This window comes from Sarcophilus harrisii, chromosome 1 (assembly GCF_902635505.1).
Source record: "Sarcophilus harrisii chromosome 1, mSarHar1.11, whole genome shotgun sequence".
NCBI classification, from domain to species: domain Eukaryota; kingdom Metazoa; phylum Chordata; class Mammalia; order Dasyuromorphia; family Dasyuridae; genus Sarcophilus; species Sarcophilus harrisii.
In genome coordinates, this window is record NC_045426.1 from 47,914,329 (window position 1) to 47,986,417 (window position 72,089).

The following is a 72,089-nucleotide window of genomic DNA, read 5'->3' on the forward strand; positions in this document are numbered from 1 at the left end:
CACTGCCTTATGCTTAGATTCAAACACTGAGTTAGGAAATATATAATAAAGTCCTAGATGCTCATTTTCAAACAATCTAGTCGTGTTAACAAAGGTTGGCTTTCATGTCTAATTTGCTTAAATGATGTGGAATCTAAAGATTGAAACTCAGGATTTCAACAATGGAAACCCTGAGCTTTTCTGTTTTCTATCTTGACCCTATGCAAGTCACCACTCTATTTTGGGATTCACTTTTCTGCTTTGTAAAATATGACAGGGAGAGGACTAGATAATTTCTTTAATGTTTCTCCTCCTCTAAGTGTTCTATCCTGTGATGAGTTTGCAACAACATATTAAGACACTATGGGTGTGGACTGATTGATTGGTTGCTGTTCTTGTTCTTGCAGAGGACCAAAATGATATATTAGAGTTAAGTTATAGAGAGACTGGCACTGGCTACTCAGACCTATACAAGCTCAGAATGCTCTATCACAGATCAGGCACAAATAGTTCATATGAACATTTGAGCTGGATTCTCTAAAAACGTGTGCATTTGTGTTTCTTTTGAAATACTTCCATTCTGCTTTGCTCATGGAGCACAGCATCTTTGCTAATGAGGGCAAACTATGCTGGGCATTCCTGTGCCAGTGTCTCCAATATTGCACAATTAATTCTGTGGTTCTTATTACAGACTTTGAGAGTATTACTGTATTACTTTTTCTGACCATCATGTGAGCACTTGCCCTGTGTGAGTTCTCCATAGTCTTTTCAGCAAGCTTACATTTGGTGTTCAAACAATGTGGCCAGCCCAAAAGAATTGTGCTTTCTACAGGAGAGTTTGAATGTTTGACAGTTTAGTTCAAAAAATGATCTAAATGTCTTAAATCTTATCCTGCCAAGTGAATTTCAGAGTCTTCCTGGGACAATTCAAATGCAAGTGATTCAGTTTCCTGGCATGGAGCTGGTATACTGTTAAGTTTCCATAATCATACAGTAATGAGATCCCCATAATGCTTCTGAAGACCTTCAATTTGGTATTTAGTCTAATAACCTTCCTCTCCCACACTTTCCTTTAGTGCCTCCAAAACACTGAGCTACTCTGGCAATGCATGCAGCAACCTCATTATCAGTATATACATCCCTGGAAAGTATACTGCCAGGGTAAGTGAGCTTATCCACAGCATTCACTTCAGTTACTCTATTTGATGGTTCTGCATATGGTATGGTACTGGCTGATGGAGCACCTGTGTTTTCTTGGTACTAATTGTTAGGCCAAAATTAGCACAAGCAGCAGAGATTTTGCTGCCTCGGCTTCTGAGTTGTCTTCCTTCCATATGACAGTGAATCAGATACTTGAATGAGCTATCATTTTTCCTGGTTATATTCTTCTCATTCAGACACTATCCTTGTTTCTTTTTTTTTAAAGTAAGGACATTGCTTCTCCTGCCCCCAATCCCAAGTCCAGCCTGTGGTACTGTGGTACTTCTTTTTTTTCTTTTTTTTTTTTTTTAATAACTTTTTATTGACAGAACCCATGCCAGGGTAATTTTTTACAACATTATCTTTCACACTCACTTCTGTTCTGATTTTTCCCCTCCCTCCCTCCACCCCATCTCCTCCAGATGGCAAGCAGTCCTATACATGTTAAATAGGTTACAGTAGATCTTAGATCCAATATATGTGTGCAGAACTGAACAGTTCTCTTGTTGCTCAGGGAGAATTGGATTTAGAAGGTATAAATAACCCGGGAAGAAGAACAAAAATGCAGGCAGTTTACATTCATTTCCCAGTGTTCTTTCTTTGGGTGTAGCTGCTTCTGTCCATCCTTGATCAACTGAACCTGAATTAGATCTTCTCTTTGTCAAAGAAATCCACTTCCATCAGAATACATCCTCATACGGTATTGTTGTTGAGGTATAAAATGATCTCCTGGTTCTGCTCATTTCACTCAGCATCAGTTCATGCAAGTCTCACCAATCCTCTCTGTATTCATCCTGCTGGTCATTTCTTACAGAAAAATAATATTCCATAATATTAATATACCACAATTTATTCAGCCATTCTCCAACTGATGGGCATCCATTCATTTTCTAGCTTCTAGCCACTACAAACAGGGCTGCCACAAACATTTTGGCACATACAGGTCCCTTTCCCTGCTTTAGTATCTCTTTGGGGTATAAGCCCAGTAGAAACACTGCTGGATCAAAGGGTATGCACTGTTTGATAATTTTTTGAGCATAGTTCCAAATTGCTCTCCAGAATGGCTGGATGTGTTCGCAATTCCACCAACAATGTATCAGTGCTGTGGTACTTCTTTTGTTCCTCTCTGTCTCTCTGTCTCTCTCTCTGTCTATCTATCTATCTATCTATCTATCTCTATCTCTTTCTCTGTCTCTCTCTCCCTCTCTCTTTCTCTCTCTCTCTTAATGAATCCTTGACTTTAGCTTGTCAATCATATCTGTCTCTCCTTTTACTAATTGAAGATTTCATTCTACTCTATGATACAACACTAGATGATCTTGCTTTAATTATTTGGATATATCCACTCCTTTTAGACTAGTTGTTTTCTATCATTTTCAATGCAAAAGTAATTCTCTTGGAAAAGTAAATATAAGCAAAATATAAATTGAAAAGATTAACCTTTTTTGACAGTTTTCATTGTCCCCTCTACTAAAGATAATGTTTCTGTTCCTCTTTGTCCTTCTTTTACTCATTTTAGCTTAAAAAATTATCTGCTGCTTTAGATTTTTTGTTTATTCTGAGCTTTATTACCTTTAATCCAATTTTTGTAGCCCATTCCAAACAATTAACAAAAGTTCTAGTCACTTTTACTCTTTGTACTCTTTGGCTATACTGGTTTTGTTCTTATATACTTATATTGATTCTAAATTTTTCAGATATAAGACCATTATATTAGATATTTGTCCAAGATTTCCCCCTCGAGTGACAGTTTTCTTTCTTAGAAAATAATAAGGTCATTGATTTGTAGCTGATAGGGACTTCAAATTCACCCCCCTTTATTTTACAGATGAGAAAATTAAAATGTAAGAGAAGTTCTATACAAGATCACATAAGCAATAAATGTCAAAAGAAAGCTTTGAATCATCATCTTTTGAATCCAAATCCAGTGTTCTTTCAAGTGTGTTATGCTGTATTAATTTTGTTTTTATAAAATTTTTATCTTTGTATAATCAGAATTGTCTTTTTTTTCAATCAACACTATTTCTTATTTCCACACTGCTAATCTTAAAATGAAATGTTATTCTAGGCAGATGTGCAAAGAGTATGTTGGGTTTGATAAGGAGAGATGTCTAGGACAATCTTTGTCTAGATCATTTGCCTATACCTTGTCTCTACATTCTCTCTGCCATACTATGGCCATCTCGCATCCTTTTCCAGGTAGAGAAGCTACATTAGTACTTCCTTAGGAGACACTGTCTGATGACTCAAAGATTCCATTTTTTAAATTATCCTTTAAACCAGCCTTTTGAAAAAGAATTCTTTTTTCAAATAAGTTTAAAAATTCGATAACTTGGATGTAAAGTGTCTGAAAGGAGCAGAGCAATTCACAAATTCACTTGTTTAAAGGAAGAGGCTCTTTTTATTGTTATTATTAGTATTGCTGATGTTATAATACTTCAGTAATTACAGCTTTATATTGATACTGTCAAAATAAAGGAATTATAGTGTAAGGTTAGCTTTATTAATATAAACATATCCTATATAAATAGGAGAACATTTTGATTATTTTAGCAGAATGCAGTTGAGGATGCTATATTAACAGACTAGAAAGGTCCCAAATGAATATTTTGGAAAGATAGAAGCAGTACTAAAAATGGTTTATGGCCTTTAGAAACTTAACTAATTTGGAATCAGAGGTTTACTGCTTCACACATATTTTATGGGATTACAAATTTTCTCTCAATGTGTGTGCTTTTATTTTCCTACACAGCAAAGGTGATTAATGTACCAGCTGCTCCTTATTAATCTTCATTTCCTAAAACAAACCTGGACTTATGTTTGGAATACTCTGTACATCACACGCACAAACCACACATTTTAAACCAAATTAAGTTTGGGTCACAAACCTATTAGAGAAAAGAACTGTGGGTAAAGACAAGAAAGAACTAAATGTCTGGTTTCATAACTTTGGAGTTCTCAGTTCTAATGTGCTGACACTGAGCACTGCTGGTAAAGGCTTGGAAGGCGGTTGGCTTCCTCATTCAGTACATATTTCTTGGCTCATATCTCTTTTTCTTCCTTATGGCATGGATGCCTCTTTCTATAAAAATATTCTTGGTGAATTCTAGGCAGAGTGAAAAAAGAAATGTAAAGGAAGAGACTTGGGGGAAGGAGAACTCTGTTATTAATTTATTTCACTTGAATAATCCCCATTGATTTATAATGATCAGATTATTTTGACAGTTGCCCAATCCTCTTTTCTACATACATTGCCTGTGCAGATATTTTGCATAAATTAAATTAGACATTAGAATCACCCAATGGTTTGCACAATGCTACTGGCTAATCAATATTCCAAGTTCCAAGGAATCTGAATCCCTTATAATTTAGTGTTGCCCGCACCGTGCAGGCAAGAATTTTAGGGCACACAGAACTACCACTTGAGATACTAGCCCCTTGAGCACTTCATACAGAGTGGAGTTAACTTTTTGTATAGAGACGCTGTTGGACCAGGAGTGGGCATCTAATATATTTTAAGTCCAGTAACCCTTTCCTCAATCCTCATTTTACTAGACTTCTCTACAACTTTTCATGTTATCCATTAGTTCCTTGTCCCTGAATGCTACTTCTTTCTTTAGGAAAAAAACACAATGATTTAGTATTTAATTTTTACCAATTACATGTAAAAACACTTTCTGATATTTATATTTAAAATTTTGAGTTTCAAATTTTTCCCTTCCTCCCTCTTCACTTCCCCTGTTGATAAAGAAAGTATTATGATGTAGGGATACTAACCCACATTTATGTATTTATACAAAATGCATTTCCATGTCAGGCATGTTATGAAAAAATAGATAAAAACACTCAAGAAAAATAAAGTTTAAAAAAGTATGTTTCAACTATTTTCAGACACAATCAGTTCTCTCTCTAGGAATGGATAGCATTTTTCATTATAAGTCTTTCAGAGTTGTCTTAGATCACTATATCTCTGAGAATAGCTAAATTATTCAGAGCTAGTCATGTTATAATATTGCTATTATTTTGTACACAGTACATTTCACTTTGCATCAGTTCAAGTCTATCCAAGTTTTTCTGGTCATTATTTCTTTTAGCAAAATAGTATTCCATCACAATCACATAGCAAAATTTGTTCAGTCGTTCTCCAATTGATGGTCAGCCCCTCAATTTCCAATTCTGTGTTTCTAGAAAAGAGCTGCTCTAAATACTGTTGTAGATATGGTATTTTTTTCTATTTGATTTTTATCTCTTTTTAAAGCAGATCTAGCATTGTTATTGCTAGGTCAAAGAGTATACATAATTTGGACATAGTTCTAAATTGCTCTAAAGGATGGTTGAATCAATTCACAACTTCACCAACAATGTGTTAATGTCTCATTTCTCCCATGTCCCCTCCAACATTGGTCATTTACTTTTTATGTTCTATTAGTCAATACAATAGGTAGGGACCAGTATCTAAGCATTGTTTTAATTTGTTTTCCTACAATCTATATTTTTTAGATCATTTTTTCCCATATGGCTTTTGATAGCTTTGATTATTTCATTCCAAAACTGTTCTTATCGTTTGATCACTTATCAATTGGTCATATTAACTAAATTTCTGTCCTCCTTTCTTTCCTTCTTTCCCTCCCCTTCATTTTCCAATCCTTCTTTTCTTTCTCTTTCTCTCCTATATTCTAATCTCTTCTCCTCCCATCTTTTTTCTTCTCCTTTCAATTTCCTCCTATGCCCTTTCTTCCCCTTTCCTCGTTTCTTTATTTTTTTTTCATTTCTAGTAGTCTTTCTTTGCTCATGGGTGAAGTTATTAATATAACAAATGATGCTGCCTAACCATGGACTCTGAAAGGATACAAATAGAGCAGTGAAAGAGAGGGAGAAAAAATTTTGGGGACACAAGGTTTTGCAAGGGTGAATGTTGAAAACTATGTATGCGTTTTTAAAATAATAAGCTTCATATATAAATAAAAAGAAGCAAAAGGCTAGAGTTTGTAATATTATAAATAAGATTTTAATTCCCCACTTTTCACTGGGAACCAAGTCAATCCAAGAGAATATGGCTTTGGGACAATAATTAGATTTATGTTGTTTTGTTCAGATATTATATTGTTTGCTAATTTGCATAGAGTGACATTTACTCCACTATGAAGCTTAAAAGTGACTAAGACTTTAAGTAATTTGGTGATGAATTAAGAATAAGTTTTATCTAAGCCCAAATTATCTCTGAGGAAGTTAACAGGAAAGTAGTCTCTAGACATATCACTTGCAATATCTATTCTGCTGACTCCCAGATTTTTGTACACTGTTCAAATATCCTTGATTTTTAATTCCCTCTCTCTTGGACATGACCATCTGTATACTAGAGACATCTCAAACTGAAAATATTGAATGGGACCTCTGAAATAAGCTGCATGCATTAGAATTGTTCATAGCACTGTCAGATTGATGCACATACTACTTCCATGACAGATGAGGATTAAACTTTCTCATTGGCAATGAGTTTATTATAACAGTCAATAAATTATTTTCTTAGTTTCATTAGCAGAAGGAGAAAAATACTTTCATATTCATTGATGACTTGGGACTGTTCTATGACTTCAATTGTGTACCTTTAATATATGATAAAGTAATTAACAGAGAGAAAGGATCTTTTCCATTATGTCTTGAGAACTGGTGATTTGTTCTCGGATTCTGTAATGCATCTTTGTCTCACCTAAGCTCTTTTCACCAGAGGTTTAAAAATACATTACTTCATAATGGCTGAATTAAAGAAAGGCCAATGACAGGTAAATGACTTCAGTAAATGGGATGAAGCACTAGGAAGGTTTGAGCTTGCCTAAAGGATGAATGACTCATTACAAGGGTTTTAAACAAGAGCATACTTTACTGTCTTTTTTTTTTTTTTAAATTCCAACTTAATGAATAGAAAGGTCTGCATTAAAAGGTTTCTCTGTACCAGGAACAGCAACAACTGAAGCTCCATATATCTTTACCTTGCTCCAACTTATTGCCTTCTCCCTCTCTCTACTTGCTGGCTTTGGCAATTATGTGATCCAGTCAGTTGACTTACAGTCCAATTTCTTGGTAAGAAACTAGAACTTTTTTCTGCTTTTTTTCTAGTAAGAAAAATAAAATTTGCAGCAAGTTGGTCCTTAATGAAAATCAAAAAGGGTAAATCACAAAAGACCAGAACTAGCCTCAAGACTTGGTGGTCAGACCAATCAAATATGTTATTTGGTGTTATTTGTTCTAAGCAACCAGCTGTATTTGAGAGAAGTTAGTACACAGAGAAATTGCAGATTAGGACTAAGAAACACAAGAGTGAGAATGACATCAGATTTCAGGGTGTTATGCCAAAATGGAGAACAAATATGGGCATTTGCAATTTGTTCTTTTTCTAGTAAGTTTTTTTTTTGCATGCCCAATTTTCTGATCGACTTTTTTCTCTGTTATTGATGAATGCATTTTTTTTCTTTTTTTGAATTTTTTATTTAATAGCCTTTTATTTACAGGTTATATGTATGGGTAACTTTACAGCATTGACAATTGCCAAAACTCTTGTTCCAATTTTTCCCCTCTTAGCCCCACCACCTCCCACAGTTGGCAGGATTTCCAGTAGATGTTAAATATATTAGAATATAAATTAGATACACAATAAGTATTCATGACTAAACCGTTATTTTGCTGTACAAATAGAATCAGACTCTGAAATATTGTACAATTAGTTTGTGAAAGAAATCAAAATTGCAGGTGGGCAAAAATATAGGGTTTGGGAATTCAATGTAATGGTTTTTAGTCATCTCCCAGAATTCTTTCACTGGATGTAGCTGGTTCAGTTCATTACTGCAGCATTGGAAATGATTTGGTTGATCTCATTACTGAGGATGGCCAAGTCCATCAGAATTGGTCATCATATAGTATTGTTGTTGAAGTATATAATGATCTCTTGGCCCTGCTCGTTTCACTCAGCATCAGTTTGTGTAAGTCTCTCCAGGCCTTTCTGAAATCATCCTGTTGGTCATTTCTTACAGAACAATAATATTCTATAATATTCATATACCACAATTTATTCAGCCATTTTCCAACTGATGGGCATCCACTAAGTTTCCAGTTTCTAGCCACTACAAAGAGGGCTGCCACAAACATTCGTGCACATACAGGTCCCTTTCCCTTCTTTATGATCTCTTTGGGATATAAGCCCAGTAGTAACACTGCTGGATCAAAGGGTGTGCACAGTTTGATAACTTTTTGAGCATAGTTCCAAACAGCTCTCCAGAATGGTTGGATTCGTTCACAACTCCACCAACAATGTATCAGTGTCCCAGTTTTCCCACATCCCCTCCAACAATCATCATTATTTTTTCCTGTCATCTTAGCCAATCTGACAGGTGTGTAGTGGTATCTTAGAGTTGTCTTAATTTGCATTTCTCTGATTAATAATGACTTGGAGCATCTTTTCATATGACTAGAAATAGTTTCAATTTCTTCATCTGAGAATTGTCTGTTCATATCCTTTGACCATATTTCAATTGGAGAATGGCTTGATTTTTTTTATAAATTAGAGTTAATTCTCTATATATTTTGGAAATGAGGCCTTTATCAGAACCTTTGACTGTAAAAATGTTTTCCCAGTTTATTGCTTTCCTTCTAATCTTGTCTGCATTAGTTTTGTTTGTACAAAAACTTTTCAGTTTGATATAGTCGGAATTTTCTATTTTGTGATCAGTAATGATCTCTAGTTCTTCTTTGGTCACAAATTCTTTCCCCTTCCACAGATCTGAGAGGTAAACTATCCTGTGTTCCTCTAATTTATTTATAATCTCATTCTTTATGCCTAGGTTATGAACCCATTTTGACCTTATCTTGGTGTACAGTGTTAAGTGTGGATCAATGCCTAGTTTCTGCCATATTAGTTTCCAATTTTCCCAGCAATTTTTATCAAACAGTAAGTTCTTATCCCAAAAGCTGGGGTCTTTAGGTTTGTCAAACACTAGGTTGCTATAGTTGTTGACTGTTTTGTCCCTTGAACCTAACCTATTCCACTGATCAACTAATCTGTTCCTTAGCCAATACCAAATAGTTTTGGTAACTGCATATTATTATTAGATCTTGTCTTTGTTGAAGAAATCCACTTCCATCAGAATACATCCTCATACAGAATCATTGTTGAGGTATATAATGATTTCCTGGTTCTGCTCATTTTGCTCAGCATCAGTTCATGTAGGTCTCACCACATATTGAGTTTTTAATTCTAATGATCTTCTTTTTGTTGTTGTTTGTTCATTTGTCCAATTTATTTCTTTACTTTGAACTTTATATTAAAGGTTTTTTTTTCTGTTTTAAGTAGAGGGAGAGCTAGGGAATTATCCCAAGATTTAGACTGTCTCATCCTGCTATTTTCATAGCTAATTCCATGGTTTGAAAGATTTCAGTACTTCCATGGGGGACTATTCAGGGAGAGATTTGTTCACTGTTATTTGCAACCAGATGTAATACTAAACCTCAGGGTTCCTGTTCCCTTATGAGGAAAAGTAATAATGTTCCTCAGAATCTATCTTCCTTGTGATCAAAAGTGATACTGCTCCTCACTATATCAATTCCCTTGAGAAAACAAACATTCCTTAGCACTCTAAAATTGTGATTCATAAGTGAGTATGAACAATCAACCTGGCAGTGTTCTGTACTATAACTTACTGCTAAGATAAACATCCACAGTAGTCTATTTCTTACAGTTGTTATAGGCTGCAAAATATCTTATCTTGACCTTTGGTTGTCTCTGCTGATCCAGGATTCTTTTTAATGTGTTATTTTACTTTTTAAAGCTTTTTATTTTCCAAATGTATACATAGATAATATTCAACATTCACCCTTGCAAAACCTTGTATTATATTTTTTTGCCCACATGGCAAGTAATCCAATATATGTTAAACATGTCCAATTCTGCTTGACATAGGTCCACAAGTATCATGCTGCACAAGAAAAAGCTGATCAAAGAGGAAAAAAATAAGAAAGAAAACAAAAAATAAGCAAACAACAAAAAAGTGAAAATATTATATTGTGATGCCCACAAAGTCCCCACATTCCTCTCTCTAGGTGCAGATCACTCTCTCCATCATAATTTCATTGGAACTATCCTGAATCATAAGGTATTATTTTAAAGTTGTTTGGAGAATAACATTGGGTGATGTTGGATGTTTTCTATAATCTGCCATCTTACCTAAATCTCCAGAAATTTTCCAAGGTTAATTCTTGATTATTTCAGGAGTATTACTTCTTACCTAGTTAAAATGTGCTAAATGTGTGCTGCATTCAAGTTTTGCCTTCTAGAATAAAACAAAGTAATATGGAACGTGAGGTTTATAATGGCAATCCAGACAGAAGACTAATTCTTCTGCTAATTACTTTCAGTTCTAATAAATCAAAATGAAGCATTCTCAGTTTGGATAATTATATTGCCAACATAACAATCAGATCATTCATGAAAAGAGAAGTTAAAATTGTTTGATGCAAAATTAGAGTGGCTTCCATGATTTGGATGTTTTTATTAAAATAATCATAGATTTATGCCAAGTAATGAACTTTTTTATTATAGATTTTTATTTAAAAGATATATGCATGGGTAATTTTTCGGCATTGACAATTGCCAAACCTTTTGTTCCAATTTTTCCCCTCCTTCCCCCCATCCCCTCCCCCAGATGGCAGGTAGACCAATACATGTTAAATATGTTAAAATATACGTTAAATACAATATATGTATACATGTCCATACAGTTATTTGCTGCACAAGAAGAATCAGACTTTGAAATAATGCACAATTAGCCTGTGAAGGAAATAAAAAATGGGATTGGAAATGCTAGGTATAGCTGATTTTATTCATTATTGAACACATGGAACTGCTGTGGTTCCATCTCATTGTTGAAGAAAGCCATGTCCATCAGAATTGATCATCATATAATATTGTTGTTGAAGTATATAATGATCTCCTGGTCCTGATCATTTCACTCAGCATCAGTTCATGTAAGTCTCTCCAGGCCTTTCTGAAATCATCCTGTTGGTCATTTCTTACAGAACAATAATATTCATAATATTCATATACCACAGTTTATTCAGCCATTTTTCAATTGATGGGTATCTATTCAGTTTCCAGTTTCTGGCCACTACAAAAAGGGTTGCCACAAACATTTTTATACATACAGGTCCTTTTCCCTTATTTAAGATATCTTTGGGATATAAGCCCAGTAGAAACACCACTGCATCAAAGGTATACACAGTTTGTTAATTTTTTGAGCATAGTTCCTAATAGCTCTCCAGAATGGCTGGATATATTCACAATTTCACCAACAATGTATCAGTGTCCAGTTTTCCCACATCCCCTCCAACATTCAGCATTATTTTTTCCTGTCATCTTAGCCAATCTGACAGGTGTGTAGTGGTATCTTAGAGTTGTCTTAATTTGCATTTCTCTGATCAATAGTGATTTAGAATACTCTTTAATATGAGTGGAGATAGTTTCAATTTTATCATCTGAAAATGTCTGTTCATATCCTTTGACCATTTATAAATTGGAGAATGGCTTGATTTCTTATAAATTAGAGTCAATTCTCTATATATTTTGGAAATGAGGCCTTTATCAGACCCTTTAACTGTAAAAATGTTATCCCAGTTTATTGCTTCCCTTCTAATCTTCTCTGCATTAGTCTTGTTTATACAAAAGTTTTTCAATTTGATATAATCAAAATTTTCTATTTTGTGATCAATAATGATTTCTAGTTCTTCTTTGGTCACAAATTTCTTCCTCTTCCACAGGTCTGAGAGGTATATTATCCTATGTTCTTCTAATTTATTTATAATCTCATTCTTTATGCCTAGATCATGAACCCATTTTGATCTTATCTTGGTGTATGGTGTTAAGTGTGGGTCAATGTCTGGTTTCTGTCATACTAATTTCCAATTTTCCCAGCAGTTTTTGTCAAACAATGAATTCTTATTCCAAAAGCTGGGGTCTTTGGGTTTGTCAAACACTAAATTATTAAAGTTATTGATTATTTTGTCCTTTGAACCTAACCTACTCCACTGATCAACTAGTCTATTCCTTAGCCAATACCAAATGGTTTTCATAACCACTGCTTTATAATATAGTTTTAGATCTGGTACAGCTAGGCCACCTTCGTTTCCATTAGTTCCCTTGAAAGCCTTGAAATTTTGTTCTCTAGATGAATTTTGTTGTTATTTTTTCTAGGTCACTAAAATAGTTTTTTGGGGTTTTTTTGAGCCTGATTGGTATAGGACTAAATAAATAGATTAGTTTAGGTAGTACTGTCATCTTTATTATATTTGATTGACCTATCCAAGAGCGCTTAGTATTTTTTCCAATTGATTGGATCTGATTTTATTTGTATGGAAAGTATTTTGTAGTTTTGCTCATATAGTTCCTGATTTTCCCTTGGCAGATATATTCCCAAATATTTTATACTATAGGCAGTTACTTTGCTGAAGGTGTGGATTATTTCTAATAGGTTTTTAGTAGATTCTCTGGGGTTCTCTAAATATACCATCATATCATCTGCAAAGAGTGATAATTTGGTTTCCTCACTACCTACTCTAATTCCTTTAATCTCTTTCTCAACTCTCATTGTTGAAGCTAGCATTTCTAATACAATATTGAATAGTAATGGTGATAGTGGGCAACCTTGTTTCACTCCTGATCTAAGTAATGAACTTTTAATGGTAGAATTTCAGACATCAGCATGTGTGTAAGAAATATTTTGAAGAGTAAGCACATAAAAATCTCCTGAATCTTACCACATAGCTATATAAATGTATTTATCATCTCTGCAGGCCATTCTGAATTATAAAGGACATATGCAAAGTCCTAACCAGCAATTTTGTTATCTGAAATAAGTAGAAACTCATTCTTATCATCACTGGCACAATAAAAGAAAGAAAGAAAGCAAATTAAATTGAGGAGGAAGGGGTATTATTTACACAAAGAGATATTACTACTAAAGAGAATATTATTTGGATGTTTTCACCCTTTAAATTTTCGTGCCCTGCTGCCAAGCCCCCATTGCTTTTACCTATGTAAGTTATTGATATACATCTGAATCTGTCCATTTCTTTTCTAATTTTGGTAATTAGAGAAATCTCCTTAAGTCCATTCCTACTGTTATCAGAGTGTGGAACCAGACTCTGCATCCATTTTTTCCATTAGCAGATTTGGTGATTATAAAGGAGTCAGCCAACTGAGTTGACACAATACATTTAATGAGGGAATTGGATAGCAATAGAATTATGAGTGCAGATTTCCTACAAAGTTTAACCGCACACATTACAGTAGCACCTTGATTTCATGGACTGACATAGCAATCTATAATCAGAAGTACAGAGGTAAAAAGATAATTAATGCATAGAACATTTATCTTTTAAATGTCACAGAAAAACACATCTGACAAATTCAGAATTATTAGTCGTGTCCCTCACAGATGAGTTCTTTCATTTAAGGGTAATTCATCATTAAGAATGCATTAAACTCATGGGGAAAAATCTTTAACTTATTTCATCTTCCTTTAGAGCACACAAAGAAAATAACTGTTATTTATTCAAAGGAAATCTGAAAGTTCTTATTCATATTAAGTTTCTAATCATACTCCCATAATACTTAACAATCTGACCAAATTGTTGCCATTAATTTCTTCCAATGTAAACAAGTTGTTCCAAATCAAATCAACAACCACTTGTTGAGTATCTGCTACTCACTAGACTTTTTAATAGATGCTGAGTCTCAAGGGCAAACATAAAGAGTTTCTGTCTTCAAATAGTATATAATAATACATAATATAATACAACATAATATTACATTATGTTACCTGTTATGTTATGTTATATTATATTATTTATCTTAGATTAGATTAGATTGTATTTTATTATAGTTTAGCATAACATAGTATAGTATAGTATAGATGAAGTGAACATTAGAATTTATCTAGGCAATGCTGAACACTTCTGGAGGAAACAAAATTACTACAGCATTAAGGAACATTCCAACATGTATAATTCTAGTTGTTGAAAGATTCTTAGATTGAATGCCTTTTGGAAAAGTATCTTCCGCTGATAAAAGTCTTAAGGTTTACAAAGCAATATCCACTCAATAAAACCATGACCTTGGTAGTAATTATTATTTCCAATTTATACATGAGTTCACTGAGCCTTAGAGAAAGTACCAACTATATGGGAAATGATAGACCTATGATTCAAATTCAGTTTTTCTGAATCTAATTCCAAAGATGTTTTCAACCCACACTATTTTCATACCATGGCATAGAACTAATTTATTCCCTCTTGCAATCTTAGACTCACAGATAATTAGTACTAATAGAAAGCTTAGATATGACCTAGAAGAGTTCTTTCATTTTATAAGTTAAGAAAGTGAGAAAAATGATTCACTTACTATCACACTAGTAGTGAAAATGACAGACTAACCAATTCTTGATTTAGTTCTTTATAATGAAATAAGCTTCTCTATATGATGAACCTCATTGAAACTGAAATTGTCTCTGATCTCATACTGTCCTCCTTGCCCTGTTCTGGAATCCTTGCATCTAAACCAGTAAATAGAAATGATCCAAAAGAGTGGAAAGAGTCCTGGGCATGGGGAAGCAAAAACTCTCAGTTCCAAAATTTACTGGCTATTTTAACTCAGGGCGTGCTACATTAGCTAGATTCTTCCTTTGCACAATGAAAATAAGGGCACTTTTAACATCTTAATTGGAGACTATTGCATTACATTCTATGAGCTGTTAGTATGGATAAAATGTTGTAGAGGAGAAAGTCAAGACCAGAGTTGTTGACATACCTCTACAGATGTCCTTTCAGGGAGAAAATAGTTGCTAGTAGATCTCACGTTTTAGCTTTGTACTTTTCTTTTCTTTTTTTTTTTTTAATTTAATAGCCTTTTATTTACAGGTTATATGCATGGGTAACTTTACAGCATTAACAATTGCCAAACTCTTGTTCCAATTTTTCACCTCTTACCCCCCCCCCAGATGGCAGGATGACCAGTAGATGTTAAATATATTAAAATATAAAGTAGATACACAATAAGTATACATGACCAAACTGTTATTTAGCTTTATACTTTTCAACACACTCCTTATAACAGTTTCACAAGTTATGTAGCATAAGTGTCATTCTGGTCATTTTTTTAGATGAGACTTAGAATCTATAATTTTTCCCTAGTCATTAATTATCCATAGTCATTAATAAACTTTTATCACTTAAATGAACTGTCACTGTGAAAAGAACACCATACAACCCATATTTGCCCAAATTATTGCTCGATTAAAAGGATCACCACACAACCCACATTTTCCAAAATTATTGGTAGATTTAAAAAAAAACATTGGTATAGGCAAAGCTAAGTGAGGGAACTTTCAAGGCTATCTGCCCTGCAATTTAGTCTTGGAGAGTTGCCTATCCAAGAATATTGAAGCCAAATGCTTTGTAAGAATCACTTTGGTCTTCACTTCAAGGTACTTTAAATATGTGTTTAGACATATTTTGATTAGATTTTGATTAGATTAGATCTAAGTCAGAATCTGACCTAATTGGAATATCATTTTTATGACACCAGATGCTTTCTGTTCTAATTCCAGAAATGGTCACTTAACATCAATAATGAGTAATAAGCATCATTATTCAAAAATATGCTCTCTTTTGCATTTAGTCTTTGTGTGGGAGTTGAATAAATATCATAATAATTTCTTGTTAGTTCATTTATTTGAAAAGAAGTTTGATATCGGTTTCTTATCATGGGTTTATTCCTGCCAAACTTCCACTAATGTCATAAATAGCATTTATAAATTCAGATTCAGCCAATTAAAATTATATAACATCATTTGTTATATAATTATGCTATGTCATATATAGACCTGCATTCCTACCTTCTGCTATGGGATTCTTTCCAATTTTGCATTGTTTTTATAACTGTAATTTTAATTTTTAAAAAATTGTGGTTCTGAGGCACATTGTGCATAGTTATTATTGTATAAGTACTGCTTGTCCTTGAGTCACTAAGAAATGAGATCAAATCTGACCTCTGAGCCTTACTGCTTATGTGGCCCTGGGCAATTATCTCAATCTCTGCTTGTGTCAGTTTCCTCACCTGTAAAATAGGGATAACACCACCTACCTTCCAATGTCATTGTGAAGAACAAATGAAATAATAATTGTAAAGAACTCAGCTTGTAAATAGTAAGTGCTTTGTACATGTTAGCTAACATTATCATTATCATCCTTTTGACCAAAAATTATTTTAAAAAGTCAGGATGGACTGAAAATACTCTGAGCTAGGAGTAATCAGGCCTTATTTCTATCAATGACTCTGATACACATAGCAGTGTGTCCTTAGAGAATCACTTTACTTCTCTGAGACTGTGTTTCCTCTACTGTAAAAGGAAGAATGGACAGGATTCCTTGATTCAGGGAATTTTAGAAGAGGGAGAGTCTTCAGACATCATCTATTTCAACTTCCCAATAAAGGCATTACTTCTAGAGTCTTATTGACATAAGAGAAACCAAAAACATATAGTATACATAAATATATCTACAAGCATAAGTATATGTGCAGACACACTTATGTAAGTAATATGTAGTTGTATTTATATATGTTTTATATGTGTGTATACTATGGCATATAACAGAGAGGGTAAAATATAGAACCAAATAAATGTTTGTTGATTAATAGCAATTGGAGCCAGAGATAGATACGGAAAAAGAGAAGAAGGGAAGAAATGGAGAGTAGAAAAGAGAAAAAGAGAGAGCATTATTCCTGGAGAAATTTGGTACTATGTGATCATGTTCCAAACTATGCTTCAAGTTGATGGAAATATCATAGTATGATGGAAAGAGCACTGGTTCTAATTAGAGAATGTGAGCTCAACCACCACCTCTGATGTTTATGTGAGGTTTGGGGGACTATCCCTTTATTTCCCATTCATAGTTTTCTTGAAGGGCAATTACTCCAGATTTCAGTCAATCTATATGTCTAAAGTCTTAAAAGTATTGTTCAGAAGAGTTTGGTGTGGAGTTTGTTTTTCAACAATCAGGAAAATGACAAAAGTAGTTCAAGGTAAAGACATTATTAGAATGGCATTTTAAGACTAGTTCCAGTAAAACATCCCACATAGGCTTAGGTATACAAGACATGCAATATCATTGGAAAAGTGGACACATGGAGTGTTTATAAGTGGATAGAGGTATAGGATTTTACATCTCTAATGCTGCCAGTTCTTCTATGTTTTCGGAAAATATTATAAAGCTGCTCCTAGACTGGGCACATGAATCTGTAGCTTGCCTAATTCAACTTGATTAAACTCCTAGTTGTATTCTCTTCAGCTCCACAAGTTTGGGACTGAGAGAGCTGTGGCCCAAATCATGACATAGCCTCTTCTCTAGTTGTTTGCGATCTCATTTACCATGACCATTTGGCTCTCCTACAAGATACTTTTCTCAGTGGGGTAAGCAGTGGAGAATAGGAAGTGAGAAAGAAAGAGAAAGATCCCATAAGTTTCTTAACCTGACTACAATCTCAAAGATTTTAAAAACTGAATTTCTAGGTTTTCTCAATGAGCTCCATTGCTCCTGAGGAAAAAAAGCAAAAACAAAAACAAAATACTTACTGAAGATATCCTTGCTCATGGGCAATTTCCCTTTTTCATTTCCCATCCTAGACCCTTTATTATTTCTTAATCTAAAAGTATACTAAATATCTAAAAGACGTATATCTTTATATCTTATTGTCTATGTCACATTTCCCTTATTTCTCTCCCAAATGGTACCATTTCAAATATTGAAAGCTTTGAAATTTCTTAAAGTGAATTGAAGGACTCAACTCATTTGAAGCCTTCTATTGTCTTCCTATATTATTAAATATGTTGTCTGGAGTAAGCCATTTAACTTTGATAAGACTCATGTTATTTATTTGTAAAATTAGAATATTAAACTATATAGGATAAGAAGTCCTAATTATATATAATTCTATAATCTTGGAAGCAGAAAAAGAGACAATATTAGGAAGATGGTTCTTTGATTCTCTTTTTTAAATGTTTTACTTTTTCTGTTTGTACATGTATATTAATTTTATATGTACACATCTCTTTATGAAGCATGCTGGGAGAAAAAAAATCAGGACTAAAGGGAAAACTATGGGAGAAGAAATATAATGTCCGGACTAGCTCCTTGGAGGCCCTCAGAATCAGTCAGAGTCAGGATCAAAGTCCTTGGTCTTTAGGGAGAGAAGTGAATGAGGCACGGAAGCTGCCACACAGCTTGCCAAAGATGTATCCTGGATTCTGGAATCCAAAGTCTCCAGCCTCTCTCCTTGTCCTGCAGCCAAGTGACTCTGACCTCTCTCCTGCAGTCCTCCAAACCTTGCCTGTGATTACATCGCTACCACACATTCAGCAAGCCCCAATCATGAGTAGAGCCATCACATTACCATATCATCTAAGCATTACCATATGCTTATAGAGCCATTATCTCACATCAAATATGTAATTAGCCTTAAATGGTCCGTGGTCTCAGATTCAAGTATACTTTTTCAGATTTTCAGTTCTCTACAAATAAATAAATAAATAAAATAACAGTAAAAGGAATTGAATATAGCATATATTGATATACATTCAATCTCCATAGTTATTTTTCTGGATGTAAATAGTGCAGAATATGTTGATTTACAACTCCATTAACAATGTATTAGTATCTCAGTTTTTCCACCCCTCCAATATTTATCATTATCTTTTTCTGTCTTCTTAGTCAATCTCAAAAGCATAATATGGTACTTCAGAGTTGTTTTCATCTGCATTTCTCTAATCAAAAGTGATTTAGAATATTTTTTCATATGTAACCATAGATAACTTTAATTTTGTCATCTGAAAATTGTCTGTTCATATCTTTTGGTCATTTATCACTTGAGGAATGATTGCTATTCTTTTTAATGTTATTCTTATAAATTTGACACAGTTCTTTATATATTTTAGAAATGAGACCTTTATCAGAAACCCTCACTATAAAATGTTATTCTCCAGTTTTGTACTTCCCTTTTAAACTTGTTTCTGTTGGTTTTAATTAAAGGTCTCATTTCTAAAATATATAAAGAACTGTCATTAATTATTGTGTCATGTGTACCTAACCTATTCCACTGATTCACCACTTTATTTCTTATCAGTACCAAATGGTTTTGATGACTGCTGCTTTATAATTTTAGTTTTAGGTCTGGTATTGTTAAGTAACCATTTCTTCGGGGTTTTTTTTATTAATTCCCTTGATATTCTTGACCTTTTGTTCTTAAGGGTGAATTTTTTTATTATTTTTTCCTATCTCTATAAAATAATTTTTGGCAGATTGATTAGTATGGCTGGTTCTTTGATTTTTCAAGATGACTAATAACAGATCCTTGATAATATTTCTAGAATTCCATTCTATATCTGGGTCATACCTATATGAGAGGTTAGGTACCTTCATACCAGAGAATAAAATTAATATAAAGGGGAAATTGCTATTACAAATTTTAATAATAATAATAGCTAAAATAATAATATAATAAAGTAATAATCATAAAATAATAGCTAAATTTGGAACTATGTTCAAAAAGTTATCAAACTGTGCATACCCTTTGATTCAGCAGTGTTACTACTGGGCTTATATCCCAACGAGATCATAAAGAAGGGAAAGGGACCTATATGTGCACAAATGTTTGTGGCAGCCCTCTTTGTAGTGGCCAGAAAAAGCTATTCTTAAAAAAATAAATAAATAAAATAATAGCTAAATACACAAGTCTCTCTTAGATTATACCTCTTAGTTGTCTGATTCCCTTCTCTTGTGGAATTTACTTGTGTGAATTTAATTCAACAAACATTTATTAGATAACTACTACACACAAAGCCCTGCGTTAAATTCTGGAAATATGCAGAGAAAAATGAAATATTCCTTATCCTCAAGCAACCTACATTCTAGCAGAACAATATAGCAGGGACACAAGTAAGTAAAGACTAAGTTTATAGTAACATAATGGGCTAACAAGTGGTGGGTCATCTGTAAGAAGTGACATTGGCTCTCTGTGTTAGGGGAAGATGTGATTTCTACAAGACAGAAGTAAGAAGGGCTTGAATTCCAGAGTAGCTTGCCCAAACATCCAAAGACAAAGGATACAATAATTTATACATAGAATATCCAGAGGGATAATTTGATTAGAATTGAGTTCATGAAGGAAAATAATTTGAAATAAGAGAAGGGAGAATATATGGTTTTGTTGTTGCTATTATGGTTGGCAGTGGTTTAGAATAAATTTGGTAACCGCATGCAGGGGTCCTCAAACTACGGGCCAGATGCAGCAGCTGAGAATGTTTATCTCTCTCACCCAGGGCTATGAAGTTTCTTTATTTAAAAGCCCACAAAACAAAGTTTTTGTTTTTACTATAGTCCGGCCCTCCAACAGTCTGAGGGACAGTGAACTGCCCCCCTATTTTAAAAGTTTGAGGATCCCTGTAAGATGAATTGTAGATAGTGAGAAACTGGTCAATGTTACCAATTATAAAGCTATTGTAATAGTCCCAGTGAGAAGTGATGTTTCTGACCCCAGCCAACTCCTATGTGAGGATATAAAATTCTTTTCTATTTTCCTACTGCTGTTTGATATCTTCTTAAACTATTTCAGGAATCTAATCCAACAAAATTATAAAGATTTTATGTGGAAAAGGATAGTATAATAAATAGAGTACTGGGCCTGGACTCAGGAATACCTGAGTTCAAATCCATCCATAGACAATTGCTACCTGGTAACTGGCAATTCATTTAAATCTGTTTGTCTTACTTTCCTCATCTATACAATGGGATGATTCCCCCCCCCCCCGCCCCAGCTGCTATTATTCCATTTTTTCCAGCTGCCATAATGGATTAAAATATTTTTGCCTCTCCTTTTTTTCACCTCTCCTCTTTTCTCTTCTTCTTCAACACAGAGAACATGCAATATTCTTTGGAATCCACAATAGTTAATAACATTGTCCTCTGGAAATGACTACAACTGGACATGGATACAGATGATAGATAGAATTGTTGAATGCCAAATGAAGTTGGAATAAATATCAGCTCTGGAGTTTCTATAGTGAGAAATAAGTAAGTCAGTGCTTGGAAGAACTGAGCAAGCTAAGGCATAAAGTAAGACAATGGGGAAATTTTGAACAATGAAGAATACAAAAGCCTAGGAGTCAGAATGACTTCATAGCAAGGATAATAATAGCACCTATTTCCCAAGGTTATTCTAAAAATTAAATGAAATAATAATTTTAAAGTACTTTATACAGTTGCTGGCACCGTGCAGGCACTCCTTAAATGCCAGCCCTCACTATGACTAATTTGCTGCTATGTCTACTACTTACTACTACTACTGCTTTTACTTCTAGTTTTACTTTCTCCCAGTCATGCAGTCAACCTTAAGACAAGAGTAAAAGATCTAAGAGAAGTCGAAGAGACTATCAGCCTCCGTCTTAGAACCTCTTTTTAAAATCTCTGCACTTCTAAAATAATATTATAAATCAGCAGACATCAAAACCATTTGGTACAAGCTAAGAACTAGAATGATGCATCAGTGGAATAGGTTAGACACATATGACACAATAATAAATGACTATAGTAATCTAATATTTAATAAATTCCCAAACTCCAGCTTCTGGGATAAAAACTCACTATTCCACAAAAAATGCTGGGGAAACTGGAAAATAATATGTCAGAAACTTGGTATATACCTACATGTCACATCCCACACCAAAATGAGGTCAAAATGGATACATGAATTGGGCATAAAGGGTGATATAATAACTAAATTAGAAGAGCAAGGGATAATTTACCTCTCAGATCTTTGGTGAAGGGAGAAATTTATGATCACAGAAGAACTAGAGAACTTTATGAAATGCAAAATGGACAACTTTGATTACATTAAATTAAAAAGTTTTTGCAAAAACAATACCAATACAAAAAAGATTAAAAAGGAAGTACAAAGCTGGTAAATTTTTTTGAAACCAATGTTTTCAATAAAGGTCTCATTTCTAAAATATATAAAGAAGTGTAGCAAATTTATAAGAATGTAAGTCATTCCCCAATCAAAAAGTGGTCAAAAGATATGAACAGAAAATTTTCAGATGATAAAATTAAAGAAATCTATAGTGATAAGAAAAAAAATACTCTAATCACTATTGATTAAGAAAATGCAAATTAAAACAACTCAAGGTACCACCTCACATCTCTTAGATTGGCTAAGGTGACATGAAAAGATAATGATAAATATTGGAAGGGATACAGGAAAACTTGGATGCTATACATTGTTGGTGAAGTTGTGAAGTGATCCAACCATTCTGGAAAGCAATTTGGAACTATGCCCAAAGATCTATAAAACTGTACTTACCTTTGACCCAGCAGTGCCACGACTGGGTTTGTATCCCAAGGAAAAGGACCCACAGATGCAAAAATATTTGTGACAGTTCTTTTTTTGTAGTAACAAAGAAATGAAAAATGAATAGATGCCTATCAACTGGGGAATGGCTGAATAAGCTGTGCTATATGAAGGTAATGGAATGCTATTTTTTTTTTCTATAAAAATGATGAGCAAGCTGATTTTAGAAAGATCTGGAAAACATTTACATAAACTGATGCTGAGTAAAATAAGCAGAACCAGGAATATGTTGTATACAACAAAAGCAAGAATATATGATAATCAACTATGAAAAATTTAGTTCTTCTCAGTGATTAAGTGATCCAAAGCAATCCCAATAGACTTTGAACAGAAAACTCCAACTGCATACAGAAAAAGAACTATGGACATTGAATGTAAATCAATACATGTTAAATTCACTCCTTTTTCTTATTTTTTTCCTCTTCTATGGTTTCCCCCTTTTGTTTTGATTTTTCTCTCCCAAAATGATTCATAAAGCAATGTGAATTAAAATAAATAAATTCAATAAATAAATAAATAAAAATGCTTGTTTAAAAAATGTTGAAAAAACTGATTTTAGAAAAGCCTGGAAAGATTTATTGAACTGATACTGAGCAAAGCAAGCAGAACTAATACATGTTACAACAGTAACAGCAAAATTGTGTCATGATCAACTATGAAAAACTTGGTTCTTCTCATTGGTTCAGTGATCAAAGATAATTCCAATAAACTCTGGATATAAAGCACCATCTCCATTCAGAAAAAGAACTATAGAGATTGAATATAAATCAACACACACTTATGTTCACTTCTTTTTTTCTGGTTTTGTTCTCTCCCATATTTTTTCCCCTTTTGTGCTGATTTTTCTCTCTCAACATGATTCATCAACATATTTTAAAAGTTAATGTACATATATAAACAGAAAAAAATAAAAAAAAAAGAAATGAAATCTCTGCTCTTATATACCTGAAAGCAGCATCATTATTGGTCTTTAAAAACTGGAATTCTTGGTGGTATCTGACAAACCTCACTGACCTTCATATGTATTGAGAACTCAAAAAGACATGAAGACCTCAGGTGCCTTATTGTGAGTTTGGCTTTTTATCATTCCCTCTACTTTGGAAGAGATCATTGTGTTTCTTTGCAAGCGAAATAGATTTGTTTAAACCTGGAAAAGATTATTTGTAAGTGTGTGTGTGTGAGTGTGCACATGTGTATGTTTGTGTATGTTGTAATTTTTATACAGCATATACATTCTTAGTTTATTTTGGTATAAGGTCTTACTCTAAATATCATGACTGCCAATGAGGGCCATTATTTTTGATTTATTATTATTATTTTGCTTATCTACTCTGCTTCATTGATCTACTTTTTAAAAAAATCTGTCTGCTAGGTTTGATTGCTACAGTTTTATAATAACATTTGCAATCAGCTCCCTATGGCCCCTTCATTTAGACTTTTTTCTCAGCATTTCACTTGATATTCTGGACTAAAGTCCGCAGTGAATTATAATGAAGAGTATTTCCAGAAAAATGCTATGCCCCTAAAATGATTAAAACAACATTAATCTACCCTATAGAAGGTCATAGCATCCATAAAATATTTTAAGGAGAAAAATAGGGCAAGATATTTATACTTGGAAACTGAAACAAATACTTTCTAAAGTATTCGATATTAATATCAGCTCCTAGGGATTATCCTCATTTATGAGGTTAGAAATTGTTAAACTTTATTATCTCCTATGCAAACAAATATTATTAGGAACAAGTGAATTAAATATTAAAGGCATTTATGCATTTATTTACATATCCCCAGAAAGGATTTATTCATGTTGTATAATTTGGATTCATGCTTCATCGAGTACTAAAAAGCTTTACACTGCATGCCTTCCACAATCTGACAATTCTGACAGCTTAACTCTAACTATGTGCATGAAAAAGACATCTACAAAGACACAAGGTGTGGTACCAAACAAGAAAAAAATAATAAATAACAAGAGTGCAGTACTTTCCAGTAGCTGCACATTCATTGCAATCATTTCCATCATCCTTTCTCGGAGCTGACATCTTCATTTTGAAAAATTCTATCTATTACCCAGACATTCATGTCAATGCTATCCAGTACCAGCTGCAAATGGTCTGGCTGTATACCCTCAGTTGCTCAATAAATTTGCTGCCAGACTCTTTTTTTGTTTTCCTTTTAAATCATGGATTTATTTAATTTATGAAAATATTATATAAAAACAAAGTTGATACCTCCCAATGGAGGAAATTTTTAAGTATCAAAGCCAATTAACTTGTGGAGAATCATTCTTTTTCTTTATAAGAAACACAAGAGTTCATATATTAAAGATAAATAGATTGATAGATGGCTATATAGATAGATGGCTATATAGATAGATATAGACACAGACACACAGAGGCAGAAATTTAAGTATAATTGGCTTCATTTTTAATTCTCTAAAATCTTATGAAATTAAAAACCTTATTCTGAGAAGGAACTCATAGGCATCAGAAGATTGTCTAAGACTCTCAAAATCATTTGGTCTGGCTCTGCCAGAGCAATCATAGGTAAAAACAACCTTCCATTGCTTGAATTTTTAAGTTGATAATTTTGTATGGCCCACAAAGATGTTTTAAATATCCAAATGGCCCTTGACAGAAAAAACAAAGGTTCCCCATCCTTAGTTTAAGGGGTCTGTGACACAATGAAGACTAAGACCATATAATCTAATCGAATATATTCATTGTACAAACAAGGAAACTGAAGATCAGAGGTTGAATGATTTATATTTGATCATACTAGTTAGAGTTGAGAAAGTTTTAAGTTTAGGCTGAGTTATGTAAATTTACTTCTCTCTATAGCATAATGGATTTTAATTGCAGGAAACAAAGGGATATCAAGATGAGTCCTTGCTGTTGGTGTTTGTTGAGTTTGGGAAGAGATGTAGAGGATAGACTTGAGATGTTAGAAATTGCTTAAAGTCAGTGTGTGAAGTTTTGCAGTTTTGTAGAATATGGACAGTTAATGTGACTTTGATACGATGTGTGAGTGGGGATGTTTGTTAGTGCTATCTATGATTTAGGGAGCATGTCTGACAGCAGATAAGTTGTGAGCTAACCTTCAAATCTCTGTGGTTGTGCTCAGGTGCAGACACCTGAGAAATATAAAGGAAAAGTTGTCCTCTGGATACTTGTCATAGTTAGGACATATGTGAGTGGTCTAAGGCGTGGAGCACTGGACCAAAGAGTCCAGAATTGGGAATTAAGTCCTCTCCCTGTGGGATTTCAGGGCCAAATTCCAGTGGCAGGTGTGCTGTGCCTATGTAATTTCCAAAATGATTGAGCGCTTGGGTTCTGAAAATAATCCCTGTGGTGACACTAGGGATTCTGATGACAAAGCCTTGACAGATCTGACAAAATTTGGCCTCATTTTAAGTCTCCAATGGATGGTAAGGGAAAAAGAAAATCCCAGGGAACAGCTGCCAGACTCAGAATTTGCTGAAAGGTGTCTTTGCATTAATCCATGTAGTACCATTATAAATTCAGAGAGAGATTCAGAGTTTGAAATAGGTCTCCAGACTTCCAGCACCCAACACCACCCTGCTTCTCTTTGTCTTGCAATATAATGTATAGTTGCGTTGCTGGTGACACTTAAATTAATTCAGTGCACATTTCTAATTGTCATTTTGCTAAGTGAGTTGAAATCTCTGAAGGTGAAAATACACTTTGTAACTTGACATGTTGTTCAAACAACATGTAGAGGTTGTATTGCATCAATTATAGGGAAGAAATAGCAAAAGAACAGGTTCTGTTATCAGAGCAGCGGGAAATTCTGATGATTAAAGTTAATCAATACTCTCCATTATGAAGAAAATAAGACTGATGATTTTTGAAAGGTCAGAGTTTTGAAGATATCGTGAAGAAAAGATGATTTTGAAGGGTCAGAGTTTTCTTAAAGCTAAAATTTAATGAGTGACTCAAAGGGAGAAACTTGCACTTTCAAGGAGGGGCTTATGTTTGTCAAATCTACCATTGGGCAAGAGAATTGACCATTGAGCATGAGAATAGCAGTAGGTGATGGTGGAGAAATTGGCATATTGATATTGTTCTGATTTTTCTCCAGTTTATCTGTTGGATTCTCAAAAGTATTTGGAAGGGATTGCTAGCATTAATTTTTGTGATCTTTTAATTTATGAAGTTTTTTGGGTGTAATTATGACCACTTGATTATGTCTTCCTAGTAATTCAGTGAGTGATAAATTTTGCAATCTACTATGCTGTTACAGAGTTTCTATTCTTTATATAATCTGTGCAATTAATAACTCCAATTTCCTTTAGCATGACCTTGTAATTTCATGTGATGGTGACAGAGTACACAATTTATCAATCAATCAACATGTATTAAGCACTTACTATGTTCCAGGTAGTGTACTAAACTCCAGGGATACAAAAAGAGGCACTTGATACTCTGTTACTTCCAGTTTACAAATGTTTGATCCAGTGGCACTGTCTTCCATCTGTTCCATGAACAAGATACTCCATGTCTTGGCTAAAAGCATTGTCTTTTGTTGTGCCCCATGCCTGGAATGCTCTCTCTCCCATTGACTAGTCACCTCCCTCATTTCTTTAAGTTCCAGGGATGGGAAGAATATAGAAACAAATATAGACATTCTGTACATAGGATAAATAATAAATAATAAATAGAAAAGAACTTCGAATCGAGAGGGTTTGAGGAAGGTTTTTCTGAAAAAGGTAAATTTTTAGTTAAGACATATAAGAAGCCAGGTTGATGAATAAATTATAATAGAAGAGAGTATGCCAGACATGGGAACATCAAAAGAAAATGCTTATAGCCAAGAGATTGGATGTCTTGTTCATGGAACAGTGTTCAGTGCCACTGGATCAAAAAAATGTATATGTATGTAGGAAGATGTAAAGATATTGGGGAAATAGGAGGGTGCGACATTACAAGGCCTTGGAATGCCAAATAGAGCATTGTGTGTTTATACCTGGAAGCAATAAGAAGTCACTGGAGTTTACTGAGTGAGGGCAAGGGGAAGGGATGTGATCAGATTTCTACTTTAGAAAAACAATGTTAATGACTAGATGAAGGACAGATTAGAATGTAGAGAGACTTAAGGCAGGCAGACCCACTAGCAGACATGAGGATCCTGCTTTGAAAACATGTAAATCCTGGGATGAATAATAATGGTAATTTGACTTGTATAATTTCATATAATAGATGATATGCAATAATATAATGTAAAAACATGTAATACTTTTACTAAATTACCAAAAAATCAACAATCATGTATTTTTCCTACTTTTGCAAGAGAATATAAACCATTCAATATTACAAGCACTTAGCATAGTGCCTATTATTTAGGCATAAGGTGATGAAGTCCTGCATTAGAATGGCGACAATGTCAGGTGAAAGAAGGAAGAATACTTAAGAAACATTGCAAAAATGAAATTGACAAGCCTTGAGAAAGTTGGATATGGAAGGGGTTAATAGATAGTGAGGAATCCAAGATGACTCCTTGGTTGCATTTTGGGGGAACTGATTTCCCTTTACAGTAACAGGGAAAGTAGAAGTGTGGAGAGTTTAGCGTAAAAACTAATGAGTTCTTGGGACAACACTGGGATTAATATATGTACTGGACATTGGGTTTGAGATGTCTATCAGGTAGTTGGAGCTATGGCATTGGAGGTAGCCAAAAGTTTAGGTCAGGATAGTTGATCTTAGCATTATCAAAAGAGAAGTCAGAATTAAATCCATAGTAATTGATCAAGTAAAGTAGTATAAAAGGAAAAAAGAAGGCCAAATGACAGAACTCTGAGGGACACCTATTATTTTCTCATTTTTGTAAATGTATTGTTGTTGCTTTTATTATTATTATTAGATTATTTTCATATTTTCAATGAAAGACAGATGGAAACAGTCCAAGGACAAGTTTGGATTTTACTATTACCTGTTTAGTTAACAAACATTTACTATCTGCTATATAATAGGCACTATGCTAAGTGCTAGTAATACTTAATGGCATGTGTAGTATTGTAAAAGTAGGAAAAATATGTGATTGTGTGGTTTTTTTGTAATTTAATAAAAGTATAAGATTATGTCTTTATATTAATGTATATATTATTTTCCATAATATAATATTATTATATAACATATCAAATTATCATTATTATTTGTCCCAGGATTTACATACTTTCAAAGCATTTTTTAAATTGAATATCTTGCAAGGTAGATGTTACAGATCTTAAAACCTGCATTTTAAAGATGAGAAAACTGAGGTTCAATTGAGACTTGCTTATTTAAATATTTGAAACATCCATTTAAACATTTGAAACTTGTTTATAGTCATAGAGGCTTTAGATGTGCAAATTGAACTGATGTCTTCCTGATTCTAAATTAATTAAATCTATTCACAATAATAATGGACACCAAGAACAAAAACATATGAAACCACTCAGGGAATGTACAGAAACAAAAGAAGTTAATAAAGCAGAATTCAATAGAATTACTTTTGCAAAGAAACTTCCCTTATACTTTCAGGAGAGACATGGGGCAGTTCCTAAAATAGTTTCTGCAAAGCTAACTTGATGTTCTAATGGCTCATTTCTTAGTGCATATGAATTTATGAAAAGCTTCCTTATAGATCAAACTTTTTGTATGTTTAAGGAAAATCAGACCTGTCACTATGGTAATCAAAGTACTCAAGACACACATTTTCTGCTTTAAGAATATGAAAAATTCAAAATATTGCCTAGAAGAAAAGTTATTCCTTCATTCATCCCTTGGTGATGAGATGAATGGTGATAGAAAGGAACCATGTTTAATATATTTATGTTGCTTGAAAGAATTAAGAATAGTGAAATTGTGCTAATTTTAGTTTTTATCACACTGCACAATTTACTTCTACTCATCTGTTAATCATGATGATCACAAAGTATTTAATAAAAGATATAAAATGTCAGTAAGATACATTGATAGAACAATCACACAAAACATATTTCCATTTTAGCCAAAAAAGCAAGAAAAATAAGAAGGTGAAAATTATATTTCAATTTGCACTCTGCTTTGCAGTTCTCTCTCCGAAGTATTAGCTTTTTGCATCATGAATGCTTTGGGATTGTCTTAATCAAGGTAACTTTTTTTTTTTTTGATCAAGGTAACTAATTCTTTCACAATTGATCATTACAATACTACTGCTGCTGTTCTTCTGTTTCTGCTCATTTCATTTTGCATCAATTCATATAGTTCTTCACAGGTCTCTCTGAAGCCATCCTATTCATAATTTTTTTATGGCACAATAGGATTTAATCAAAATCATATACTGTTCAGCTATTCCCCTATTGAGGAACTTACTCTCCATTATGAAAAGAATTTCTATAAATATCTCTGAACATATACATATTTTTCCTTTTTTTCTGAATCAAAATGAATGGACTGTTCTATAACCTTTGCAGCATGTGAAGACTGAGTTAGCACCCTGGATACCTTAGATTCAGCTGGAGTCGGGATGAGCAAAAGCCCTTGATCTTTATTCTTGGTCTTTTGGGGTAGCAGTCAGGGGAATGGACACAGGAATCTTCACACCTTCTTTCTCTTCACAGCCAAAAAGTAACTCTCACTTCTCTTACTCCACCCTCTAATCCCACTTACAATTCTCTGTCTACACCAACAGATCATGTGCCAGCACAGAATAGTTGGGGGGGGGGGCATTTTCCAAACATATGCTAATAGAGTATTGTCCAATAATAATTAGCTTTAAGTGCTCAGTTGTCAGAATCTCAGTGCATGAACTCAAAGAGTTTCATCCCTTTACATCTATTGCTTTCTTTTCTTCCCTGACTTCTCAGGAAGAGAGATGAAAAGCACCAAAGGGAAGTGGGGATTGCTAGCAGATTTCTGAGCTGAAGAGTCTTATTAGAAACAGGTATGCACAAACCCATCAGCATGGGAGGTATTACACAAGCACATAGCAATAATGCAGAGGCTATTAGTGATGACTCTCCAGCCAGTGCAGGCTCGATGTGGTGTAACAATCATGAATTGTACATGCAAGTAGTGATATAATGAATGATATGAATCAACATGGTGTTGTAAAAGATCTCCAGAAGTCCTAGAAGGAGGATATGTAAACAATAGTCACACATACGCCTTCTTCAACAGCCAAGAGATAGTCCAAAACCAAGCTATTGTCCATTGCTTCATGTGTCAGGGAATACAATGATCCGCGCAAGTTTTTGAAGTCCTGCAACAGTCTTTTTATGTGTTAGGAAATCACATTATTGGAAGCGAGGGTTAAAAGTTAGGAGGAAGCAGAGTTTGAGGATGATTGGGGATTTGATTCCAGACATTCTAAGGTTGCTGTCTTTCTTATTTCATCCCATCAGTTCTATGTCATAGAATATGCAGCTTGTGATGCAACTACAATAAGATTATGACCCTGGAATGGCTCCGACCTGTCAATCCCAGTCCTCTGGCTACCAAAGACAGTTTTTTCAAGGTTACCATGGTGATTCCTGAGATTCTGAGAGAAGCCTACTCCAATGACAATGTCCATAAAGAGTCCAAGAAGCCTTTAGGAGCCAACTGTATCTTTCCAAACATCACTAACAGTGAGCTCTTTATTCTGTCAATAACAGAAGCTCCTATAAAACAGGCATCCTTGCTGGGTTATATGCATTTCCGAAGCCTCCGAACCAAACTGCTGCTCATGTCCTGAAATGAAGAGGCCACCAAACATTTAGAGACAAGCAAGCAGCTAGTAGCAGTATTCCAGGAAGAATTCACAGTACAGGAGGACCTAATGGGACTAGCAATTGGGACTCATGGTGCCAATATCCAACAGGCCCAAAAAGTGCCTGAGGTGACAGCCATTGAACTGGGTGAGGAAACTTGCACCTTTTGAATTTATGGGGAAATGCTTGAGGCATGCCAGCAGACCTGAAGCTACCTTGAATTCTCTGAAGACTCTGTCCAAATGCCCTGGAACCTGGTTGGCAAAGTAATTGGGAAGAATGGGAAAGTGATCCCATTGTAGATTGTAGATAAATCTGGTGTGTTGAGAGTTCTAGGGGAAGATGATGACAAGAAGAATCCCAAGGACGAGGGAATGGTTCCTTTCATATTTGTTGGCACCCAGGAAAATATCAGCAATGCACAGGCTCTCCTGGAATATCACCTCTCTTACTTGCAGGAGGTAGAACAGCTTCTCTTAGAAAGGCTACAGATTGATGAGCAGCTTCGACAGATTGGACTGGACTTCTGTAGCCTTGGAAGTGGCCGAGGGAGCAGTGGTGGTAACAAAACTGGCTATGCTACGGATGAAAGCTCTTCCTCTTCCCTCCATGCTACTAGAACTTATGGGGGTTGTGGCCATGGCCATAGGACAGGAAGTTCTGGCTACTGCTTCTGAAATGTAATCTGAGAAATGAGAAGGGCCTGATAGACCCAGACATAGTGACCAAGATGCCTCTAGCAAAGGTGAAGAAGGTTGTAGAAGACCAATGGGGGGGTCGAGGTTGAGGGTCCAATCCTACACCTCAGCTTCCCACAAAGTACAGCACATCTTCCATTAGCTCAGTCCTGAAGGATCCTGACAGTAACCCCTACAGCCTGCTGGACACAGCAGAACCAGAACCCCCAGTTGACGCTGAACCTGGAGAGCCACTTCCAGCTAGTGCCCAGCGCCATTGTTGCTGTACACATAATGATAGGACCATAATAGGTGGAGGACTGGAGTCTGATGGGCCTAACCTGGCTGAAAATGGTCTAGAAGAGGAATCAAAACCTCAACGACGTAATCAAAGCCATAAAAGGTAAAACCGTGGTAACCAGGCAGATGGCTCTATCAGCAGAACTGGCAGCTAGAATCTCAAAGCCGGCAGAGGCAGCCCCCTGAACCCACTCATGTTCCTTCCGAGGACTCCCTCTCAGGACCAAAGGGTGTTGTCAAGCTGCCTAAGAGCCCCTCTGAAAATGAGGAGCTCTGCCTCCAACAAGCCCTTCCTGACCCACATAGTAGCTGCTCTTGTCTAAGGTGGGAGAGAACAGTGGCCACACTGTGGGTTTTCCCCACCCTCCAGAGGCTTGGGGGTGGGTGGGATGGTGTGCTTGTTATAGGGTCACTCTCCCCTCTTTGTCCTCTGTCTACCCATCCTATGGTGAAGGGAGCCTCCCCCCATCAGACTGGATGTGCCTTTTATCCTTTAATGCCCCACATTTGGCGCCCAATGTTAGAGTATTGTCCAATAATAATTAGCCTTAAGTACTTGGTTGTCCGAACCTCAGTGCATAAACTCAAGAGTTTTAGTCCTTTACAGTAGCATATATTAATTAAAGTATGATGGAAACTAGAACTGGCATGATGGGATTTAGAAAGGACTGTTTTTCCCTATAAACAAGTATGGTAAATATTTGGCAGAGAATATGTCTTTCAGATGTGCTCCTCCTATCTTTCCATTCTTCTTCCCTTCTATGAGGCAAAGAATTTCCTCTTTCACCTAGTCCAGAGAAAAAATATGTAAATAAAAAATCAATACATCTGGAAGGGAAACACCCTCAGCATTTCTAGCTAGAGCAGAAATGATTGCCATTTACATTCAATCTGAGTCAATCAGGACCCAAACAATAATTAAATGGGGCTTGGCCTAGGACCTATTAGTGGCCAATGAGAATCGGATTGGTTTTACTCATTTCATTCAGAGTCATCTGCAACTGTCTTAATCTTGTCACTGAACCCAGATGACTCTAGAGGGGAAAGTGAGTTAGGTGACCTTGAACAGCTCTCTCCTATTCACTCAATCACTCACTCACATGTCATTTTCATCACCTCTCTCATGTCATGGTCCTCTTCTAGAATGAAGGACATCAACAACAATATCCCTGTCTGATCTCTTCAGACCAGTGACAATGCTAGATTGGCATTCTATGAAAAAGACACTATCTCTTACTTCTCTATATTTTCTCCAGCCGCCCCCATATCTGAAATGTCCCTTCTTCTCATTTCCATCTACTAACTTCTAAAGTTTCCTTTAAGTCCCAAATAAAGTCTTATCTTCTACTAGAAGAGGTCTCTAACCTAATTACTAGTGCCTTCTCTTTCTTAATTGTTTCTCACTTCTCTCATATATAGATTCTTTATACATGAATGGCTGTTTGTTTTCAATATTAATTTGTGAGATCCTTGAGAACAGAGGCTGTCTTTCACCTCTTTTGGTGTCCCCAGTATTTATCACAGTACTTGAATTGAGCAAGATATGTATGGAATTGGTGGCCATTCCTTCCATCTGTCCTCATGCCCTCTCAAAAGGACTTTATCAACTTTTGAATAGATTTTTACTTTTGTTATCCTTTCTTTAAAAAAAAAAAACCACAATAAGAAAAACAGAAAAGGAATACAAAACAAAATAAAGCAAAACTAAAGAGAACATTGCCATATTCCCAGCAGAGCATAAAATTATATAACATATATATTTTTACATATATATAACAATTATATAATAACATATATGTCAAAATATATAACAATAAATTACCAGATTAAGAAAGTATATATTAGTAGAAGCAATTATATTTATGAATGTTTGTTTTATCTTTACTCTCTTGCAAATTGTTTTTTGGTCTTCTGCTATGGACCTCATTTACTTTATTCTTTCTCTTCCTTTCATCTCCATCCATCCCCAAGCAAGCTACAATTAAGAAAAGATATATTCATATATGCATATGTAAATATATACATAAACTCACACAGACACAACCCCTATATGCACACATGTTTTTGCTATCCCTGCTGATTCTTTAATTGAATTCTACTTCATAGCTTGTTTTGCTATTACTTAACCTCTCAAGGATCCCTCCCTTGTCTTTTTCCCTCAGCTTTTGCTTCCCCATATTTGCCCATCCCTCTCCCCTTATTTCTTTATAGATTTTGGAGGGTGCTATATACACTTTATAGTAAATATGCAATGTTGCCTATTGAACCAATTCACAATGTGAGTAGGTTTTCAGAAATATGAGCCCTCCTTTTCCTCTAATGACTCTGTGTCTATTCTTCTTTTGCACCTCATTTGTATAACATGATTATTATTTTTACCTTACCTCTGCCAATCTTTCTGGTTTGGTTGATAGAAAATCCTGAATATCTGCAAATTCACTGAATGTCCATTTTTTCTCATTCAAAATTATAGATAATTTTGCTGGATATTATTTTTGCCACAAGCCTAGTTCTTTTGATTGTAATAGATATGATTCTAGGATTTGTGATCTTTTATTGTAGCTGCTGATGAGTCTTGTACAATTCTAATTGTGGCTCTAGCATATTTTTATTGTTTTTTCTTGTTTCTTGCAAAATTTTCTCTGATCTGGGTTTCAAAATTTGGCAGTAATATTCCTTTATGTTTTCCACAAAAGATGTCTTTCAGATAGTGATCAGTGGATTTTTTTTCTTCTATTTCTACTTTCCCCTCATGTTCCATTACTCTGGGACAATTTTTTTGGATTATTTCCTGCATTACTGTGTGAAGGTTCTCCTTTTGGTCACAACTTTCTGGTAATCCAATTATTTCTGTTTTCTCTTTTTAATATGTTCTCCATATGTGTTGTTTTTCTTATGTTTTAGATTCTGTTTTATTTTTTCATTCTTTAGGATCCGTTTTGTTATTTCTTGGCCTCTCATACCTTCACTGGCTTCTCCTTGCCCAATTCTTATTTTCAAAGAATTATTTTCATCTTTGAGACTCTATCTTCTTTTCCAATTGGTTAACTTTTTTCCCCATAATCTTGTTTTTCTTGGATGGTTTTTAGTTTTGTTTGTTTATTTGTTTGTTTGTTTTAGTTTTTCTTCAAGGTTTCTCATTTCATTTTAAAATTCTTTTTTGACTTCTATAAATTCCTCCTCTGAAGATGAACCTTGGTCTTCCTCTTCCCATAATATATTTCAAAGATGTTTTTTTTCTTCTTTGTGGGATTATTTTGTAAAAACAAAAGGTATTAGTGTAAATACCTCTAATCTTGTGGTGGGGGAACAGTGCCTCAAGCTTCCCTTTGGCTCTCTTCTTCACTCAGGAACCCCAAACCAAGAGCTCTAGCCTCCTGCAAATGTCAGCAGCCAGCAGTATCCCCACCCAGATACTTCTTCACTCACCAGGTGCTGGTTCCTTCTTACACAGGACCACATCTCAGCAGCATAGCTGGTCCTGGCACTCCCAATGTGCACCCAGATTTTGGTGTTTCTGTGGAGCTTGCACTTCAGACAGTTTAGTCCCCAGTCTGGCTTTCAGATCTTTTCAGGATGACTTAGGAGGACCCCTATTCTGTCCCTAGTCTTCTTGATTTTTTACCAGTCTATGTTCACCCTGCGGCACAAAGTTGTTCTATTTATGGGGGATATCTGGAGAGCTTGAAATTTACTAATGTACTCCACATCTTCCCAGAATCCTCCTGTTATCCCTTAAATTATAACTAAATTATAATAAATTAAACTTTAAAAAACCTAAAGATACATTTTAAAATAATAACAAAATAATTTACATATGCAAACATAATTTTCTTATTATCTTGTGTCTCCATTTGTTGTTTTTATCCATTTGAATCCTGCTTTCATGTGGGCAATTTTTATTTTCATTGTAGCCAGATTTCATTCTATATTTCCTATTCTTCTTACATTTCCCCCACTCTGATTTCCATTTGAACTTTTCTGATTTTTCTAAACTTAAAAATATCAACTCTTGCAGAGATTATTTTAATAATCTCATAATTGTTCTGTTCTCAGTTCTATCAATACATTTTTATGATAATTTCACCTTTAAAATGGCAGAATCAAAAAGGAAGCATATTATTCTGGAAATAATTCTGACCAATAACATCAAGGGTAAAAACAGAATCTTTGGGGGAAATGACAATGCTGAATTATAAATAGATCGATAGAGAGATAGATTAGATGAATGAATGGAGAGAGAGAGAAAGAAAGATCTGTTTGTATGGTTGATAGAATGGTTGATAGAAGAGAAGAATCTGGGAAACAAAGTATAATCGTGTAGGCATCCTATTTAGGGAAAAGCCAATTTCATAGAATTAAAACAATATATAGGTAGAATCTCAGATCTTCAAATTCTACAGAGGAAGTCTTCCCAGGAACAATGAATGGGAAGCTCTCAAGAAATAAACTGTGAACATTTGAGAAAAAAATTTAAATTCTAATGAATTATTAAGTTAACATTGACTGTGTTTATTGTTTGCCAGATATTAAATGATAAAGGAGGAAAGAAAGAAACAAAAGAAATGTTTTAGGGTGGAAGAGTGATGGAAAGAAAGAAAGTAAGAATGAGAGAGAGAGAGAAAGGAAGGAAGGAAGGAAGGAAGGAAAGAAGAAAGGAAGAAAGAAAGAAAGAAAGAAAGAAAGAAAGAAAGAAAGAAAGAAAGAAAGAAAGAAAGAAAGAAAGGAAGAAAGAAAGGAAGGAAGAAAGAAAGGAAGGAAGAAAAAAGAAAGAGAAAGAAAGAAAGAAAAGGAGGGAGGGAGAGAAGGAAGGAGGGAAGAGGGCGGGAGGAAAGGTGGAAGGAAGGGAGGGAGGGAGGGAGAAAGGGAGGAAGGAAGGGAGGAAGGAAAGAAAAAAAGATTCCTGCTCTCAAGAGGCTCAAATTTTTTTTAGTGGCAAGAAAATATATGAATAATTATGTACATCACAAAATATATTCAGGGTAGATGGAAGATAATCATAGATGAAATGAATAGGAAAAGAGTATTATTTAAATTCACTGATGTTAATCCACATGAAATGCATCTATCAATTTTGATTTTCAATGATGTGGGAGAACATGGAAAAATGTACTGTGTGAGTAGATAGGATAGGTTGTCATATGCATCACTGGAGGTCATACCTATTTCAGTATTCTCACAGATCTATTTTGGTATTTGAATATGTATAGAAGAAAGGAGCTGTAGCTTACAATATGTGAAAACAAATCAAATGTCATAAACCATGCTTGAGGCAAGTGACAACGTATTTAGTTCTGGGTACTTCATTTAAGAAATGCCAATGATAAGTCAGAGGGTATCTAAAGAGAAACAACTAAGATCAAGAAGGGTCTCAAATCACTTTATATGAAAAGCTGTTCAAAGGATTTGGGGATTGTATGCTAAGAGATGAAAGGAAATGGGGTGCGGGATGAGTGAATAGTTGTTGTCTACTACTATTTTAAGATTGTCACTTGGAAAGGATATTACATATTTTATACTTGATACCAGAAAGCAATATAAGAAGAAATGGGTGCATCCTGGATGTATTTAAAAGAACTGGAATTTAGTGCAAGAAAAAAACTTATAGCTATCAGAAATTTCTCAAAATGAAATGGACTACTTTAAGAGGGAATGGGTTCACCATTGCTAGAGGTTTTCTAGCAAAAGCTGAATGACTATTTGATGAGAATTTCTCAATCAGGTATATATAAGACCAGGTCCACTCTCAAGCTGTACACCTATAAGCATGCAGCAAGAGGCATGTTTTGGTCATAGAAGGACCTGTCCAACCATCACCTCCTTGGATTATGTGTAAATACTTCATTTTTGCATCTTTTCTGGTATTTCCTTTCTTTCTCCATGAAATGCAAGAATCATTATTGACAGTTTAAATCTCTCCACTCTAACAATCTCTGTTGATATGATCTCATTGGGTGTTTATTTTTCAAGAAAATGAAGAAGAAGAGATAAGTTCTTCAAGAATCCTGTGATCATAACCATATGATCTAGTCCACTGATTCTCATTTCAATTTTAAAAACACTTAACAGGAAACTGCCCTCCACTTTTGCTTCTGTCAGGTTAATAATTTCTATATTACATGAAACATTGGATCATTAAATGAAGTATAATAGTAAGGGAATACCAAGGGAAAGATACCCATCTTTATCTTTTGTCACCCCATTGACTTGAAATCATTTATTTATCTTTGTCAGTATATTAGCATCTCAGAATATGTGTATCCTATAATAAAAAGCAGCACATTTAAGTATTAAGTAAAGCAGATCTTTAGATGTAGAGGAGAAAGAGCAAAAGATTGGATTATAGTTAATAATAATCACTGGCATTTATATAATACCTTGAGCTTTAAAAATTACTTTATAAATATTGTCATAGTTTTACCTTACAACAACCTTGAGAAGACATTATCATCATTTTATAGATAACAGAACTGAGGCAGGTAGTGATTAATTGTCTTTCCAGACCGGTAAGAGTCTGAGACTGAACTTGAACTCAAATTTTCCTTACTCTAATTGCTAATGCTCTATACATTCTAGCATCTAGCTGATAGATGTTAAAAGTGACTCAACTCATGTTAAAAGTGACTCAACAGGTTGTTTATTGTTCTTTGTACTCGGTGGTGATCAAAATGATATCACTATGTTAGTGTTAAGGTACAATATGCCCAAATGTGGTTGATTAAATCACTATAAAACCTTTGAAAACTTTACCACAGGTCAGGCACAAATAGTCATATGGATATTTGGGGTGGGTATAACTAATTTTGTGCATCTCATGTTACTTTTGAATTACTGCAATTCTGCTTTGTTCATACAGCACAATGCCTTCTTTGATGTAGGCAGAACATGCTAGCTGGTCCTGTGCCAGTGTCTCCTACATCTTCTAATCAATTCTAGTCCTTGTATCACTTCTTCTAACTTCTGTGTGACCCTTTCACTCATTTGAATTCCACATTAGATAGTTTTGTAGGTAAAACAATACATTAGCATTTGAACAACATGGCTAGCTCATTGGAGTTCCATTCTTTGCAAATGAATTTGAATATTTGGCAATTCATATCAAGAAATGACTTCAATGTTTAATACCTTAAATTCCAGAGGATCTTTATAATCTTCCCAAGACAATTTAAATGAAAGCAATTCAATTTCCCGCATGATGCTTGTATCACAGGCATACAACAATGAAGTCAGTACACTGTTTCTGTAGACATTGAGTTTGGTAAGCAGTCTAATATTTCTCATCTCTCACACTTTCCTTCAGATCCAGACATTGAACTAAATGTAGCAATACATGAGACAACCTCATCAAATATGTGTACATTGTTGGAAAGTAAATTGCTGAAGTAAGAGAACTTATCCATAACATTAATATTTTTCCTTTGTTGTAACCAGTGGTTCCAGATGTGTGTGTGTGTGTGTGTGTGTGTGTTGTGTGTGTGTGTGTATGTGATGCTGGCTAGTGAGCAATCTCTATTTTCTTGGTATTGATTATCAGAATAAAATTAGCACAAGCAACAGAGAAGTGAACCATACTCTGTTGTATGACAGCCTCAGTTGTATTGAGTGCATAATCATCTGCAAACAAACAAACAAACAAACAAAAAACATCATGCACCAACTCTCTCTCCACTTTGGTTTTGATTTGTGGCCTTAATAAATTAAATAATTACAAAAGCAGAGGTGGAGCCAAGATGACGAAGAAGATATATCCTTCTTTCTAATCTTCTCCTATGACCCTCAGACTAATTAGCAAATCTAGCCTCTGAATTAGTTCTGGACTGGCAGAATCCACAAATATTGGGAATGAAATAAATTACCACCAGAAGATCACTAGAAAATGTCTGTTTCAATCAGGCACAGAGGGAGGCAGGCCAAGCACAAGCAGGCCGAGCACAGAAGCCAGTGCAGGCTATGCAGACCTGAGGAGGTGGGAGTTCTGCATGATGGAGATACCTAGGAGGAATCTTCAGCAGTGTTGGCTACTCTGCTCTGGTTGCAAGCCAGTAGATCAATGAGAAGTTAAAAAACATCCAACACAAACACAAAAGGTAAATAGTGAATCCCAAGATGCCAGAATCTCACAGGCCCTGGCCATACCCACCCAGCACTGCAAGTCAGTAAACACTGACTTCCTAGGGCAGCAGTTGCTTCTTGTAGAGGAAGCTTGGACAATCTCCCTTGCTCTAAAAACTGATATCAACTTTAAAAAAATAGAAAAGCAAAAATAACTCTAACCATAGATAGTTTTTATGATGAAAGAGAAGAACAGATTTCAAATCCTGAAGAGACTAAAGACAAATTAAATAATTTGCCATAAGTGCCATAGCTAATTTTGATTCTATTTTTGTCTTCATTGAAGGTGTCCTAAAAACTTGGAAAACCTCATGCTAAAGCGCATGGAACCAAGAACATACCCCTGCTTCATTCACTTTGTGACTATGAAGATGTGAAGAGCATCATCCATCATCCAGAAATCGACATACACTATTAATGAACTTCAGGACATCCAAATTTTACTATAATTTTCCACAAATCCTTGTGACTAATAGTATCAAAGGCCTTGAATGAATCAATGAATATTATATTCAGTGCTCTGTTCTCTCCTGGATTTTCTCTTGAAGTTGTCAGGCAGCAAACATCTTCTTGACCTCTGAAGGTCATTTTCTGAAGCCACATTGACTCTTAAAAAGATGACCATTTTCTAGGTGAAATATTAGTCTATTTATAAAGAATCTGGCAAGAATCTTGCTAGTAATCACTGAGAGACATTTTCTTCCCTCCCCCACTTTGATTGTTACAGGATAACATATTTCTTTTTCCTTTTTTAAAGATACATAATGGAGTCATCCTCGAATTCTTGGGGATAATTTCCTTTTGCCATATAATCTGGAATATTTCATTCATCTTTTATATGAACAGCAGTCTCACTGTCTTGTAATCTCAGCTGGAATAAAATCACCACCAGGAACTTTGTCACATGAGAGGAACCTAAAGGTTTCAAAATCTCTCCTGCAGTAGGAAATTCATCTAAAGAGGAATTAACTTCAATGAATATACTGTCAATGGCTTCAGCACTTCTGATGATGGCCTGTTGCGAACACTATGGCCTTCATTCATGCTGAGTAGTTGAATGCACTAAAGGTCTTTGACCCATAAATAGTCCTTAGAATAACATAAAAGCACTTTAAATTGTTACTATCAGGATAAAACTGAATTCCATCTACTTTCTTATTGAGTCAAGAATCCTCCGTCTCCTTAAGCTTTATTTGTACTTTACTTTGGATGGCATTACATACCTTTTCTTTAGAGGTAGATGAACTATTTTGTTGGTAAACATTGTGGCATTCTTGTTTTTTTTATTTAATAACTTTTGAATTTTCCCAAAATTTTTATTAAAGCATTTTTGATATTTGTGAATGTTCTATCCCACATGAGTAAATACAGTGCTATAAAACAAATCTCTAAAAACTGCCCAACTCCTTTTCAGCTCCATTGTTGCTAACCATTGTGATGACCGCATATTTTAAAATCAGCTGGAGTCAGGAATTCAGGTTAAGGGAAAATCTTTGATCTTTATTCTTTGTGGTGGTAGAGGGGGATGGCGATAGGACTGTGAGTGGCCAGGACATGAACCTGACCAGCAGTCTCTCTCTGCCTCTCTCTCCACCCACTAAAATCATCCCTATGTCATTTCCTATACAATACATCAGAGCTTACACAAAGAGTGGGCAGAGGCCATTCTTTCTCCAAGCATATATTAATAGAGTATGGTCCAATTACTATTTAGTCTCATGTGCTTGGGACTTCAGTGCATCAATTCGAGCTTCATCCCATTACAAACCATATATTGGTTCAGCTTTCCCTTCAAGTTACCAAAGAACTTACTGGTTAGAGAACCTCTAATCTGTTGACAGCAAGTCATTTCCCCTTGGGGCTACCACGCTTATTGAATGTGAATGTTTAGCTTGGAGAGGATGTCAGCTTTATCCAGTACTCGGCATCACACATAACTTTCTTCACTCTCACTTCTTATTTGTCTCTTCTCTTTACAATGACATAACCTATTAAATGTAAAGGTTTGCTGCTTCACTTCTGTGAAGTTTTGGTGCATTTAGGTAAATAGAAGACAGTATTAGCAATGAAAAAGTTATGAGACACACAATTCTTTGTCAGTAAGTGAACGTTGCTATTGCTCAATTCTTCCCAAGGACTCCCTATCACATGTGACAGTCTGTGTCTAATCTGGCATTAAAACTTCCCAGAATAATAAGTTTGTCTCCTTTCAGCCCATTGATAATAAGTGTTGGTGTTTCTTTTTCCAAAACACAGCCAGGTGATAAAAGTTTAGATCTTTTATTGCGTCCTTCAATATAGCCCGGTTAGTTCAGGCCTATCTCTCTGCCTGGCTCCAGGAGATCTTGCAGCTTTGTCCTTGGCTTCTGCCTCTGCTTTCTTCAGCCTCCAGCCAGCACCAAGTTGGAAGATGCAATGCAATCTCTCTTGCCTCAAAGATAGGGCTTGTGGGTTCCAAGAGCTCTCTCTGACTCCAAGTAAAACTCTCTCGAGCTCCCAGGAAAAACTCTCCCAAGAAACTTCTCTCAAGTAACTAACTCCAAGCTCTAAGAGCTTCCTGTTATATATGATCTCCCAAAGGTTAACTCTGCCTTCTGGAGGGAGAGGGATTCTGGGTTATCTCCCAGAGTGCTCTCTGGCTCTAAGGTAGGTGTGAATTCAGTGTTTCTTTCTAAACCTTGAACTCTCCCAAATGTGTGAACTCCATTGAGTACTTAGATACTTATGAGCTCTCTAAAGGTATGAACACAAGCATTGTTTCCATCAGTATTAGCAACTTATCACCTTGTAAGAATTCACTCTAAGGTGTGAACCAACAAGCACTGTATCAATTCTATTGAGTTAACACCAGGATTCTGACATCACCCTTGAGTTTTCACCTTGTTTCAAGTTGAGTTGACATTAGGATTCCAACAAATAAGGGCTTCCAGGTCTTCATAAAATTTGTCTTTGACCTCAGCAGGACTCATCATTGTGAAAGTTTACACATTATTGATGGTAGTATGATACTTTCCTGCAAATGGCAATCATGTTATCACGATCCTGTCCTTCACTTAATTTGAGAGGCATACAAGCTTTTTAATTAGGTTAGATTTAATTGCAAAATCCACACCAGCTTCACAGTGCTCCTCCTCAGAATGACCACTTCAGAAAAACATTAATCCAGTTCTGATTCCAATAAGTCGACCTTCATTTGCCAGCCTTGTTTCACTCAGGGCTGCTATTTGGATGAAATACCTGCTAAGTTCTCTTACAAAAAAGAATGTTCATCTTTTAGGTCTAGTGGATTTCATCTTGTCAATAAGTGTGTATATATTCCATGTACTACACTGAGGAGCTGCCAAATTCCACTACTGCTTCACTCTAGTGAGATGATGATCCTCTGCCTTCTATTGCTTCAAGGCAGGGTTTTATAACTGCATTCCCCAGTGTATGTGCACCTGCTGGTTTATCACTTGCCTGTCACCACAGGATTCTGAGGTAGGTAGTGACCTGGGAAAAACTATATATTTACTCCAGATGAATTTCTAGATAAAGATATGTAGGAATCAGCAGCTTTGTCGTCATTTTCTCAGTTCTAGGTCACAGATCCAGGGGGAGGGGGGGGGATAAAGGGACTATAAGACACACTACATAGAAAGAATGAAGTTCATAAAGCAGCAGCAATAGTATGGGTCAGATCTGAAGTTTAGAGCAACATCTCATATCTAGCTGCTAGGCCAGCCTGCAGAGGAAAAAATCAAGTCAGACATCTCAGACCAAAGAGGAACCAATAGAACTTTTTTAAGTTATTCATAATGGTGGAGTTCAGCAGTAATCTACTCTTGCATAGACCCACACAAGGAAGGAACTTGCAGAGCTAAGACCAGAGTAGCAATATCCAGACTTAGCCATGGTACAGACCACTTTGAGAGCTTTAAAAGCTAGCAGATTCCCAGCCTGATCCTAAAATTTTAGAATAAAATAACACTCAATATCCAAGAAAATAGCAATAGGACAAATCCAGAACTTTCTTCCATAAGTGCTTCAATGTTCAGCCCTCACCTCAAGTCTAAAGTCAGGAAGTAGGTTGGAAAAATGGGCAAACAAACAAAAGAAATCCACCATCATTAGCTATTATAGTGACACCTTTGTTCACAGATGTAAAAAAAAGAATGTCTCTAAAATGTGTACAGGCATTATATTAGAGAAAATCACGGGTTGAGTACAAATTTAACTAATATTATTTGAAGAGAAGAAGCAAGAGTTAAAGAGTTTTTTTTTTTTTTTTTAAGTAAGACTTTTTGTTTTGTTTAGTTTTAGTAAATTGACTGAGAATCTTAAGGGAAAATAGCTATGGAAGAAAGACTTGGAAAGGGATTTTAGGCATTTTCTCAAACAACAAAACTTTATGAGATCAAATAGAAGCCAATGACTTCATTAGAAAACAAGAAATATTAAAACAAAATTAAAAGGCTAAACAAGAAAGAAAATATAGGGTATTCCATAGCAAAAAAAACCCAATAAGCTGACTAACCTAAATTAGCTGATATATCTAAAAGAAAAAAAAATTAAGAATCATAAAACTATCTGAACACCATGTCCAAAACAAGAGGCTAAACATCACATATATTTCAAAGAGAATTTAAAAGAAAAAAGTCCATATTTTTATAAGCAGAGGGTAAAGGAGAAATATTACAATTCTTCTGAACAAAATCCCAAAATGAAAACTCCCTAGAACATCATAATCAAAATCCACAGCTTCCAGATCAAAGAAAAATTACTTCAAATAGTCAAAAATAAAGAATGTGAGTTCTGAGGGTCTACAGTCAGGATCACATAAGAATCAGAGTCTTGAGGATGCACAGTTACGATAACATGCTATATAACAGCCACAACAGTAAAGGAAGGGACAATTTGGATTGTGATATTTCTGAACGGAAAGAATACCCTCCCCCCCACTTCCTCTACAAATTCAGTTTAGGCCCTAGACTTAGAATCAGTGCCTGTAACTTTTCAGGTTGCATCATTCAAACATTCTAGGATAGAGATGACTCATTCTTTTTTTGTTTTTCCAAATCTCCAAAAAAAAAAAAAAAAAAAAAAAAAAGAATTAACAAATTATGTCTCCTGGACAAAGAGAAGGGCTGCTGTCATTTCTACTTCCTTCTGCCCCATTGTTCATGTCTGAGTGTGCTCTTTGAGTCAGGAATCATTTGCCTCATGAATAATGCTGTCACAATGTATGCCATGCCCAAATGGTCATTCAAAGATAATATTGGTGAACTCGGGAATGTATTTAAAAGTCTGGGATGATAGTACAAATGTATAAATTACTTCTACTTTTGGATAGGCAAAGACTAGTAGATCTTTTAAGCTTGGAGTTTTGAGCTGCAGTAGGACTAGTTTTGATAGGATGTGTTTCCTAACTTAGAAACCAATGTATTAAATCTTCAGGAGTCAGACTAGACTCCCTAAGAAGAGAAGAACTAGCCTAGTTTAGTTAGATCAGGGATGGAAAAGAGAAAGAAACCTACTATTTCTCAGCCACTGTGCTAAATGCTTTACAGATATTACCTTATTTAAATCTCACAACAACCCTGAGAGACAAGTGCTATTATTAATCTCATTTTACAGTTAAATAACTTGAGGCAGACAGACATTAAGTGTCTTGATCAGAAGTGCCTGCAGTCATATTTTAACTCAATTGTTGCTGACTGCTGGGATAGCATCTACCCATTGTGCTATCCAGGTCAGAAAGAAAGCACATAAAATTTTCCATGCTGAATAATCTTAAAATTGGTCCAGAGGTAGCCAATAATCTTTTAGTCTTGGAAAGACTGGGAAGAGAAAGACAGAGAAACAAAGAGATAGAAGGAAGGAAGAAGAAAAGGTAGAAGGTAGGGAGACATGGAGGGAAAGAGGAAGGAAGGAGAAAAGGAAGAAAAGAATGAAGGGATGAAATAGGGGAAAGGAAGGGAAAAAGGAAAGAAGAAATGAAGGAAGGAAAAAAGGAAGGAAGGAAGAAAAAAGAAAAGAAATTTATAATTTTAATGTCAGGAATAGAGAATTGGCAGTATAAAGAGTGAATATGAGTTGTCTGCATGTTCATATTGCATGAGAAGTTCTCTCTTCTTTTGATTAATTTGTCAACTAATCATTTTGTCTTGATATTAACTTTCTAATTTATGATTTACATTTCTGGTCCACAAGTCATCAGTTTGATCCCTTCGCTTAAGCATTTCTTTATAACTTGATTTAGAGGCAAATCATTAATTCCAAAGGTGGGGTGGGGGGGACCTGGATGGTATATAGTTTTGTTATATTCATTGTTGACCATGATGATTTGTCCATCCAGACATGCAAATTATGTTGCAGCTTCTCTTGGCAGGAGGCCATAATAGCCCTAGCGGGTTTAAATTCCTCATATACGTTTTAACAGAAATGATTCATGACTTAATGGGGAATTAGTCAGGGGGACAGTTAGTCCCACTTTCTTTGTAAACAATTTAGATAATAAGTAGTCAACAAATGCAAGCAATAACTGCTGAATATTTTTTTTCAGCTGCTCCCAGTGTCTCTCTAAAAGAATAGATATAACTTTTGAATATAGTGGGTTTAAGGCTAAGAATATGATACTAATCTGTTTTCACTATTTCCCTGAAAGAATGCGAAGTTGACATTCAATCTCCTAAAATCAGCCAAAAAGTGAAGAACTCAGGCACCTGCTGATTTGTAGCAACAAAGACAGCCTCAAAGAGCACAGTTATCTCCTCTCATTAGTTCTGCTCCTTTGGATTGAATCATTTTTCTCCAAGAGGCAAATATATATGGCAAGAGTAATTCCTGACCTCATTGAATGTTATTTTAAAATGCATTTAGAGATAATGGAATCAAATTGCCTCATTTTGTGGGAGGAAAAGTCAAGACTTCAGGGACTTAAGTCACATATTTAAGCAAAAGTGTATAGAATCAGAATTAGAATCCAGATTGTCTGGTTGCAAATGTATCCCTCTTTATTCCGCGTTCTCTGCTACCCCAGCTGTTAACATGAAGACCCTGGTAGTCAATACATAAATTGTGCATTGTCATAGCTCATCACAGTGAGACTTACAATTCATCCCCAACTACTTAGTGCAATTATGAAATTCAAGTGATAAATCTGTTGTCACACTCAGATGCTTATAGCTTTGTGATCTTTGCACATCTGCCTCACTTCCTTCATCTTTACAATAGGGATAAGGGAAGCACCTCCTTCCCATGGTTGTGAGGGGGAGAAGATAATATTCGGAAAGAATTTTTCAAACCCTAAAGCACTATAAAGATGCAAGATATCATCATCATTTCAAATGACAATTATTCATTTTAAAATATATTTTCAATAAATTGAGCAAGCTATAAATGAACTCTTTAAGGAAAAATCCCTGGGATCACATATATTTTTAAGTGAATTCTATCAAAAATTTTGGGAACAATTAATTCTAAATATACATATATATGTATATATAATTCTAATTACACACACATATATATATATGTGTGTATATTTAGAATTAATTGTTCCTAAATTTTTTATGTATATATATACCACTTGAAAATAGACTTCTATCAAATTCCTTTTATAGCATAAATATGATTTGATACCTAAATCATGGAAAATTAAAATAGAGAAAGATAATTATATGCTAATTGTCCTAATGAAAATCTTTACAAATTTTGAAATAAAATACTAGCAAGGAGATTACAACAATATGTCACAAAGAGCACATACTATGGCTAAGGGGGACTTATCTCAGGAATTCAGTGCTGGTTAAATATTAGGAAAACTACCAACATAGCTGACCTTATGAATAATAAAAATAACAAAAATCATATGATTATATCAACCAATGCAGAAAAAAACTTTTAGCAAAATGCAATACACATTCCTATTAAAAATACTACAAAGTTTAGGAGTGTTTTTTTTTTTTTTTAATGTTAAGTAGTGTCTATTTAAAACCAAGAGCAAGCATCATGTGTAATAGAAATAAACTTGAAGCCTCCCCTATAAGATTAAGGGTAAAGCAATGATATCCATTAGCACCAGTATTCAATGTTGTGTCAGAATATATAACTACATATATATGCATATATATAGTAGAATATGTATATATAGTTATAACAACGACAAGGAAAAATTCAGGGATACAAATTGGCAATAAAGAAACAGAACTATTACTATTGACAGATATTAAAATGATATAGAGAATCCTATAGAATCAACCAAAAAACTAGTTGAAACAATTAACAACATTAGCAAAGATACAGGATTTAAATAAACCTAAATAAATGATCACCATTTCAATATGCTACAACAAAACCCACTAAGAAATTATAAAAAGAGAAATTCCATTTAAAATTACTTCAATCAATACAAAAATACTTAGGAGTCTACCTGCCAAGGCAAATTCAGAAATTATATGAGCACAATTGCAAAACACTTCTCACACAAATAAAAACAGCTATAAATATCTGGGGAAATATTAATTGCTCATGGAAAGACCAAGTCAACATGATTAAAATGACAATTCTACCCAAAATAATTTATTTATTCATTGCCATATCAACAAAACTAGCAAATAATGATTTCATAGAACTTGAAAATATAATAAGAAAATTAATCTAGAAGAACAAAAGCTCAAGATTATTAAGAAGACTGATGAAAAATGTGCAAGAAAGTGCCCTAGCAGTACCAGTTTCCAAACTATGTTACAAAGTGATAAGAATGAAATAGTATCAGATAAGAAATAAAAAGATACATTAGGTACCCAAGACACAGTAATAAATAAGCTGATACTTGAGAAATTCATAGAAAGATTCATGTTTTGGAGGCAAGAATATACCACTTGACAAAAACTGCTGGGAAAACTGCAAAAGAGTTTGGCAAAAAAAGGTGGGGGGGGGGTATAGACCAACATTTCACAATAAATAACAAGATAAGATCAAAATGAGTAATTGATTAATATGAGGAGGATTATATCATAAATAAATTAAGGGAAAATAAATTAAGCTCTCTAGATAAGTGAAGAGCTTATGACCAAAGAAAAGATAGAAAGCACTATGGCAGTAAAATTGATAATTTAAATTACATGAAATTTAAAAGATTTTACACAAACAAAATTAATGCAGCCAAAATTAAAAGGAAAGTAGGAAATTGGAGTGGGAAGAGAAATTGTACAGCAAGTTTCACTTGTAAACGCCTCATTTCTTAAATACATATGGAACTGAGTCTAATGCATTTTTTAAGTGTCATTTGAAATTTATACACAAGCAATATGAAAAGATAGTTTTCAGAAGACAAAGTCAAAGCTATCAGTAGTTGCATGAAAAACTAAATCATTGATTACAGATATGCAAATTAACTCTAAAATACCACCTCACACCAATCACATTGGCTAGCATGACAGAAAGAAAATGTCAAATTATAGAGAGGATGTAGGAAAACTGGGACATTGGTGCACTGTTGGTAGAGTCGTGAACTGGTCCAACTCTTCTGGAGATTATTTTGGAACTATATCTAAAGGGCTATCAAACTGTGCATAACCTTTGACCTAGCAATACTATTTCTAGATCTAAATCCCAAAGAGATTTTTTTTAAAGACAGAGAGGGTATATTTGTACAAAAATTATTTTTAGGAGCTCTTTTGTGGTTGTAAAGAAATGTGAGAGACAACCACACATTGCAGTAAATAATTGTGATGGAATATTATTAGGGTATAAGAAATTTTTAGCCAGGCACTTTCAGTAAAACCTGAGAAAATTTACATGGCCTGATATAAAGAGAAGAGTACATAATCAGAACTTTGTATACTCTAATGGTAATATTTTAATGATGATCAATTATGCAAAACAACTATTCTGATCAAAACAATAATCTAAAATAGTACTAAAGGATCCATAATGAAAATGCTCTCTACCTTCAGTTAAAGAACCGATAAGCTCTGGGTGCAGATTGAAGCATATCTTATTTTTTTAACTGTATTTTTGTGTGTTTGTATGTTTTCTTTTTTTAATATTTTAATAGCTTTTTATTGATAAAACATATACATAGGTAATTTTTCAACATTTACCCTTGCAAAAACTTCTGTGGCAACTTTTCCCCTTCTTCCCTCCACCCCCTCCTGTAGATGGCAGGTAATTCCATACATGTTAAATATGTTAAAATATATGTTAAATACAATATATGTATATGTAATTATACAGTTGTCTTGCTACACAAGAAAAATCAGATTTAGAAAGAAGGTAAAAATAACCTGGGAAGAAAAACAAAAATGCAAGCAAACAATAACAGAAAGAGTGTAAAAGCTATGTTGTGGTCCTTACTCATTTTCCAGTCTTCTTTCTCTGGATGTAGCTGGTTCTGTTTATTACTAATCAATTAGAACTGATTTGGATCCTCTCAATGTTGAAGAGAGCCACATCCATCAGAACTGATCTTCATATAGTATTGTGGTTGAAGCGTATAATTATCTCCTGGTTCTGCTCATTTCACTCAGCATCAGTTCATGTAAGTCTCTCCAAGCCCCTCTGTATTCATCCAGCTGGTCATTTCTTATAGAACAAAATTATTCCATAACATTTATATATCACAATTTACCTAGCCTTTCTCCAATTGATGGGCATCCATTAAATTTCCACTTTTTAGCCACTACAAAAAAATGCCACAAATATTTTTGCACTATATGTATGTTATCTTTTGGAACATAGTTAATATGGCAATATTGTATAACTTCACATATGGTTTGACATCTCAAGAGGTAGGGTAAAGGTAGCAGTGAGGAAGGGAATTTGGAATTTAACATTTTTTTTAAATAAATGTTAAAAAATTCTTAAAATGTAATTAGAACAAGCCATTCTCCAACAGATAAATGGTCAAAGAATATGAACAGACAATTTTCAGATGAAGAAATTAAAACTATTTATAGCCATATGAAAAATGCTCTAAATCACTATTAATCAAAAGAATGCAAATTAAGACAACTTTTAGGAACCACTATATACCTCTCAGATTGGCTAAGATGACAGGAAAAGATGATGAATGTTGGAAGGGATGTGAGAAAACTGGGATAACTTGTTGATGGAGTTGTGAATTGATTCAATATGTAACTATGACCAAAGGACTATCAAATTGTGCATACCCTTTGATTTAGCAATATCTTTACTGGGCCTGTATCCTAAAGAGATCATAAAAAGGGAAGAGGACTCACGTGCAAAAATGTTTGTAGCAACTTTTTTTTGTAGTGGCAAGGAACTGGAAATTGAGTGGATGCCCATCTGTTGGAGAATGGCTAAATAAGTTGTGGTATATGAATGTAACAGAATATTATTGTTTTATAAGAAATGATCAACAGGATGATTTTAGAGAGGCCTGGAGAGACTTACATGAACTGATGCTAAGTGAAGTGAGTAAAACAAAAAAAAAAAAATATGGTACATAGCAAAAATGAGATTATATGAAAATCAATTCTGATGGACATGGCTCTTTATAACAGTGAGGTGATTCAGGCCAGTCATTGGTCTTGTGGTAAAGAGAGCCATCTGCACCCAAAGAGAGGACTGTGGAGATTGAGTGTGAATCACAACATTGCATTTACATTTTTGTTGTTGTTGTTTGCTTGCATTTTGTTTACTTTCTCATTATTTTTCCTTATTGATCTGATTTTTTTCTTATTTAGCATAAGAATTGTGGAAATATATATAGAAGAATCATACATATTTAACATATATTGGATTACTTGCCATTAAGGGAAGGTGGCAGAGGGAATGAAGGGAGGAAAAAAAAATTGAAATATGAGATTTTGCAAGTGTGAATATTGAAAACTATCCATGCATATGTTTTAAAATAAAAGCTTTATATAAAAATGCAATTAGAAAATACCCAACAAAATAAATAAAATATATGTTTTTTAAAAATACTTCTTCTTTTCCAATAACAATTATAACATGAACACTATCCAAAATTACTTTTTCCTTCTCAAACATCAAAAATAAGTCTTGGTGTTTGTCACTACAGAAAAAAAAAAAAAGTATCACCAAATAGTGTCTTCAATCTAAAGAGAAGAATTGAGATAATTTGGTCTGGGAATCTGGTTATATTGTCACTGGCAAAATGAAAGGTACAGCTATATTACTTGGGCTTTATATTGGTACAAAGTTGAATTTCCGTTCATCTGTACTCCATTTTCAAGTTTTGTTTTTTTTCCACTAGAAACATTTTGAACTTGGAAAAGAGTTTAACATGGAGCACTAAGGGAAAATTGAAGGAAAAGTAAAGACATAATAAAAATATTTTTCTAATATAGGGTTTTCCAAAATGAGTAATACAGCATGAACAAAAATATAAGATGCTCAAATGAATTTTGGAGAAAAAATAAATATAAATATTTCTTTCTAGCTAAAAACTAAGAAAATAAACTTTACAAATAGTTATATGGGGTAACAGGCTCCCTTATTTAGGCCATATGAACAGTGGTCCATGCCATGTAGGGTATGCAAGATATACTGAAAGACTCCCATTCCACCATTCTAGTAAATGATCCCTTCAAATAAATATTTTTTTAAAAAAATTAAACATAAGGAGAAATTAGCAAAACTCATTAACACATCAAAAAGTGATATTATATATGATTTTCCCATATATGCAGATCCCCACTCCATCAAGGGAATGAGAGAAGATGCCTTTTCATATCTCTTCTTTGAGGCTATGCTAGTATTGCAACAGCTTCAATTGTAGTTGCTCTTTCCACCTACATCACTGGAGTCTTTAAGGAAATTTCTTCCTTTACTTGTCACCAGTTCACATTCTCCCTTGTTTCTCTGCTTTCATCACATTTGTTGTTTCTAATTTCACGATTATAGTCCATTATATTTATATACCATAGTTTATTTAGCTATTTCTCAATTAATGTGCATCAACTTTTTTCCAGATCTTGTTACCTTAAAACTTGCTAAAATTAATTCTTTAATGTGAAGTCTTGCTTTTTATCAATATGACTTTAAGTACAATCTGAGTAACAACATCTCTGAATCAAAGAGTGGGTATATTGTGGTCATAATATATTTTAATAATAAATTGCTTTCCAGAATGATTGATTCCATTCATAGCATTTGCATCAATATATTCATGAGTGTCTTATGTGCCTGTCGGGGTGTGTATATTCTTATAGTCTTTAAATGAAGTATCAAAATAATCTAACAGTTAAATCTTTACTATTTGACTTACATTTTAACTATATTTTCATTATTTCAATTTGTGTATTATAATGTATGCAATATATTATTATAATAAAACATATATTTGTAAATTACATAGAATATATATATATATATATATACATGTGTGTGTATGTGTGTGTATAATATTCATCTTAATTGATTGGGTACATAATCAGAAAAAATTCATGCAGTTCCTATATATTTATAAAACAAATTATGGATAGCACCAACAATTACGTACATTATAGAACATCCATACCTAGTAACTTTTTCCAACTCATACCTATATTCTCCTATAGTTTATCAGAGGTGAACATCCTAATATATTCTCTTATTTATTTTCTTTCTATTCTGTGTTATTGCTACACAGGGAATATGCCATTTCTTCTGTGTTTAAATATAAACAGCTGCATTGTTCATTTTTTTAGTACTGAATCATTGGAAATGTCAAATAGGATATACTATTTGACATTTCCAATGTTCAGTACTCAATTATTATGATTATGATTATATATATATATATATATATATATATATATATATATATATTGCTGAGGCAATTGGAGTTAAGTGACTTGCCCAGGGTCACACAGCTAGGAAGTGTTAAGTGTCTGAGACCACATTTGAACTCAGGTCCTCTTGACTTAAGGGCTGATGCTCTAACCATTGCACCACCTAGCTGCCCATTCAATTATTTTTAAGGAAGATATTCAGAGTTTTGGGATGTCAGTGGTCTTCCTAATAAATGAGCTTTTTATCTTTTTTTTTCTTATTCTCTTTTCTTTTGTTTTAAACTTTGCCCAGCTTTGATTTAAAGTTACAGAGTAACATTTGTAATAATGATGAAGATAAATATAAAATGATCTTTAAAAAGCTAATATTTATACAGTAGTTAAAGGTTTTAAAAACACTTTACATATTGTTTCATTTTATTTTCAAAATTATTGTGTGACATATATACCAATTTTGATTTTCTTTGGAATATATAATTGAAATAGGCACATCATTCTTCTAAACTTTCATTCTTGTAACAGATTTGATATAAGCTGAACTTACTTTCAAACTTTTCTTTTTATAAGTAAATGTCATTACAACTTCAAATAACCAAATGTCCCATGAAATGATGCTTTGTGTTGCCTTTAATCATGTGGTAAAGTCAAGTTATTCCACTCCTTTATTTGTCTCTTCAAATACATCTTGTAAGATATCCTTTCATTCAAGTACAATTCTCTGCTGCCTTTATTTATAATGATAATGCCAAGTTTAATGTGATTCAGATAACACAAATATTATGTGTTATAAGTCCCTTCTGGATCCCCTAGTTCACTCATCCTTTGGATAATAGACAGAGAGCTCACATTTAGAGTACCAACAACAAAATTAATGTGTATATACAGTCTGAACATGGGGATGCTTATTTAACATCAGCTGATCCTCTTGCAGCATTCCACCTTTATCAATAAAGAAGCAGGGATAGAGTCTCATAGGACTAAGGACCACTTTGTATTGTTTTTTATGTGTTGTTCATCAAGTATTACCATGACCAGCTAATACATCATCCTATATACCTGAAGGTACTATAGTCCTAATAAATTTAGCTAGGTCAATCCTCAAAGTGCATTTGCTATATTTCTTTCACTATCACCATATTCAGGTCCTTTCTAACAGAGCAGGACCATGAGATCTTGCTCATTACTCACATAGCTTTTAGTAGTCAAATATCATGATATCAAGAGGCACAAATAATAATAGCAACATTTCATGATGATCAACTATGATAGACTTAGCTCTTCTTAGCAATACTATGATCCAAGACAATCCCAAAACACTTGTGGTGGAAAATGCCATGAACAGCCTGAGAAAGAATGATGAATACATTACAGATTAAAGCATAGTATTTTCGTTTTTTGTCTATTCTTTCTCATGATTTTTCTCTTTTACTCAGATTCTTCTTTTACAACCTAACTAATATAGAAATACATTTAACATGATTGTATAGGTATACCATATCAAATTGCTTAATGTCTTGAAATAGTGGGGAGGAGAAGGAGGGAAAACAATTGGAACTCAAAATATTACAAAAATGAATGTTGAAACTATCTTTGCATGTAATTGGAAAAAATACTATTAAGTGGGGAAAAGGAGGCACAAAAGGAGAACTCTGAGAAATGGAAGTAATGGATAAGGGAAAAGATTCATTATAATTGTGAGTCATACATTTTCTAATTTGACAAAAGTTGTGGAGGGATTCATAAATGCTCAGAAAGAGAAAAGAGTAAAGATCAGACAAAAGAGAGAGAGAGACAGAGAGACAGAGAGAGACAGAGAGACAGAGAGTCGACAGAGAAGGAGAGAAGGAGAGAGAGGGAGAGAGGGAGAGGGAAAGAGAAAGATGTGATGGAGGGATGGATGTGTGTGATAAATATATGTAGATTAAACACAAGACAATTAGGGAAATAGAGCACTAACACTTGAAGAAGGATCAGAACAGAGATTCTTCTTACTTTTTTCAAGAAGGCATCCCTCTTTCTCAGCTGTTCCCTGGAGAGGCCTTTAATCTCTTTCAGAATTCACCACAATTTTAATAAATCTCTGTTCTAGAAAAGATCTGAAGTAATTATTTCACCACAGAGGAATGGGGTTACAGGCGTATAATAGAACATATATAGGGTTTGCTAGCTGCTTTGCTTAACTTTTTTTTCTTTTTTACAAGAGAAGAATCACTGTAGTAAAAGGTGACAGGGGGATGAGGAACCACAGGAAAGAAGTATCAGGAAATTATTATGATTGAAAATCAAAGGCATGTTTTCTTTTAAAATCACCCCAATTCTTCCTTCTTCTGGGGATCTGTTCTTGACTAAACAAATTTTTTTCAGGTTTTTATTCTGTATCTCTTCAAAATCCCCTAAAGAATCATGACAAAAGAAAATACCTCAAGAGATCACCTTGTCTAGATTCTAAAATCTGATGGGAAAATGATAGATTTATGGAAGCAGAGATTGTTTGGATTATATTAGACTTTATTATCTCTCATCTGCTGGAATCTTTCACTTGTGGTCAATGCCTGGGGAATTTCTAATCTAATTGGAAATTTGAAACACATGAATTATGAATATTAATTTGTAACAACCTCTCCCCATAGTGTCCATTATAAACTTTGTAAACAGTAGGTTCTCAATAAATTCTTCCAAGCTGTCACACTTCATTCTAGACCAAAGTAAAGGCCCAAATGAATCTCCCTCAGCTCACATAACCTATAACCCAATCAGATTATAAAAGCCAGTGATTATAATTTTTGACTTCTCAGTGAAGAAACATTTTCTTTTTCCTAACCAACAAACTTCTCTTCCATAATGTCTTATTCTACAACCTACCCCCAAATGACACATTTTGTCTTGCATACTACATGTTAATTGTCACCTCAAGTGCCAATTTTTTCAACCTTATTTAGTCACCATTTCCTGCTTAACTTCTGACTTCTCTTCATAAACCTTCCAGTAAGGATGTTCCTTTAAGCAAAAAGTTACAGTGATAAGAGAACAAGTCATGTAATACCTTTTGCCAATGCATAAGCAAGCTCATCTGGAGCATATACAGACCTCATAGTTTTGATTTGCCTACTCTCTAAATTAGTATATCCAAATCCAAGTTAGATGACACCACAGTATTTGTCTGACCTCTCTCCAAGGCTTCAAGGTGCTGACATCCATGTTGAGCAAACAGCTGGTAAGTGCACCTGTTCAGCAATTAGAGACCTTCTTTCTTTTTAAGGAAAGGTGCCAAACTGCTGAAAAGTAGGGCTGATAAAATGTTAATTGGAATTATGTTAGTCTCAGCTCAAGGGCTCAAGATACAAGCTGCATGGCTCCTCTTGAACATACATCAAAAAGTGAGTGGCTGGAGTTGATGGCTGTATTAGGATTCTAATGAAAAACTTGTATAGTATGTGTACTGTCCCTATTTGTGGGCACTCTCCAGATTCTCAAGGAGCAGAGAAAATGGGCCTTGAAGGCAATAAGTGTTGCTCATGGGAATCGATATCTAATTTTTTGGCTTGTAGCACATGTATCAAGTCATCATCACCATGCTTTCTTCCAGGTAAATGTGAAGTCAAGTATTATTAGCTAACTCTGTCAAGCACAAAGCATAGAAAGGCATATGCTGTTTTATTATTATAGTCTGATATAACCTGGTATAGTGAAATTGGAGCTCAAGTTTTAAGTATTCTGCTTTCCAATATATTTTAAGGTAAGATTGTAATCAGACAATGCAAAAGAAAGCATAAAATTCAGAGACATAAGGAGAGACAATTGGTTCGGGGATAAATTTAATGGTAAGGTTTGAAAGGGCAAAGGGGTGCAGAAGACAATTTCATCAGAGTTGAGCAATGATTGAACAGTAACCCATCTCTAATAGAGTCCCAGCATTCATCACTCTAGATTTTGTTGAGGAAGACAAATAAATAAATGGGTGCTGTAGCAAGAGTACCTGGGCATAGTAGCCAGAGCCAATTGTTGTTATGGGCCAGAACTCTGTACTTGAAACAAGGATTCTTACAAGGTGTTAAGTCAGTGGAATTGATAACACAATGCTTACTTTACTTTAGCATGGTGATTAATAGTTCTCTAGCTCAGTATGATTGAATTATCTTACAACAAATAATGGTTCCCTAGTGATATAATTATTGGTTTATACTCAGTATACTGAATATAAATTGGGACAAACTCAGTCAGAGACAGACTCAGAAAGGGACTGGAACAGACTGAGGGAAGACAGTGGCTGGAGGCTAGAGCATAAGCTCTTGGACTCAGACCGACTTAAAGACAGAGACCGTCTTGGTGGTCCTCCTGCCTTCCCCACAGAAACCAAATCACATTCTGGAGGACCTCAAGAAAGCTAGCCTGGGCCTCAGGCAAGGAAACTAGACTGTTAAGGAGATAATAAAGAATTTGGACTTTATCTCTGGCTATTCTTGTGGTGATTACTTTGTTGAAATGAAGGCTGGTCCAAAGACTTCCAGAAAATCAACCAGAACACTACAAATTTTGATCCATGCCATCAAATAACTAATAGGCAAAGTGTGGGAATAGTTATATTGAAATAGAATAAATGGTTTAGTTGTAATAGTAAATTAACTATGCCTCCCCCAAGAAGGAAGTGATTCTCACTTTCACCTTCTTTAAGTTTGCTCACTGAGCATAATCCCATCTTCTCATACTAATAACAACTTCAATAAGATAGTATCATTTGAACTAGAAGGTATATATATTATGTTATGGAAATTTTCACTTGCAACTCCCATTAAATTTATTCTGTTAAGGAAGCCACTGCATATCCAATATCATTTCTCATAAACGCCTATGGTTGATCCTTTCCTTATTTTGCCCTGAGCTCCTTCATTTGTAGCATAATGGAAATGGCTCCCTTTTCTTTGTTTCTAGCATATATGTGCAATGGAAACTATTGAGGATGGAATCTTTCTTAAGGCACATTAGAAGTTCCAAATATTTTTGAATTAGAAGAACTTTAGCAGGTCATCCTCATACTATAGTTGAGGAAACCAAGTAAAGGAGCTAAGAAACCTATGACCATATAACTTTTTGGTAATAAAGTCAAGGCCAAAAGTTGAGTCTGACCCCATGTCATATGCCAGTAGACCAGATTTGGTGAGAATGGTACATTCCTGTCTTCAAATGACAGAGGTGAATTCTCTGCCACATATCAGAACACTAACCAGGTCAGACTGTTTGTCAGTTTGTTCAACACAAACAATTAAGCTGTGCTCACCCCAGTCAGGCCTTTTCATCAAAATCTGACACATCATTTTGATGTGAAGTGACATAAACACACCCACAATACAATCAAACATCCCTCAGTGATACAGAATCCATCCCTAACAATAATTCCCTTAGTGAGCATGGTTCTATAGATGAAGAAAGGGAAGATGGGCATTTCCCAGAATTTATCAATGGAAGATGAAGAACATTTGAGTAATTACTCCAAATAAAATTCAGCTTAGCACAGTAATATTCAATTAGACAATTCAGTATTTTTTATGCAACTGGAATCTTCCTGGAAGCATAAAAATAGCAAATGACTTTCAAAATATGATTTATTTCTAGAATTTAATTCTAAAATCTTACTAGATAAGATACATCTACTATGTCCAGATTTCCATTTCCAAAATGCGTACACTAGTTTTGTGTTTATGTGAATTGGGATTAAATCACTTGCCCAGAGTCACACAACTAGGAAATGTTAAGTGTCTGAGGCAGGATTTGAACTCAGGTCCTCCTGATTTCAGGACTGTCAGTCTAACCACTGTACAATCTAGCTGCCCTGAGTAGATTATAAATTTGATAACTGTTGTTATTGTTATTAGAACTTTGATAGGGTGTAATAAAGGAGGCAATTAGATAGCTCAGTAAATATAAACATAGGACTAGAGTCAGGAAGGCCTGAATTCAAATCCAATCATAATCATTTACTACTTGTATGACTCTGGCCAAATTACTTAACCTGTGTGCTTTAATCCCCTGGAAATTGAATAACAGAGAAATGGGAGCTAAATAGCGGGATGGCTCCTTGGATCACATAAAGGAGTTGGTGAATTTGACTTTATTCTGTATCCAAAAGCAATAACGAGCATCACTCCATGGGATAGTTGCTCATCTCTGATAGCAGAGCTTATGGTAAGCAACTGTGAAACTGTAAAACAATACACACACACACACACACACACACACACATTTTGTTGTTCAGTTGTTTTCAGTTATATCTGACTATTCATGACCCTATTTTGGATTCTGTTGGCAAAAATACTGCAGTATTTTCTATGTCCTTCTCACTTTACAGATGAGGAGTTAAGGCAAACAGTATTGTGACTTGCCCAAGTTCACACAGCTTAATAAGTGTCTGAGACCAGATTTGAACTCAAGTCTTCCTGACTTCAGATATGGCTGTTATCCATTGCATCACTTAACCACTATTCCCAACAAGAAATCAAAAATATAGGAAGACCTTGGCAAGTCACAACATCTTTCACTGTTCTAGGTATCTAATTTATACAGCTAAGTTTTCAATTAATTTAAGTAATGAATGCAAGTGATTGCATTATTTGACTCTACTTTGCATGTTTCCATGGGGCTGGACCAATTACTAGAAAAATAGATAGATAGATAGATAGATAGATAGATAAAATTTTAAATAGTAAAAATTTGAAAATTTAAACTACTTTACAGGATAACTGTGATTGTGTTGAATAAGTTGTAGAGAAAAGGACATTGGGAGAGGGAGTTTATTTATCTGAGAGTTTTCTATGCCAATAAGATTATAAACCAAATCTCTATACCTATAGGTGATGTTCCTCTTTGTGATAATGACACCAAACTGCAGATTTACTTAAATAAGATCCATAATTATTCCAAAGACTTGAATTTTGCAATTCCTATAAGGAAAAGTAAATATTTGAAGAATGCCACTTTTACAGATGTTGATTTTGATTTGGTTTTGGATGAAAAATCTAATAAAGCTAATTCATCAATACTGTACATCCCTAATAGAGACTGTGTATATAAAAACTAACTGACTCAGCATTGAGTAGGAAGAAGAGAGCAGACTGGATTAGCTACAGAAAATTGTGTGGCACGTTTAATAACCTTAAAAGTTTCTTTAAAGGAAAATACATATCTACATCTGCATGCATACATATATACATACACACACATAGATATGTGTGTAAGAGAGTGTGTGTGTGTGTGTGTGTATAAATTCTAGGGATATTATGTGAAAAATCATGAAATGCTATAGTTTGCAATTATACAAAAAATACAATGAAAATTGTAGGTCACTCACAGGACAATAGAGAGGTATAAGGCAAGTGAGCAGGCTGCGATATAGTCAAAATTAACAATTTTATAGGTCAAATGATTTAAAATATATGAATTTGATTTAAAGTATATTTGAAGTCATCCAAACAGAAGGATGTCTAAACCAGTTATATATGAGAGTGAAGGAAAACTAAAATATTGATAGGAAAGTTGCCAAAGCACTGGCTTTATGAAGAATTTAAAGGATTATATCAATGGCAGTTTCACTGAATAGAAACACGTGGATTAGATGTAATGTCCAGCAATTTCTGCAATAATATCAACAGAGTTATAATCAAAATGGCCCATGATTTATAAAAGCAGAGGTCATAATTAAACCAACAAAGAGTTATGAGAATAAAAATATATATTTGTGTGAAATGAGTGAAGGTAGAACACTGCCAGTAGCAAGCACTTACAGGAAGTAAGTTCTTAGTTTTGTGTTTGGGACAAGAGGTGAGAACTGAAAGAGAGATCTGATGCCAGAGACCTCTTTTCTCCCACCATAGGATTACACTAGCACCCTCTGAAAGAAAATGAGCAGTCAAAGAAGAAAGAACCTAACCCATAGAAAGTTACTATGGGAAGGATGACTGGGATTCATCTTCAAAGAGGATACTGAAGTTAAAAAAAAAAAAAAAAGCCTTTCCTACCCCAAAGAGCAATGTTAAATGTCATTTTACCTATCACAATAAATTTATGAAAAAACTCAAAAGATTTTAAAAATTAAATGAGAAAGACTGAGGAAAAACTAAAAATAAGCATAATCAAAAAAAAAAAAAAAAGAAGAGTATGTAAAGAAAGTTAATCAACTAAAAAAGAAGACAGAGTTTCAAGGGGGGGATAACTCTTTGAAAATTGTAATTGAGTAAAAAATACCAGTGAAGTTATAAGAGACCAAGAAATAATAAAATAAAACATAAAGAATGAAAACTAAAAGAGAATGTAAGACATTTCATAAGAATAACAACAGATCAAAGGAACAGATCAAGAGAAGAAAATATAAGAATAATTGGACTACCTAAAAGCTCTGACCAAAAATAAATAAATGAATAAATAAATCTGATATAATAATACAAGAAATAAAGACAATTATACTGAAGTGCTAGAGCCCAAGAGGAAAGTAGAAAGAGAAAAAAAAAACATGCTGATCATCACCTGAAAAGGAGTTCTTATGAAGAAAACCTATAGGAATATTATTGCTAAATTTCAAAACCTCCAGAACAAAGAGAGAATTTTACAAGCGACAACAACAACAATGACAAGAACAAAAAAATTCAAATATACTGGAGCTATAATTAGAATCACACAAGATCTATAGAAGAACACAGATCTTGGAATAATATATATCACAGATCAAAAAAAAAAAAACTAGAATTGGAGCCAAAAATATTATATTCAGCAAAATTAAGCATTATCTTCAACGAAAAAATGGAAATGAAATAAAATGCCAGACTTTTAGGATTTGTTGCAACTAAACTTAAACTTAATAGAAAAATTTGACATATAGGATCCAAGAGAAATATAAGGTATATATCAAAGATTATTTTCAAGGTACTTAATAATGACAAACTTTATATTTTGTACATGGATATGTAAATTATATATCTAATATTGTTATTAGAAAGATTGATATAATTACACACCTCTCAGATTGGCTAAGATGACAAGAAAAGATAATGACAAATGTTGGAGGGCATGTGGGAAAACAGGGACACTGATACATTGTTGGTGGAACTGTGAACTGATTCAACCATTCTAGAGAGTAATTTGGAACTATGCCCAAAAAATTATCAAAATGTGCATACTCTTTGACTCAGCAGTGTTTCTACTGGGCTTATATACCAAAGAGATCATAAAGGAGGGAAAGTGACCTGTATGTGCAAAAATGTTTCTGGCAGCCCTTTCTATAGTGGCTAGAAACTGGGAAACAGAGTGGATGCCCATCAGCCGAACAAGATAAATTCATAACATATATGAATGTTACATTATATTATTATTCTCTAAAAAATGACTGGCAGGATAATTTCAGAGAGACCTGGAGAGACTTACATGAACTGAGACTAAGTAAAACCAGCAGAACTAGGAGATTATATATATAGCAACAACACCACTACGGTGATCAATTCTGATGGGATATGACTCTCTCAACAATGAGATGATTGAGGCCAATTTCAATGATCTTGTGATGAAGAGAGCCATCTATGCACAGAGAGAGGATTGTGGGAACTGAGAGTGGACCATAACATAGCATTTTTACTTTGTGTTGTTTGCTTGCATTTTGTTTTCTTTCTCATTTTTTCCCCTTTTTGATCTGATTTTTCTTGTGTAGCATGATATTTGAAGAAATATGTATGGAGGAACTGAATATGTTTAACATATTTCGATTACTTGGTGACTGGGGGAGGGAGTGGGGGAAGGGAGGGGAAAATTAGAACACAGGGTTTTGTAGGCACAAATGTCAAAAATTGTGTATATATTTTGATTATTAAAAACCTTTTTATTTAAAAAAAGAAAGATTCATGTAGATTAGAATATAATATCATTTTACAAAGCAAAACAATGTAGGAAAATGTAAAAACAGTAATTATGTTATACAAATGAGGGCAAATCATCAGTTGGAGAATGGCTGAATAAATTGTGGTATATGAATATTAAGGAATATTATTGTTCTGTAAGAAATGACCAACAGGATGATTTCAGAAAGGCCTGGAGAGACTTACACGAACTGATGCTGAGTGAAATGAGCAGGACCAGGAGATCATTATATACTTCAACAACAATACTATATGATGACCAGTTCTGATGGACCTGGCCATCCTCAGCAACGAGGTCAACCAAATCATTTCTAATGGAGCAGTAATGAACTGAACTAGCTATGCCCAGAAAAAGAACTCTGGGAGATGACTAAAAACCATTACATTGAATTCCCAATCCCTATATTTATGCCCACCTGCATTTTTGATTTCCTTCACAAGCTAATTGTACAATATTTCAGAGTCTGATTCTTTTTGTACAGCAAAATAACAGTTTGGTCACGTATACTTATTGTGTATCTAATTTATATTTTAATATATTTAACATCTACTGGTCATCCTGCCATCTGGGGGAGGGGGTGGGAGGTAAGAGGTGAAATATTGGAACAAGAGGTTTGGCAATTGTTAATGCTGTAAAATTACTCATACATATAACCTGTAAATAAAAGGCTATTAAATAAAAAAAAAAATGAGGGCAAATCACATGAAGGAGGAGAGGCAGTGGTTCATAAATCCTATGTATATCTAAAAGAGGTTAAAGAGGAAAGAATGAGTGTGCGCACATGTGTGTGTGTGTGTGTGTGTGTGTGTGTGCACTCAATCACGTTGGGAGAGAAAAATCAGAGCAAGAAGGAAAAACCATGGGAGAAATTTAAAAAAAGAAAAAAACAGAAGTGAACATAACATGTGCTAATTTACATTCAGGTGTCTTACTTCTTTTTGTGGATGCAGATGGCATTTTCTGTGCAAAAGCTATTGGGAAAGATTTGGATCACTGAATCACTGGAAGAACCAAGTCTTTCATAGCTGATCATCACACATTCTTGCTTTTATTGTGTACAATATATTCCTGAATCTGTTTGTTTAGCTCAGCATCAGTTCAAGTAAATTTTTCCAGGCCTTTCTAAAACCAGCTTGTTCATTACTTTTTATAGACCAATAATATTCTATTAACTTCATGTACCAAACTTTGTTCAACCATTCCCCAGTTGATGAGCATCTACACATTTTTCAATTCTTTGCTAACACAAAAAGAGCTGCTACAAACATTTCTACTGGGTCAAAGGGTATCTACAGTTTGATAATCCTTTCGGCATAGTTCCAGATTGCTTTCCAGAATGCTTGGATCAGTTCACAACTCCAACAATGCATTAGGGTTCCAGTTTTCCCACATCCCCTCCAACATTATCTTTTTCCTGTCATCTTAGTCAATCTGAGAGGTGTGAAGTGGTAACTCAGAGTTATTTTAATTTGTTTTTCTCTAATCAATAGTGATTTTGAGCATTTTTTCATATAACTATAGATGGCTTTCATTTCTTCATCTGAAAATTTTCTGTTCATATCTTTTGAACATTTATGAATTGGGGAATGATTTGTATTCTTATAAATTTGACACAGTTCTTAATATATTTTAGAAATGACACCTTTAAATGAGACCTTTCAGAAATACTGGCTGTAAAGATTCTTTCCTAGCTTTATAGTTCCATTTTAATCTTGTTTTTATTGGTTTTGTTTGTGCAAAACCTTTTTTAATTTAAGGTAATGAGAATTGTGCATTGTGCCTTTTGTAATGTTCTCTAGTTCTTCTATGGTAATAAATTCCTCCTTTTTCCAAAGATCAGATAGGGAAATTATCCCTTGTTCTCCTAACTTGTTTATGGTACCATCTTTTATGCCCAAGTCATGTATACATGTTGACATCATTTGTGTATGGGCTATGAGATGTAGGTCTATGCAGAGTTTCTGACATATTATTTTCCATTTTCTCAGAGTGAGTTCTTATTCCAGAAGTTTGGGGGATTATCAAATACTACATTGCTAAAGGCCTTCCTTGATTATTGTCATGTATATCTAAGCTATTCCATGGATTCACCACTCTATTTCTTAGACAGTACCAAAAAGTTTTGATATCTGATGTTTTTAACATAGTTTTAGCTTTGATACTGCTAAGACATTCTTTTTTTATATTTTTTTCCATTAATTCCCTTGTTATACTTGACCTTTTGTTCTTCCAGATAAATTTTATTATTTTTTCTACTTCTATAAAATAATGTTTTGGCAGTCTGATTGGTATGGCACTGAACAAGTAGACCACTTTTAGTAGTCTCTCCTTTGAATTTCAAAATTTCTCATTTGGAATTTACTTGGGTATTTTTAATTCATTCTCTTTCTAACTTTTTTAGTTGCATGCCTAATTCATTGATCTTCTCTTTTTCTATTTTATTTATAGAGTTATTTAGAGATACAAAATTTCCCATAAAACTGCATCGGCTGCATCCCATATGTTTTGGTATGTTGTCTCATTATAGACATTTTCTTGGATGAAATTATGGATTGTCTCTGTGATTTGTTTTTTGAGCACTCATTCTTTAGCATTAGATTTTTTAATATCCGATTGGTTTTAAGTCTATCTTGCTCTGGACCTTTATTGAATATATTTTTGTTGCATTATGGTCTGAAAAGGAAGCATTTATTATTTCTTCCTTTTTACATTTGATGCGGGATTTTTTTTGTTCTAATGGTCAATTTTTGTGTAAGTGCCATGTACTTCCAAGAAAAGGATGTATTTCTTTCTGTCCCTATTTAGTTTTCTCCAGAGGTCTATCATATCTAGGTTTTCTAGGATCCTATAAATATCTCTAGTTTCTTTCTTGTTTATTTTGTGCTTAGATTTGACTGATTCTGAGAGGGAAAGGTTGAGGTCCACCATAAGAATAGTTTTGCTGTCTATGTCTTCCTATAACTGGCTTAAAATGTTCTCTAGGAATTTGCCTGTTCTACATGGTGCAAATACATTTAATATCATCACTACTTCATTGTTTATAGGACCCTTTATGGAGATGTATTTTTCCTCCTTATCTTTTTAATATGATCTGTTTTTACTTTTGCTTTATCTGAGATCAGAATTGTTACAATTGCTTTTTTTTAATTCAACTGAAGCAAAATAAATTCTGCTTCAGCCTCCTACCTTTACTCTGTATGTATCTGTGTGTCAGATGTGTTTCTTGTAAACAATATACCGTAGAATTCTGTTTTTAATCTACTGCTTCTGTTTTATGAGAGAGTTCACCCCATTCATATTAATATTTAAGATTATCAGCTCTATATTTTCTCTCTTTTATATATTTTTTTTCTTTCCATCCTGTCCTCAGCCTTATGTTTTTTTTTAATCCAACCCCACTACCTTATCTCCTATCACCCCTTCCCCCTTTTCTTAGTAGTGCTTTGTTAAATCACTCCACCCAATACTTTATCTTCTATCAACCCTTCTCCCTTCTCTCACCTTTTTCCTTGAGTGTTTCTGCCCTCCCTGCTATCATTTTCCTCTCTTTTCTTTTCCTCTTTCTCCTCCTATTTCTTTATAGAGTTAGATAAATTTCTATACTCAACAGAATGATTATGTTATTCTCTCTTTAAGTCAAAATTAATGAGATCAAGCTTCAGACAATGCTCATTCCATTCCCTTTCTTCTTTCCCTGGATTATAATACATATTTTTCATCTCTTCATGTGAATTAATTGTCTCAGATTTTCCCTTTCCTCTTTTTCCAGTACAGCCATTTTCCCACTCTCCTGATGACTTTTTCTTTGATGTTATAATCAGAAGTCATTTACAACCATACCCTCAGTCCTTGGGATGCCATCCATCTTCTGTCTGCCCCAGTGTTAGTTACAGTTCTCAAGAGTTATGGATATTGTTTAACCTTTGAACATATATATTTTCCCATTTTCCTTTTTGTGCTTCTCTTGAGTCCTGTGTTTCCAGAATAAATTTTCTATTTAGTTCTGTTTTTTTTTCAATAGAAATGATTGAAAGTCTCTTACTTCATTGAAGATCCATCACCTCCCCTGTCAGATAATGTTGAGTCTAGCTAGGTTGTTAATTTTTGGTTGTAACCCCAGATCCTTTACCTCCTGGAATATGATTTTCCAGGCCCTTTGCTCCTTTATTGTAGAAGCTGCCAGATCCTGGATAATCCTGACTGTTGCTACTTGATATTTGAATTTTATTTGTCTGGCAACTTGCATTATTTTTTCCTTGAGATTATCATTTTGGAGTTTTGCAAAAAAGCTCCTTGGGGTTTTTCTTGTGGGATTTTTTTTTCCTCTGAAGGTGATCAATGGATTCTTTCATCGAGTATCCTCCAACCCTGTTTTTAGAATATTGGGTCAGTTTTCCACAATGATTTCTTGTAGAATACTATTCAGGCTCTTTTTTTAGTCATGACCTTCAGGTTGACCATTAATTTTTAAATTGCCTTTTTAAAAATTGATCTATTTTCCAAGTCAGATGTTTTGCCAATGAAGTATTACAATTTTCTTCAGTTATCTTTTTATCTCTTTTTCCATTTGATTTATTGTACTGTTTAAGGAGTTGTTTTCTTTAAACAATTTTTTTCCTTCCTTTTCCAAACTGTAGACTCTCTCACACATACCTCTCCTTTCTTTTCTAACTTTTTCTTTTAATTCTCTTATTTGCCTCTTGAAGTCTTTTATGAGCATTTCAAAGAAGCCTCTTTGAGCTTGAGACTAATATATTTCACTCTTTGAGTTTTCTTCTTGTAGACATTCTATTCTTTTCTGAGTTTATGTTTTGGTCTGCCCTGTTGCCATAGTACCTTTATATGGTCAAGGTTCTTTTATATTTCTTGTTTATTTTCTTTCTTTTTCTTTTGGTATTTCCTTTTTTTTTTTTTTTTTTTTTTTTACTTTTAAGGTGGAGCTCTGTTCTTTGGGTAAAGGGGGCACTGTCCTAAACTTCTTGTGAAGCTCTGAGTCTTAGCTTTGAGCACAGGGCCTCCTTGTGTTTGCAGGGGATAGCTTTGTCTTCTCTGTTCAGTAAACAGCCTGATTTCTTAGAATTTGGCTTTTGAGCTGGGACTGGGAGCTGTTTCCCTGCTGTGCTCCTCCACTGAGCCAGGACTGAGGGCCTTAGTTACTGATTTGCCTCTCAAAGGCTTTCCCAGAATCTATCTGACCTGAGTTGAACACCCTTTGCACCCCAATGCAATTGACCTTCTTGATTTTTTTTTCAGTTTATCTGGAGATGGAGAGAGGTTTCATTCTATCAGACTCAGTTGAGAGACTTTGTTTCATGTGGTTTTCCAGGACAACTGGGAGAGAGTCCAGCAGCTTCCTGCCTTTACTCTGCCATTTGGTGTAGACATATATGTTATACATACATACACATATACATGTACTATGTTTAACTTTAACTTGCTTGGGAAATATGACAAGTCAGTGCAAAAGTGGCCGGGGAAGAATAAATTAAAAGGTTCACAGTAGAGGACAAAAGAAAACTTAAAAAACAGCAAAGAAAAGATGGTCCATTTTGAATACAATGTTCTATGATTATGTATGTTTTCTTGAAATGGAAATTTATTGTTACATATTTTGAATCCTCTCTTATCTTCTGCTTTATACATGACAATGTTTTTTTTCTTTTTTGAATTTTCTATTTGTATTTAAATTTTAAATAAATACATTTTAAAAATTAAAAAAAACCCCACTATCTCTTCACTGCTCAGATTACTGACATCCTTAGTTTCTTTCAAGTTTCAACTAACATCCTAACTTTTACCAAAAGTTTTCCCTAATCCCTTTTAATTCCAATATCTTTCCTCTATTAATTATTTCCTATTTTTCACGTATGTAGCTTTCTTTGTAGATATTTGTCATCTCTATTAGATTATAATTTCCTTAGCAAAAGGGATTATCTTTTTGTAACACTACTATTTAGGACAGTGCCCAATACATTTTAGATGCTTTATGTTGACAATGACATATTTATATTGATAGATGTTTATTGATTGACTGATAATCCTCTCTGGGTCACTAAGTACACCAACTACTCCTCCTTGGTAAAAATTGCCTTAATCAGTCATATTCACCCTTGTAAAGAGATTTTTAAATTTAGGATTGAAACATAGCAGCTTTATATTTTTTAATAGAAACTATTGAGATAAAAGCAAATCAAGCAGAAAAGACAAGGATTTGATTAGGACAAAGTTTGCCAAAGTCCCAGGTAGGATTTTCCAGAAGGCATATTAAACTCTCCATTCCATGAACTAATTAAAGTAATCATTGTTGTGTATAACCAAAGATGATTTCTCTTTTTTGATGGATTTCATGGAGAAGCAGTATGATAGGATGGAATTAGCAATGATCTTGGCATCAAAAACCCTGGGATAAATCCCAGATTTATTAGTTGTTATTTAATGTGACCTTGGGCAAATTATTTAGCCCTATGGGATCATATAGATCATCAAGTTTCACCCTTTCTTTTATAGATCAGGAAAGTGAAGTCCATAAAGAGAAAGGAACTTTTCAAAGGTGAACACAATAGGTTTAGAGACAAGTCATCCAACTCCAAATTAAGTGATCCTTCCTCTCTCCCAAACTTGTCTTCCTTCTGAAGTAATCATTTTTAATCTGTCTATGTTATAGAATTCTTTGGAAAGCTCTTTGTAAACAAGAAAGTACTATGTAAATATAAAGCAGTATTATTATATATTAGATATTATTGCTTCACAATTTAATTCTAGGCTACCTTTCTAGGGTTTTTGGGTATCGATTCTCTTAATTCACTTGCAGGTTAAGCCAAATTGGCCTGCTTTCTGTGGTTACTACCAACATTCAATCTCATGTCTCCATGCTTTGTAAATGCTTTCTCTCATGCTTTCTACAAATGGACTCCTAGTGCTCTATTCCTGCAATTTAAGTGTGGTTATTAATAATATAAATTCTTATCATGGCACCCATCTCAGACCTTTGGGCTAGTCAAAAATAGCCACAAAAAACAATACTTAATGAATTTGAATGCTGAGAATAACAAAATAATAGGAGTCAGTTCAATGCAAAGCTTTATTGTAAGCATTGTGGAAGAGGAGGAGGGAAAGAGAGGAAAAAGAGGGCCCAATACACAGCTCTGTCATAATCACTAACAGAGTATGACTCCTATAAGGATGACACTACAATGGGAAATACAGAGACAAGGATTCATTTAGCAGAAAAGGAATACTTCAACAGGAAGGTATGCTCTTGAGTGTACTGACAGTAAGGTTCTTTTATTATGATTTTTGGCTGGTCTCCTTGGAGCTGACTGAATTGCCTATAAGGGGTGAGGGTCAGGGCAAAATATTTAAAGGGAGTGTTAACATAGAGGAAAAACATACTGGTACTGGACACAATATTATTTATGGTACACAACAGTGTTATTCTTCAAAAATATAGTCAGTATTTTTCCATGCATCCTATAAGCTCAGAGCCTCCCATAAGGAAAAAAAAAAAAAATGTCATGAATGATTCAAAACCATCAGGTCTGATGTTATAACAATAGTTACCAAACATAGATTCTGGAACTACAACCTCTCTTAAGAAGAAACTGTCATGGAAGTCTCAAAGTCACCATGTCTAACCTTATGACAGAATGTCTGGGCAACTAGAGAAAAGGCCAAAAGGTGATACAGGCTAGAAGCTTTCCCATTTCTCCTTTGCTGTGTTCAAAAGAAACTTAAATGACTGATAAATTCATAAGGTACATCCACCTGACATCAACTGAGTCATTTTGGTCTTAATGTTTCTTCCTACCTTTATTGATCGAGTTATTTTTCACCTTAGACATTAGTCTGTATGTGTGTACAGGAGATTAAAAGGTTAACCTTTTATGATACTTTTTGTTTTTATAATAAAGGTGACTATGTCTGAATATATACTTCTTTTCCATATCTAT

At 34.3% G+C, this 72,089-nt stretch overlaps 1 pseudogene; it reads left to right on the forward strand.

Annotated features, from left to right (window-relative positions):
- The first annotated feature begins 25,994 nt into the window (after window positions 1-25,994).
- Window positions 25,995-35,935, forward strand: LOC100922105 (annotated as a pseudogene).
- The last annotated feature ends 36,154 nt before the right edge of the window (window positions 35,936-72,089 follow it).